The sequence below is a fragment of the Peromyscus maniculatus genome, chromosome 8 (assembly GCF_049852395.1).
Source record: "Peromyscus maniculatus bairdii isolate BWxNUB_F1_BW_parent chromosome 8, HU_Pman_BW_mat_3.1, whole genome shotgun sequence".
Taxonomy (NCBI): domain Eukaryota; kingdom Metazoa; phylum Chordata; class Mammalia; order Rodentia; family Cricetidae; genus Peromyscus; species Peromyscus maniculatus.
The window spans coordinates 37527501-37587500 of NC_134859.1; the positions used below are offsets into that span (position 1 = coordinate 37527501).

Sequence of the window (60000 nt, forward strand, 5' to 3'; positions counted from 1 at the left end):
CCTTTGGGTTTTGTGTTTATCAAGGGAAATCTTGTTTTCTTTTTTTTTTATAGCATGTGTTTATGAGTTTGAACCAGGAACTTGCCCTCCTGGTGCGCTCCTGGCCCCTGCTTCATCCTGTTTCCCGAGTTGCACGTTTTGAGGTTGTGCAAGAATTGTTAAAGGGTTTGCAGCCACATCAAAGGACGGGAAACCTACCTGAACCCCAGGACTGCTGGGGCAGATCCCTCCCCTTCGTGCGGCATCCCGCCCCCCCCCCCCAGGGAATTCATAACTTTGCACACCACAATCTGGCTCACGTCCCTCCTCCCAACACGGGCATCCCAGCATGAGAAGTTGTCTTAATTTCACACAAGAAACATCATAGTTAGAAGCATTGCAACCAGCTCTGCCGGCCTTATCCTCAGAAGAAACATGTTGCTCATATTCTGGTGGCTCACAGAACTGGCCAAAAGGCTAGAGAGCCAGGCCAAGAAAACAGCCAATGGCCAAGGACAGCTGTGCATCAACAGCTGGAGACCCACTCTGAGAGCATCTCACCTGTCCCTGTATCTCCAGGTCACCCGAGAGGCTTTCGTTCTGGCAGGAGCATCAGGTTGGCTAGACCTGGCTCTCAGAGTGGGAAGAGAGGCTCTGTCTCCCCGGTACTTTCATCATCTACAATCCCCCTAAAAATGAGGTGCTCAGCCCTGTTGGGGACCAGTGTAGGGACAAAGCTGGGCAGTACCCACAGAAGACCCTCTTGTGTAAACCAGCGCTTGAAACAGGACACTGCACTGGGACTGATGTCAGGCATGTAGGGAGTGCTCCACATTAACCGATGGCCTAGAGACCTGGGCTCACGTCCCAAGCCGGCTTTGCCTGGCAGGTATGTAGCAGGCTCCCTGTTTTACGAATGAGGAAGTAGAGGTCAGGAATGCTGGGATATCTCCAGGGTCAGACAGCTGCTAACATTCAAATTACGTGTGCTTTTCTGTGGCTCTGGCTTTCCCAGCCCTGGGACACTGAGCTGTAGACAGAACACTTGTTTGTCCCTGTTCTATCGTGAGGAATCAAGGTTGAGCCATGAACTTGTCCGGGGTTCCATCCCTGCCCAGTCTGCACAGCTGGGGTCGATTGCTCTTTGCACCAGAATTCCTTCAGTGTTTCCCGGTTCACAGATGCATTCCCCTTTTGTCTCGCCAGGTGATCTGCCAGGAGAGGCAACAGTGACTTGTGACCTTGTTTGGTGTTTTTTTTTTTTTTTTTTGCTTTTTTTCTGCACCGGGCAGGCGGGGGGGGGGGGGGGGGTGCTGGGGAGGGTGTCTTTGAGACAGAGTCTCTCTATATAGCCCTGGTTGTCCTGGAACTTACTATGTAGACCAGGCTGGCCTCAAACACATAGAGATCCGCCTGCCTGTCTCCCAGTCTCTGGGATTAAATGTGTGTGCCAATACACCTGGCTTGTTTTTTGCTCATCTTGAAGTCCAAAAAGGTACTGATTTGATGCTCTCTTTCTCTCTATGATGTGTGTGTGTGTGTGTGTGTGTGTGTGTGTGTGTGTGTGTGTGTGTTGTGTGTGTGTGTTCACAATCACCCCTGGGATAGCAGAATCTTAAAAATATTCCCTGGAATGGTAGGTATGTTGTAGAGTGCTTGCCTAGCATGCATGAAGTCTTGGATTTATTTCCAGCTTAATATAAACTGGGTGTGGTATCTCACACCTGTAGTCCCAGCATTTGGGAGGTGGAGGCAGAAGGGTCCGAAGTTCAAAGTCATCATCTCTGGCTACACAGAAAGTTCAAGGCCTGCCAGGTGGTGGTGGCACAGGCCTTAAATCCCAGCATTCAGGAGGCAGAGGCAGTCAGATCTTTGTGAGTTTGAGGCCAGCCTGGTCTACAGAGCAAGGCACAGGCAGAGCTTCATAGTGAAACACTGTCTCAAAAAACAAAAACAAAAATGAAACAAAACAAAAAAAGGAAGAAGAGAAAAGAAAAAGAAAACTCAAGGCCAGCCTGTGTTGGAGACCCTATCTAAAACAAACAAACAAAATCCATGTGGACCATGATGGAAGCCAACATATTCACACCTATGTTTCAGATCGAAGTCTGACTAACAGCAGACCCTCAGTTAAAAGCAAAAAGCTTTTCCCAGTGAACCCAGGAGTCTTCATTCTCTGTTTCCAGAGCCAACAATCAAAATTCACCCCACCACGTGCACATGGCATGCGGTCTCCAAGTTCTATGCCAAAGTCCAGCACACAGTTCTCATGCACAGCCTTGGGCCAGCGCTCCAGAACTGGATCATTGTTCCTGGTCAGCCGAGTCCACGGCAGGCAGAAGTCTGGGAGTTTTAGCTGGAAGAGAAGAATGCTTTTGGAAGAGAGGCTTTGAGGACACGGCCTCACCTCTTTGTAGAGTCTAAAAAGCCTGATGGTGCGATGTGCGAGACTCTCATCTCAGGATACAGATGCAACTCAGTTCAGACCTGACTTCGTTTCTTTTCTTTTTTGGGGAGAGGGTGGGTGACATTGAGACAAGGTCTTACCATGTAGTCTTGGATGGCCTGAAACTCACTCTGTAGACCAAACTGGCCTTGAACTCACAGAGATCCACTTGCCTCTGCCTCCTGAGTGTTGGGATTAGAGGCGTGCACCAGCCACCACATACTAGGCTTCTTTGTTTTCTTGTTTGGAAGCAGAGTCTCATGTATCCCACCCAGGCTAGCTTCAAAAGTTCTATAAGTGAGTGTGAACTTCTGGTCCTCCTGCCTGCTCCTCCAGAATGCTAGGGTTACAGGTCTGCGCCAGCATGCCCACCTTGATGTAACACTGAGAATGGAACCCAGGACCTCTCGCATGCTAGGCAAGCAAGCGCTCCACCAACTGAACTACATTGCCCAGCTCCTAAGTTAGTTTCTAATTTTCGAACCAAAGTGAACTGTAGGGGATATGAATTTCATCTTGGTGCCAAAAGACCAGAAAAAAGAAAAGTTGGATTCACTGGCTCCGGCAGAAGACAGAGGTCTATGTTCATTTTTGTATCTTCTTTTGTGCAGAAGCCTGTGGATAATGGACAAAGGAGGACAGAGCAGGAAGATCCCAGGCCTGGGCTGTGAGTCTGGCTGGAAGAGGAAAGTTGACTGTTATGAACCAATTGAATAGCATCTGCAGGGAAAAGGTGATGTGCGTGTGTTCAGGAGGAATGCCACAGCCCAGCATGCCTTCTTTGGAACAGTGGGTCTGAAAGGAAGAGCTGCTTACACTCCAGGACTGCCAGCCTTCACCAGCCCTCACTCAGGTCCTGGCTGCTGGAGACCCCATAGAGGATGGCAAGCTCCATTCTCCCTCTACTCCTTTCTTATGGCCAAAGCCCTGTCTTTGGATAACTTTAGTCAACTGAGTGTGTAATTCAAAAGCAAAGACACAGCTCAGTGGGTAAAATGCTCGCCATGCAAGCCTGGGGATCCAAGTTTGATCCCCAGCATCCACATATAAAACCTGATGTGGCGGTTCACACTGGTAATCCCAGCAGTGGAGGGCCAGGGGTCAGCAGATTCCTGGGGTTTGCTAGACAACCAGCCTGGCCTAATCATTGAGCCCCAGGACTCAGAGAGAGACCTTGTCTCAGAAAATAGGTAGATGACTCCTGAGGAACCACCTCCAAGATTGACCTCTGACCTCCACATGTACACACACACACCCAAATACAATTTAAAATGCATAATAATTTTATAAAGAGCAGAGCTGGGTGTGGTGGCATACACCTTTGATCCCAGCAGGAGAATGGCTCAACAATTAACAGCACCAGCTGCTTTTCTAGAGGATCTAGGTTCAGTTCCAATTCTAGCACCCACATGATGACTCATGACCATCTATAACTTCAGTTCCAGGGGATCTGATGCTTTTTTCTGGCCTCCGTGGGAACCATGGCATATATATGACATAGACATGTGTGCAGGCAAAACACCTATACACACAAAATAAAATTTAAAAAAATTTTAAATGTGGTCCCAGCCAGGTATACTGGCTCATACCTTTAATCCCAGTACATGGGAGGCAGAGGAGGCCAACCTGGTCTATGTAGTGAGTTCCAGGCCAGCCAGAGCTACACAAAGAAACCTCATCTTGGAAACACAAACAGCAAACGTGTGCGTGTGCGCGTGCGCGCGTGTGTGTGTGTGTGTGTGTGTGTGTGTGTGTGTGTGCGCGTGTGCGTGTGCGTGTGCGTGTGCGTGTGCGTGTGCGTGTGTGTGTGTGTGTGTGTGAGAGTGAGCAAACAGCCGGGTGGGGTGGCCCAGCACTTGGAAGCCCGTCTGGAGGTTCTGTAGTCTGGAGTGACTATAGCTGCTCGTATCCCTGATCAAAGGTTGGCCCCCACCTGTGTGAGGAAGGGACACACATACAGGATGGGACCACCTGCCTAGCCAGTGAGATCGGAGTCAACTCAGGTGATCAATGGGGGGACAGATGTCACAGCCAGTTGCCCTCACATCTGTGGCTTAGCTCTAGGGAAGCTGAGGCATGAAAATTGTGAAATCGAGGCCAACCAGGTCCGGAGACTTTCTCAAAGGAAACAAAAAGTGAAGGAGTATTGACAGTTTAAGTAGACATTTGGATGTAAATAACGATTCGTGTTTTTTTTTTTTTTTTTTTTTTTTTTTTTTTTTTTTTTTGGTTTTTTTTTTTTGAGACAGGGTTTCTCTGTGTAGCTTTGCGCCTTTCCTGGAGCTCACTTGGTAGCCCAGGCTGGCCTCGAACTCACAAAGATCCGCCTGCCTCTGCCTCCCGAGTGCTGGGATTAAAGGCGTGCGCCACCAACGCCCGGCACGATTCGTGTTTTGTTGGTATTTCAAAAATAGACATTTGGCTGGACAGATGGTTCAGAAGTCAGGATTGTGTACTGCTGTTCCAGAGGACCCAGGTTCCGTTCTCAGCACTCACATCAATCGTTTTACAGCTGATTGTCACTCCAGCTCCAGGGGATTTGATGCCGCCTTTTGGCTTCTGTGGGCATTTGAACTCAAGTGTATAAACTCATCCCCTTCACACGAATATTCACATAATAACAAAATAAAAAATACAGACACCATGATTGTGTTGAAGTACTTCTGGGTTGCTTATTTTGTTGTTTGTTTTTTGAGGTAGGTTTTCATGCAGCCCGGGTTGGCCTCAAATTCACTATGTAGCTGAGACTGGCCTGGAACTCCTCATCTACTGGCTCCACCTCCTGGGTGCTGGAATCAGGGATGTGCACCACCATACCTGTTGTAAAGGTCTTTCTTTTTCAGCTCAGATGACAAGTGTCCAGTCCACAGACTTGCTTTCTGTCTGTGTGGAGTATGTGTGCGCGCGCACACACACACACACACACACACACACACACACACACACACACACACGCACGAAAGCCAGAGATCAAATCTGAACATTTTCTTCTATCACTTCCCCACACCTTATTTTTTGAGACAAGGTCTCTCAGTGAATCTGGAGTTATCAGTTTGGCTAGACCAGCTACCAACTCCAGGAATCCATTTATACACACACAAACACACACACCACCACCACCACCACCACCACCACCACCACCACCATGTCCCTTGCACAGTGTAGCAAGTGTGAGCTGTGGCACCTGGCTTTTTACCTAGGTGCTGCAGATCCAAACTCAGCTACTCATGCTGAGTGGCCAGCACTTTACCTACTGAGCACTGCCCCATCCCCCACCCATCAGCTTCTTGGTCAGCCAGCGCTGTGATCTAATCCTAGCTAAGTCTGTCCATATAAGGCGCTCTGGAGAAGAACTCTCCCAAGCCTCAGAAAGCACTGAGCCACAGAAGGGTAGAGACAACTAGACTTTCATTTTTGAGACAGGGTCTCCTTACATAGCCCAGGCTGGCCTGGAACTAGAGTTACACATGGTAGTGAGCTGCCATGTGGAAGCTGGGGACCAGATCTAGGACCTCTGTTAGGGCATCAAGCGTTCCTAACATCAGCCATCTCTTCAGCCCACAATATACAAATGGGGGGGGGATTGGTTTTCAGGAGTTAGGCTCCTAGAAGACCCAGGAAACAGAAACTTCAGACTCTCTAGACCCAGGACTGGCAGCCTTGACTCCAGGAATAGAGGACAGACTTTGGAAAGTTGGGCAAGAGAGAGCACAGTGGCAGATGAAGACAGAACATTCTGTTTTGTTCTGTTTTTAATTTATGTTCATGGTGCATGAACGTTTTACCTGCATGTATGTGCACCATGTGCACGCCTAGTGCTCTCAGAGGTCAGGAGAGGGTGTTGGGTTCCCTAGAACTAGAGTTACAAATGATCATGATCGTGAGCCACTGCTTTGGTGCTGGGAGTCGAACTTAGGTCCTCAGCAAAAGCAACCAGTGATCCAAACCACTGGGCCATCTCTCAGGGCCCAGCAGAGCATTCTTTGGGGCTGAGATGGTCCCAGAAGGTGAAGGCGCATTCCCAGTCGCAGATGTGAGCCCATATGTCCAGGGCTCTGTCTGGTTTGGGTCTGGTGGGGGGAGAAATGGGAAGCAAGGAGACAAAGGAGAGCGCATGGAAAAGAGTCAGGTAGGCGACAGGGTTTGGGAAATGTCTGAGTAGAGAGTTGACCAAGTAGTCATTGTCATCTAAAGCACACTCAGAGGGAGAGCATGAGGCAGGAGCCCGGGGCACATCTCTTTCCTCTACAGAACTTAGGAGAACAGGCCAGGAGAGATGGTCCAGTGGATAAAGGTTTATGTCATCAAGCCAGATCATCACCTGTGTTGGATCCCAGGACTCCACAGGGTGGAAGGAAAGAACTGAAGTTGTACTCTGACCTCCATATGGGAGCCTGCACACACATACACAAAGACGCACGCACGCACGCACGCACACGCACTCACGCATACACACGCATACCTATAAGTAAATAAATAAGTGAATGTCATTTTTTAAAAGGAAAACAAAGAGTGAGGTTTTGGTGCTCCGGAGAGAGTTAGACCTCCGCACCTAGGAGACTGTGGTTGCTGAAGTCGTGTCTGCAGATCCAGCAGTGCTAAGAGCGAGTGTGATCGATCGCCCTCCCGCTCCTGCTCTCTGCCTTGGTAAGAGGTCCGGGGGCTGGGGACAGGGGCCACGCGCAGAATCACACCGGGAAGGGGCGCGGCTCCCGGAGCCCGGCCGCCACTCGAGGCTCCCGCCCCTCTTGGTAGGAGGTGGCGCCTCCCTTGTGGCGGCCGGAGCCTGGAGGTGGCGTCGGGAGCTGGAGCCTGGGGCTCGGATGTCACGGCGCAGCCGGACGCGGACGCCCTGGAGAGCGTCTCGGGCTGGAGCCACAGGTACGCTGCGGGGGCCGGGTGAGGGGACGCGCAGCCTGTGGTCCGCAGGAGGAGGACCAGGACGGGAGGGTCGGGGCGGCGACAGTGGTGGCCGCGAAGCAGCCAGACCGACCGGTCGTTCCTTCTGGACCTTCCGACCTGGAGTCCAGTCCGGATGCGTCAGCAGAGTAGAACCCTGCGCACCTTTACTCTTGCCCAGGCCTGGCAGGGGACAGAGCCGTCCAGCTGTCCTAGCTGTTTCAGGGACTCGGTACACAGTGGCAGCCGCCCGGCGACCCTCTGTCCTTAAGCTTCTGTTGCTGGAGAATCTCAGTCCCTCTCAGTCCCCGATCTTCTCGGACCATGAGCCCCACAGGAAAGGCCTAGAAATATGCTGGTCAGAGGCCACCGGCTCTCCTAGTGTCTCAAGCGCCCGCTCTCTCGCCTCTCCATGTGACTCTGCTGCCACAATGTGGGTCCCCAGAGCTTGGATCCAACCCCTCTTTTGGGCCCCTTTTTGCCTGGAATTTGAACCTGTGTACGTGCTCTGTCCATGGCAGTGACTGTCTGTACCTAGGTGTCACAGGCATCCTGTGTTTTTTGTACACCTCCTGGAAGTAGGGTCTCAGCAGGGGCCGCCCCAGGGCTCCAGGGACCAGCTGCTATGTCGCAGATCAGTTATTGCACAGGGGTCCAATGTCACCTATGGCCGTGGAGAATAGGAGGACAGAGAGAACCAAGGAGCTAGACAGAGAGAGAGCTCACCCATCAGACCTAGCCTGGGGTGCTAGGACTTAGGATCTAGTCCTGAACCCTGGGGGGGTCTGACTCCTCCCGGAGATCCAGCCCAGTGCAGTTACAGCTGTCCACAGTGCTACGGGAAGGCCAGAGGCAAGGAGTGGCCTGCATAGGTCCACACAGGAAGTCAGATGGGAGATGGCGCTGGAAGGACAGTTTCATTCCAGATGAGCTTTGAGGCTGTCTTTTCCCTGTACTTCGCCTGTTACCTGCCCTGGGCTCGCATGCATGGCCTTGACAGGGTTTTTGTCCACTAAAAACTGTCTTCATTGAACTTCCCCACAAGCCTTGACTGAAGTCCTGGGTCTGGTGCTTGCCTGGGTCCACCTTCACTCTCGAGTACCAGACCCATATCCCAACCACCCGAAATTTGCCGTGGCCACAGGAAAGCCCAGGTCCCCCAGAATGAATGAGTGCTCTATGGCTTATCTGCTCTCCAAGGCCAGTCTTGTCCAGTCTCTGGAGTTTCATCCTCCAGGACTGGTGTTTCCACCCTCAAGAGCCTGGCTCTGAACCCTGAGCACAACTCACTTATTCTTTGTTAGGTGAAAGTACCTTCCTCCATCCCCAAGACCCTAGTCTACTTTTCTAGCAGACTACGCTGCAGCCTCTGCTCTGGGGACAAGCATGAACATTCCTTGTTGTTTGTACAGAGACTCCAGGCCCTGGTGTACAGCAGGTTCTACAAAGAGTACGACATGGGAGTCCTGCGTGGACAGAAACCTGCTGGGGCCACCAATGCAATAGCATCCTTGAGACAAGTTAGGGGCAATAAGAAAACCTACATATGTACACATTTTTTTTTTTTTTTTTCGAGACAGGGTTTCTCTGTGTAGCTTTGCGCCTTTCCTGGAACTCACTTGGTAGTCCAGGCTGGCCTCGAACTCACAGAGATCCGCCTGGCTCTGCCTCCCAAGTGCTGGGATTAAAGGCGTGCGCCACCACCGCCCGGCAATATGTACACATTTAATGATTCATTATACATTGATGTTTTCATTAATTACATTAGTGTGCGTGTTAGTATGGGCATAAGTGTCGGAGTGTGGCTACAGAAATCAGAGGGGGACTTTCAAGAGTCCATTGTCACTTTCCACCTTGATGAGGCAAGGTCTCTCTTGTTTCTACTGCTATGTAGTGTATTTGAGGGTAGCTGGCCCGCAAGCTTCCAGCCGATTGTTTTGTTTCTACTTCCCATCTCACTGCTGGTATGCCGAAATTACTGACTGATATGCATTACGGCATCTGACTTTTCAAAAGCATTTTATGTGCCCAAGCACATGCAATAGCCTTTGGAGGGTGCTGGATCATCTGGAACTGGAGTTATAGTTCATTGTGAGCCACCATGTGGGTGCTGGGAACCAAACCTCAGGCCTTTGTAAGAGCAGTCAGTGCTCTTAACTGCAGAGCCACCGCTCCAGCCCCTGAATCCGACTTTTCCTATGGGCCTTGGAAATCAAACTCAGGTTGTCAGACCTGCACAGTGAACAGTTTTTCCCAGTGAGTCTCCTTTCTGTACCTTAAGCTGTTTTTGTTTGTTTTGTTTTTTAAATTTATTTTTGTTTTTATTTATAGGAGTGTTTTTCCTACATGTATGTATGTATGTGTACCACATGCATATCTGGTGCCCATGGAGGACAGAAGAGGGATCCCATCCAGGGCATGGGATCCCCTGGAACTCTAGTTACAGATGGTTGTGAGCTGCCATGTGGGTGCTGGGGAACCAAATCTGGGTCCTCTGCAAAAGCAGCAAGTTCTCTTTTTGTTTGTTTGCTTGTTTGTCTGACTTTTGAGGCAGGCCTTGGCTGGCCTGGAACTTGCTATATGGGCCAGGCTGGCCTCAGACTCATAGAGATCCACTTGCTTCTGCTTTACAAATGCAGGGATTAAAAGTGTGCCATGGCTGCCAGGTGGTGTTGGTGGTGGTGGTGGTGGTGGTGGTGGTGGTGGTGGTGGTGGCGGTGGCGGCGGCGGCGGCGGCGGCGGCGGCGGCGGCGGCGGCGGCGCACGCCTGTAATCCCAGCACTCGGAGGCAGAGGCAGGTGGATCTCTGTGAGTTCAAGGCCAGCCTGGGCTACAGAGTGAGTTCCAGGAAAGGCGCAAAGCTACACAGAGAAACCCTGTCTCGAAAAAACAGAACAAAACAAACAAACAAACAAAAAAGCATGCTACCACCGTGTCCAGTGTAGCCAGTGCTCTTAACACCTCTCCAGCTGTGTTAGCCATTTTTATCTGGTGATTAGAGAATCCTTCACTGTGTCAGACACTCACTAATATAAAGTTTCATGGTTTCTTCTTCTCCTCCTCCTCCTTCCCTTTTCCCTTCTCCTTCTTCTATTTGCGGTGTTTTGAGACAGGGTTTCTCTGTGGAGCCCTGGAATTCACTCTGTAAACCAGGCTGGCCTCGAACTCACAGAGATCTGCCTGCTTCTGCCTCCCAAGTGCTAGGGTCAAAGGTGTGCACCACTACCACCCTACTTAAATAGCTTCTTTAAAAAATTTTTTTAATTTATTTGTGTTTGTGTGTAGGCGAGAGAGGGAGAGGCAGAGCGAGGGAGGGAGTGGGGAGAGAGAGAGGAGAGAGAGAGAGAGAGAGAGAGAGAGAGAGAGAGAGAGAGAGAGAGAGAGAGATTATGCAGGCCACAATGACAATGAGCATGTGGATCCGTCCCAAGGATCAAACTCAAGTTGTCAGGCTCGGTGGCCACTCTGCCCCCGGAGGAGTCACCTCTCCAGCCTCAAGCCTCCTTTGAGGGAATATCTTAGTATTTCATCACTCTTTCTGTCGGCATGCCGACATGGATAGGCATGAGTTGGGTTTAGAAAGATGAGGAAGAGAGGAGTGGGGGGATGGCATGGTTAGTAAGTGCGTGCTGTACAAGCATGTGGACCTGAGTTTGAATCCCCAACACCTGAGTAAAGAGCAGGGCACTGCTGCTGGGTGTGGAGGGGGGAGAAGAGATGGGAGGATCCCGGGAACTCATTGGCCAGTCAGCCTAGCCACATGAGGTTCAGTAAAAGAGCCTGTCTCAAAAAGTGGGGTGCACCAGGCTTGGTGGCACACACCTTTAATCCTGACACTTGGAAGGCAGAGGCAGGCGGATCTCCATGAGTTCAAGGGCATCCTGGTTTACTTAGTGAGTTCTGGGACAGCCAGGGCTGTCTCAAAAAAAAAAAGGGGGGGGGGCGAAAAGAGATTGAGGAAGACATCAGACATCAACCTCTGGCTTCCACATGCATACACATGTGCATACACCACACCCATGTGCAGACACCACATACACACACAAACTTTTGTTTGTTGTTGTTTGTTTTTTTGAGACAAGGTTTCTTTGTGTAGCCTTGGCTGTCCTTGAACTAGCTCTGTAGACCAGGCTGGTCTCAAACGCAACTCGCAGACATCCTCCTGCCTCTGCCTCGCAAGTGCTGGGATTAAAGGAGTGCGCCACTACTGCCCAGCTCAAAAAAGAAAGTCTTTTTTAACTTTATTTTATGTGCATTGGTGTGAGGGTGTCAGAACCCCTGGAACTGGAGTTACAGACAGATGTGAGCTGCCATGTGGGCGCTGGGAATTGAACCCGGGTCCTCTGGAAGAGCAGCCAGTGAGTGCTCTTAACCACTGAACCATCTCTCCAGCCCCCCCCCCCCAAAAAAAAAACTTTTTAAAGAGAAGAAAACTTAGGAAGAGAGAGAGAGCTGGTATCTGAGCAGCCAGGGTAGACCTTTTAGAAGAGCTGGCTATCCTTTTAGGCCGTGGTTCTCAACCTGTGGGCTGGTCTTGCTGGGCATGAATAGGCCCAGCACAGCCACATCAAGATGTCTGGCCCTGGGCGGAGTGAAGGCTCGCTTGCCTCTCCATTATAGGAAGGTTTTATGCTCCTGGACTCACTCCCAGCAACGTATGGTATCCTGTACCTCAGAGAGGTGGGTGTAGGGTGACCCTGAATTCCAGTATCTGGGAAGCTCGAACGAGCCTGCTTTTGGCGCACATGCCAGGGGTGTGCCTCCCTAATCTATGCACCCCACCCCAAGTATGTCAAGGAAGACAAACTTCCCCATAGACCCCCCAAGCCTCAAAGCTGCTCTCAGCCAGACCCAGCACAACCGCCCAGGCCTTCCTTCCCCTGGATCTGCCTCCCGGCACTGGGGAGGGATCAGTTTCCAGGCCGTCCTGCTTGCCTGCAGGTTCTGTTTCTTCCTGATAATGCATGAGTGACCTGGTTATGTCCGTGGTGGCCAGGGCCTCCTCACACATTCTGTCGCGTACCCCAGAAAAGGCTAATGGGGGGGGGGGAGAGGCATAAAACATGGAGCCTCTTCCTTTCCTGCCAAGGCCACCCCTCCATCAACCCCCCACACCTCTGCCCCTCCCCTTGCCATTCAGCAACTATTTATTTACCATTGACTACATGCCAGGGCTGGTGCCAGGCACTGGGTGACAAATCAGGGCAGGACCTGTCCTCAGGAAGCTCAGGGGTGGGAACGAAAGGAGGAAAGAGCAAACAGTCACAGAGTAGGGGGTGAGTGATGCTGTGGAGGTCCCCAGGAACCCAGAGACCTCCAAACCGAGTCCTATGGGCAAGGCATAAAGGAGGTGGGTGTCTGCTCATGGTTCCTAGACAGAAGACAGAGTTGCAGACCCACCCAGCCATTATTCTGGAATTTATGGTACTTGGAGTTTGGGCTTTGTTGGGGGAAGGGGGCCATGACAAGGGCTGTGGGCAGGGTTTGCCTCTAGGAAATTGATTTTGGCTGCAGTGAGCTTGGAGGCATGCCTAGATTCCAGCCAGGGTTATGCCACTTAGGACCTGTGTGTGCCTCTGGGCCAATCGCTTCCTCCTCAGAACCTCAGGGTTCTCATTTGTTAAAAGCACATAGGGAGATGAGGATTAAGGTGGGTATTTCTATGACTCACCTGGACCATCAAGAACACAGAGTGGGGTGAACGGAGACGGTGAAGATATCTCTGCGCTTGCCTTGCCTCTTTGCCCCCCTTCTCTGGGCTTCTCTGTGATCTCAGAACATTCTTGATGGTTGTTTATCAGGGAAAGATCACACAGAGAAGCCAACAGAATGGCCAGGAAGCAGCCTGGGTGGGACTGAGGGTTGAGCATGCGCCTGTTCTCAACACGGGTAGAGGTGCCAGGGCAGAGGTGCAGCTCGGGAAGGCCCAATCCCCAAGGCAAGCGAATGGGCCATTTGCGTCAGAACTGAGGATCCCAACCCCCAGACCGGCGCTCTACAACAAGTCCAATTGCCCACGCCATCTCAACCTCCAGTTTCTCTACCACACTGAGGGGCAGGAGGAAGATGCGAGAGCTCGGGACCATCCAACCCGAGAGTGGATATAGACGCCCCGGGTTCTCTATGGTTTAGGAGCCAGCAGGCTGTCCTAACCCTTACCTGAACTATTCATCCAACAGCCCATCTATGTTTTGTTTGGTTTTAGCTTTCCACCACGCCTGCCGGCCCTAGTCTCCAACTGCACAGCCATGGAGGCCCTGGGTACTGGGAGCGACCGCACCTCCCCGGCCTCAGCCTCTGGAAATCTGGACTTGCGACGGCTGTCCACGCGCGCCGATTCAGCCTACAGCTCTTTGTCCGCGGCGTCTGGTGGTCCGGAGATGCGCACACCGTCCCCTAGCACCGAGCTCCTCCCTTACCTAGACTGGGACTACGTGCGCGTGGTTTGGGGCGGCCGATCCCCTACCCGGCAGGATGCTGTCCTTCCAACTACCCAGCGGCCCGAACCGGTAGTCGCTGGGCACAGTGGCCCGCGCCCCCCAGAGGTCCAAGGAAGCCAGGGGTCCCTGAGCAGACAGGACACCCCGCTGCTGTACGCGCTGGCCGCCGAGGCTGAGGCTGCGGCACGCCCCGCTGAGCCGCCCAGCCCCCCAGCCTCACGGGCCGCCTACCGTCAGCGGCTGCAGGGTGCGCAGCGTCGAGTGCTGCGGGAGACATCGTTCCAGAGAAAGGAGCTCCGCATGAGCCTGCCCGGCCGCCTGCGGCCCGCGGTACCTCCGCGGCCTCCCACGGTGCACGCGCGCTCCGCCTCCAGCTGCCACGAGGGAGGAGAAGCGGAGCCCGCACGCACCCCGGTCCGAGCGCTGGGTGCTGCCGACCGGGGGCGTCTGGCCAGCCAGCAGCGGATGTGCTGTTTCTCCGAGCCAGGCAAACTGCATCGCGTGGGTTGGAGCGGTGGACCCACGGGCGAGGGCTTGAGAGAGGCTTGCTCCACCCAGGAGTTGCCGCGTGGGGCGCCCGCTAAGTCCAGAGGGCTGCAGGAGACTCAGTCTCTAAGCTCAGTGGAGCTGGACTCCCCGTGCGTGAATCGTGGCCATGCCTGTAGGCCTGCGGGTCGGAGTATGAGCGTTTCAGGCGAGGTCATGAGTCTCCGCACGGGTTCAGAAAGGACTGTGGCCGCCCCTGGCCAGGTATGGAAGGGAAAGGCTGGTGGGCGAGGGAGGCATCTGGGAGAATGCTTTATTTCAGGCCACTGTTCCCCTTTCTAGGCTGTTCCTCAAAGGACAGAAACCCCGAGACCATTACTTCAGATCAAGCTTTCCAGGTGAGAGACATGGGACTCTCTGGGGACAGAGTTGTCTGGAGTCCACTTTCACAGACAGCTCTTACTTAAAAAGGAATCGCGGGTCCTGTATTCATTAATTTTCCTATTGTCCTGACCAAATTCCTAACAAAGGGGACTTAGAGAAGAAATACTTATTTTGGCTCAGGGTTGAAGAGAGTCGAGTCCATCATGGCAGGGAAGGCATGGATCCAGGGAGCGTGAGGCTTCTGGTCACTCTGCATCCGCAGTCAGGAAACAGATTCCTGCTAGTGCTCAGCTCTCTTTCTCCTTTTCCACTTTTTGTTCAGTCCAGAACCCGGGTCCACTGGATGGGACTTCCCTCTCCAGTGACACCTCTCTGGAAACTCCCTCACAGTTAGCCACAGATGTGTCTCCTAGGTGATTCCAAATCCAGTCACGCTGACAGCGGATTCATGGTTAGGAGACAGTCCACCTACCTCAGTTCGAGACTTCTGTCTTTTGCAAACTGCATGCTCTACTATTTCTATGGTGCAGTGGGAAAGTGACCTCTTTCCTGGTCACTGTAGGGTCCCTGCCTCTAGGTTCTTGACTCAGAAAGAGGCTGCAGTGGTGTGTCCTACAGAGGTCTTCCAGAGCAGCCCAGCTGGCTGTGGTCAGAGGGTCCCCGAGACCTTCATGGTGTCTACTCCGAACCCCTCTCTCCCCGATGATGATGTGTTCCTGGAAGAAGCCGAGACACCACCACCTCATGATTCCCATGCCCCCCAGGGGCTCCCAACCAGGTGAATCCCCACTGTGTCCAAGCACAGAGGGACACTTTCCTCACACACAAACATCTAGAAAATGCCAGAGGGCGGGGGACTCTCTCTTGTAGTGCCCAGGTGGTGGGGATGGGGGACAGGCAGCCCTTGAAAAGACAGCTGCTGTCTGCGCTGGAGCCTTTCCTGATTCAGCTCTTCCACCTCTAGGGATCTCCACACCTCTGACCAGCAGGATGAAAACAGCTTGAGCAAAACAGCTGTCCAGACCACAGCCTCAGCAGAGAGTCCCCTCCGCGAGGGCCCGGGGATCGCAAGAGCAGATGACGATTGGCAGGGGGTGAACGGTTCTGTGGGCTTCTCCAGACCCACAAACCGCAGCCCTCCTGGGACTAGAGATGATGACAACCCAACCTTTGACACTACCGGACCGCTGACCACTGGTTCCTCTACAGCTACAGAAAATAATCCCCTCAAGCCTCCTTCAGTTGATGTCCTGCGCCCTTCAGGCTCTGAGATTTCAGGAACCCCTCACCACACTTCTCTGACCTGGGGCCAGTCTGGACCTAAGCCAACCTGGCCTAGCCGGCATTTTGAGGCGCTGGTTCAGCAGCTGGCCAGACTGGATCCTTCTGTGAGTGACGCTTTTGCTGCCCAGCCCGGTCCAGAGCCACCTCTGGGTCTGCTGGATGGGCTCTTGCCTGCCACAGAGGTCTTGGCTGCCATGAGGCCAGCATTTGAGGAGGCTGGAGAAGAGGCTGCCAGAGCTTCGGAGGCAGGGTGAGCGCCAGCCAGGCACTAGGGACTCCTGATTCTCAGTCTGCAGTCTAGGGCAGGAAAAACTCAGAGACCTCTGCCTTTGTCCTCAGGTCCTGCAGAAGCCACTTCACCCAGGAACTGCTGACTACCCAGGAGGCATCAAGGTCGGAAAACTCTACCCTTCACCCTGTGCCTGACCAGTCAAGTGGCCAAGAACTCCCAAAATCAAACAGCATTCAGGCCGAGAAAGTGAGTCGGGGCGCGAGGGGGTGGGGGTGGGGCGGTGGGGGTTGAAAGCTGAGTGGGGCCGAGCTTAGTGTCTGGGAGAAGAACTCCCAGGCTTGGCCCAGTTCTTGAATAAACACCTAGTCCCTCTCTGCAGGTGGAGCTAGCCCGCCTCCTCCAAAAGATGCTCCAAGAGCTTCACGCGGAGCAGGAGCGCCTGCGGGGGAAGGCTGCAGACTGGACCCGATGTCATGGAGATCTGGAGGCTGCAGTGAGCCAAGCCTGTACACCCCGGGAGCTGGAACGGTTCCGTCGGTTCATGACTGATCTGGAGCGCGTGCTTGGTCTTCTGCTGCTGCTGGGCAGCCGCCTGGCCCGTGTGAACCTCGCCTTGGCCAGGGCGAGCTCAGACAGCGACTCTGATGAGAAGGTAAAAGAGGTTGAGGTTGGGGAAAGAGCTGGGCTTGGAGGGGCCTGCGGTCTACAGCCTAGGACCTTCCCCGGAGCAGCGGTGCTCACTGCGCCCTCTCCTGGTGGATCCAGGCTTCGCTGCTGCAGCGACTCCGGCTTCTGCTGCGGCAGCAGGAGGACGCTAAGGAGCTGAAGGAGCACGTGGCTCGGCGCGAGCAAGCCCTGCGGCAGGTCTTGGAGCGGGAGCTGCCCGAAGAGCATCTGCGCTCCTATTGTGTGCTGCTGGCCGCCAAAGCCAGGATCCTGTCCCAGCAGCGCAGCCTGGACGACCGAATCCGGTTCCTTAAGGAACAGCTGGACACCATCTGGAACGACCTCAGTCATCATCCCCTTTCTCCTGGACTGTCCTGGGCCCCAGGAATCCATCCTCTGGACACACCACTTTTTGCTACCCCTATCTAGTTACAGGTGGTGGAGGTGAGGAGTATTGTCCCAGCCTCACCCCCAACTGAGGTCATGCTATAAAGAGAGCTTTCCCTTGAGGGAATAGGGAGGTCTCAGAATAGGCATTCCCAGGACACATCTTCCCACGGTGTTCTCCTGTGGCCTCACTCAAGCTTGTAATTATTTGGGAATTAATTTATGGGTCTTAAAAACAGCAGTATTCAGCAGGGCAGTGATGGTGCACACCTTTGATCCCAGCACTCCAGAGGCAGGCAGATCTCTGTGAGTTCGAGGCCAGCTTGTTCTACTAAGTGAGTTCCAGGACAGCCTGGGCAGTTACACAAAGAAATCCTGTCTCAAAAAACCAAAACAACAACAAAAACCCACAACAAAATAAAAAAAACTGCAGTATTCAAACCTGGCCTGGTGATATAGCTGTAATCCCAGGTACATGAGAGGCTGAGGCACGAAGATTTCAAGTTCAAGGCCTACCTGGGCTTAGAAATGGAGCTAAAAGCCAGCCTGGGCAATTTAGACTGTGCCTCTTAATAAAATGTAAAAAGAGGGCTGTAGGGGGCTGGAGAGACGGCTCAGCAGTTAAGACCACTTGCTGTTCTTCCAGATGGGTTCGATTTCCAGCATCCATGTTATGTGGCTCACACCCACCTGTAACTCCAGTCCCAGGGGATCTGCACCCTCTGACCTGCACACAGGTGGTGCATAGACTACATGCAGGCAAAACACCCCCCAAATAAATAAAATTTTAAAATAATGTAAAGAGGAGGCTGCAGATACAGCTGAGTTGTAGAGTGCTTGCTTGACATGTGCGAGACCCTAGGTTCAATCCCTGGTACAGCATCAACAAAAATAAAGCAGGGTGAATGAACAAACCCTGCACACACCTCTTGTGGCGTCAAGTCCCTCTGTCAGAGTTGGTGGGAGGCAGAGCAGAGGGGTCGAGGTAGAACACTGCAGCTTGCGATGTAAAACAGTATTGTGTTTTATTTTCTAATACATTTTTGGAGAGAGGCATGTGTGGAATATTCCTTTACATGGTGTGAATATGTGTCACTATGTTGGGTTAATAAAGAAGCTGACTGGCCAATAGCTGGACAGGTAGAGAGGTTAGGCAGGACTTACAGAAAAAAAAAGAGCACAAAGAGGAGGAGTCTCTCAGAATCTGGAGGAGACACAGAGAGGAGGAGATAAACTTGTGCTGAGAAAACATGGCAGAGTGTAGATAAGAAATATGGGTTAATTTAAAATGTAAGAGTTAGTTGGGCAGTGGTGGTGCACACCTTTAATTCCAGCACTTGGGAGGCAGGGGCAGGTGGTTCTCAGTGAGTTCCAGGCCAGCCTGGTCTACAAAGAGTTCCAGGACAACCAGGATTGTTACACAGAGAAACCCTGTCTCGAAAAACCCAAGCTAAATCAAACCAAACAAACAAACAAAATAATAAAATAAAATGTGAGAGTTAGCTAGTAACAAGTCCGAGCTATTTGCCGTACATTTATAATTAATATTAAGTCTCTGTGTGTTTATTTTGGAGCCAGTGGTTCTAACAAAAACTCTGCCTACAGGCCTGTGTTGCCTGCATGGGTTGGGGAGGAATTGGGGGCGGGGGTTCATTGACAAACTACAGCAGTCCTGTCTGGCCAGAGTTGAACAAGGACTTGGCAGAATATCAGTCTGGCCCAGCAATGTCTGGGGAGAGGAAGAATCAGGTTAGAAAACAGGAGAGGTTGAGGGTCACTCCACTAACCACCAGCAATTGCTAACTGCCCTGGTAACTGGATCACCACCACAAAAGCTAGGGTCTTGGGCCAGTGAGACGACTCAGCTGATAAAAGGCCTTTCTGTGCAAGCCTGATAACCTGAGTTCAAACTCCAGATTCCACAGGAGAGAACCAGCTCCCAGAAGCTGCCATGGCATTCATATACTCATCCTCACACACATGGCTTTTTCCAACCATCACCAACCAACTACACCCCCCTCCAAAAACAATAAAACCCACTGGGTTTAGGGCCTCTCGTCACGGCACCTGCCAGGTCAAGTTGGAAGGTTTTTTTGAGAGCCATAAGTTACAGACCAGCCTAGCAACATATTGAGAGCCCTGAACACACCTCAAAACACAAACAAAACTGACCTGATCCAGCTGTTGGTCTGAAACAAGCTCTGGATCAGCCAGGCCAGAAGGGAGCAGAGGATGGGAGCGAAAGACAGACAATAGGGTAGCAGGAAATAGTGGGTGTGAAGCCTCGAGGCCCAGAAAGGCAGTGAGGGTTTATACTGTATTTGGGAAAGGCTGACCTTGGGGTGGTCTATGATAGTCCAAAAACACAGGACAAATCCCTCTCCTTTTGTGCAGGTGGAGCCCTGAGAGTACACAGAACCAGTTTTGCAGATTAACGTGAGACCAGCTTCAGTAACGAAGCTGCAAACACCAGGGATAAGAATATTTTCTCTCAAGGGCGCATGGTACTTTTGGAAGTTGAACACATCAAAAGGGGTGTGTGTGTGTGTGTGTGTGTGTGTGTGTGTGTTTAATACCACTGACCCCAAAGTGAGAACTCTCTGCTTCTGGGCTTGTTTTCTGATGTGTATTGTCACAAAATGCATCGGGTTGGGGATTTAAATGATCGTATTCATACTAAAAGCATTAGTTGCAACAGTCGGGCTATTGAGCACAGGACAAGTTCACATTGTGTCATTTTGTTAAAAAACATACGGGGATCCTGCTGAGGCCCTTGCGGGTTCTAACATTATGCTTTGCTTTTTGTTGCTTTGAACCCTGTGGGTGGGCCTGTACTCCAAGGCCATGACAGAGCCAGCTCACTTGGAGGAGTTTTCTGCATGGAAGATACTAATTTCTGCCTATTGCCCTACACAATGCCCTTTGCACGCTTCCATTATGATATTATTAGAAGCACATCTAGCAATGTCCACCAAGCCAGTGGAAAGTTGTGTATTTCAAAGCACTTCCAGCTTAGGGGTGGGAGTAGGGATGACTGCCATCTTCCAGCTTAATGAACCTTGCTTGGTTCTGTGCTGGATTTTTCGAAGGCAGAATAATGAAATTTCTGGGCTCAACCCTGCCAGTTACCAAGAGCCCCCCCCCCCCCTCCCAATAGGGCCACACTTCTAGCGCTTGTCTTTGTGTCTAGCCTGGTCTTGTCTCCTTCTTGCCTCAGTTTTTTTTTTTTCCTGTCCAATCGATGATTTCTTCTGAAGGCACTCAGGAGTTCACGACAGAGGTTCTGTATGGCATCCCATACTTCAGGATTTGGGGGTCGGGGGCCGGGTATATGAAACCCAATACATTGATTCTGCGGGGTGTACCGCCAGCAGAGGGCACTGTTCCCTTACCATGGAAGCTTCCACCCACACTGGCCACCCGCAGCCTGGCGATCTCGCACATGCTCCAGGCAGGCCTTGGGGATTTGGCCTGGCTCTGATGGGCAATGTCCCTATTGGGCTTGAAAACTGGAACTGAGCCTTTTGCTTCTGTCAGAAAAAAAAATCTGGCTAGCTAAGAAGGAAAAGGCTGGCTCGCTTTTCACGGCCACCAAGCCTACGTTGGAAAATTGTTGACTGAATGAGATAGGCCGCAGAGGGAAGGCGGAGATGTGGATCCAAAGCATCCATCCTGGAATCAATCTGTCCGCCGCCTCCGCAGCTTGAGTGGTGACTCGGTGTCATATACGCCTTCGGCTGCTGGAGGTGCGCTTTGCGGGATGTTTGGCTTGGGCTGTAGTTGCTGGGCAACAGGCATCCCCGCGGCCTCCCGCTCATCCCGCCCCCGCTGCTCCTCCTCCTCCTAAGAGTTTAATTGGTGTACTTTTTACTTTCATACAGTAAATTGGAAATGGAATGGGGAAGCTGTGTTCCTCGGCACCCCAAGCTGTCGAGAACATTCTGCTCGTTACAAAACGTACTTAAGCCAGCGACTAGCGGAAACTCTGGGGGTCCTCACTGAGACTGATGGAGGCGCTGGCCATTCAGATGGCAGAGGCTCAGGGGGAAGTTTAGGGCAAATGCACTGTGCCCAAGAGAGGTGAATGGTGGCGGTTGAGAAGGAGAGGACACTTACTGTGAAGAAATTACTGTCACCGACAGACTGTTATCTTTGGTATTTAAATCGCTCTGCGTTTCCCACCAAGAGAATTTTTTTCCTCCATGGGAGAGGGATGGATTAAGACATCTTTCCCCGCCCTCACCTCTCCTTCCCTCTTGTTCTGCTATGCCCTGCCCTTTTCTTTATTGGCTCCTTTTCCTCCCTCTTCCCTTTCCACATCCTCCCCTCCCTGGCTCCCTTTCGCTTTCCCTCAGAGGTTCAAGTCCAGAGGTGTGGCAGTTCCCCACGGTGAGGCCAGTTCCTGAAGACAAAAGGCCACCTGGAGAGGAATAAGTAATCTATTTATGAGACCATTTCAGAAGATCACACAATTTCTTCCAGAAAAAAAAAAAAGCCTTTTTTAAAATAAGATTTATTCATGTTTTATTTTGTGTGCCTTTTGCCTGCCTGTATGTCTATGCACTGCATGCATGCTTGGAGAAGAGAAGAAGAAATCGGATCCCCTGGATCTGAAGTTACAGATGGTTGTGAACCACTATGTGGATGCTGGAAACAGAACCCAGGTCCTCTGCCAGAGCAACCAGTGCTCGTAACCACTGAGCCACCTCTCTAGCCCGTGGGAGCATCTTTATAAAGACTGGCAGGTGCTTTCAGCTGACTTGGTGGGAGTTTAGGTGGGTAAGGCAAGAATAGTTGAGGAATGTAAGTTAAGAAAGACAGTGTTCTTGGGAGGCAGAAGCAGGCAGATGTTTGTGAGTTCGAGGCCAGCCTCGTCTACAAATCGAGTTCCAGGACAGCCAGGGCCACACAGAGAAACCCTGTCTCAAACCATCCCCCAAAAGGAGGAAAGACAGATGGGTAAGTAGATAAAGGCCCCAGATGCCAGGCCTAACAAGCTGGGTTTCCTCTCTGGAACCTGCACAGCAGAAGGAAAGACCCGATTCCTGAAAGTCATCCTCCAACTTCCACACGTGCGTCATGTCACGTGCATGCCCACACACATCCACACATAGACACAAAATAAATAAAAATGTAATAAAATACTGAAAGAATGATATTGTTGATTCTGAAGATGATAGTTATTATTTTGAGACAGGACCTCAAGTAGCCCAGGCTGGCCTTGACCTCCGTATGTAGCGACACTCAGGATGACATTGAATCCCGGCCCTTCTGCCTTCCCCTCATTCGGGCACAGGTATGTACCACCAGACTCACCTTCTCTTGAGTCTATTGTAATAAAATGTTTTGAGACAGAGTCTCACTGTGTAGTCCTGGCTGGCCTGGAACTTGCCATGTAGACCAGGCTGGCCTGGGACTCACAGAGATAGACACTCCCGATTCTGCCTTCTGAGCACTGGGATTGAAGGCAGACACACACATGTCTGGCTTAGATTAAAAATTACAATATTTTAGACGGGCGGTGGTGTCGCACACCTTTAATCCCAGCACTCGGGAGGCAGAGGCAGGCGGATCTCTGTGAGTTCGAGGCCAGCCTGGACTACAAAGTGAGTTCCAGGAAAAGGCACAAAGCTACACAGAGAAACCCTGTCTCAAAAAAAAAAAAAAAATTACAATATTTTTATGGCACACGGTGAGTGTATACACTGACTACATAAATTCCAAGATGGTTCCATGGAAAGTTTCTATTACAGATACAAGGGAAAGTACAACCAGGGACATCTGGAAGAGTCTAGAGCAGGGAGAGAAAGCAGTAGAGTGAACATGGCCAGCAGACTGGACCTGCCATGGGGGGGCGGGAGGTAAAGACAGTGTCAGCAAAGGAGACCAGGAGAGTATGCAGCTGAAGTGGTAGCCTTAGAAGAAGAATGAGAGGCTGGGCTGGGGAGCCCACGAGCTGGAGAGGTTTAGAGTAGGGGTGAGGTGAGAAGAGCCAGGATGCCAGCATGGACTCTGACACTGGTAACAGGTACTTGTGATACTCAGGGACCTGGAGGCCAGCATGTTGTCATGCTGTTAGGCACCACAGATAGCCATGTGCTCCTTTTGCCAGTGACAAGGGGACTGGCCCCTTCATAGTTCCTGAGGAGTGCTGCTTTTGTCCAGTCGCCAGAATCTGGGCCTGACAGCAAGACCCTGGCTCAAAAACAAAACAAAACAACCTATTTTATGTGTATGGGTGTTTTGCCTGCATGTATGTCTGTGCCTTATAACAATGCCAAGGGGTGGAGCAGAAGACCTCCCCCTTGCTAGTTACAGTCACCTGGTACCCAGGCCCCTGGTCCAGTCAACCTCTTACGCAGTCCTGCTGGGTACAGCCACTAGGAAACCTAGTGGACTCCAACAGCGGATCACACCGTGTCCACAATCAGGAGGCAGAGAGAGATGAATGCAAGCATGTTGCTGCTCAGCGCCCCTTTCCTATTCAGTCAATATAATCAAGGTCATCCCACACAGGCACGCCCAGAGGCCCATTTCTCCGTTGATTCTGGATTCTTTCAAGTTGCTAGCACTCACCACCACAATGGTTAGTGCTGGTGAGACCAAGATGCCACTCTGCCACTTACTGGAAGTGAGCCTGGACAAGTTTCTTCCAACTTTTGCAGCCTTTGTTTTCCTGACTTAAAATCTAGACACTGACAGGCAGGGGACATGGCTGGGGACATGGTTGGGGACGTGGCTGGGGACATGGCTGGGGACATGGCTCAGTACTTAAGCGCTTGCTGAGCAAGACAAATACCAGAGTTCAGAGCCCCAGAACCCATATTAATGCCAGGCGGGCATGGTGGTTCACGTGGAATCCTAGCCTCAGAAGGCAGAGACAGAGGATCCCTAGACCAAGCTGGCTATGGAGACTAGCCATATCCAGGAATTCTGGGTTGATTGAAAGGCCCTGTCTGACTCATTGTATAAAGTGAGAGAGCAATTGAAAATTATTTCAGCTCTCAACCACGGGCCTCCAAGTGCATATGTACCCGTATTCACCACCCACCAGTGTGCCTATACATATGCACACATGACAAGCACACACACACACACACACACACACACACACAAATGGGGTGAGTGAGGAAAACATCTATACCATACACATGGCCTAGTTAATAACTGTGACCTATGGGAACTGTGCCTGGAACGTACTTAACAGACACAGCTTTCAGACGCATTACCCATGCCCTGGGTCTTCATCAGGCAAGGGAGGCTCGTGCCAGAAGAAACCCCACCTCCATCAAAGGCCACGTTACACGTTAGCAAGCTCGCTGTGGCTGTGACTCACACACATCTACAACAACTAACTTGTCTTCCAGTGAAAGGACTCACTCTCCTCCTGTGACAACCTAAATTGCCTTGATGGTTCATTTTTCTATTACATTTATTTATTTATTTATTTACGTGTGTCTGGGTATATTCCATGGTGTGTTTGGGGGGTGGGGGTGGGGTTGGGGGGGTGGGTGGGGTTTATTTGTGTGTGGGTGCAAATGTGTGTGTGCACATGTATGCCTACATGTGGTTGCCAAAAGACAACCCCTGGTACTTTTCCTTAGATGTTGTCCACTTGGGTTTTTCATTTTGTTTTCTCTCCTGTGGATTTTTGTTTTTGTTTTGTTTGGAGATGGGGTCTCGCTCATTAGCCTGGAACTCACCAGAGGCTGGGCTGGCCGGCCAGTGAGTTCCAGGGGACCACCTGTCTGTTTCTACTCCCCCAGCACTGAGGTTACAAAGATGTGCCACCACACCTGGGCTTTTAAAGTTATTCAGATTTATTTATTTGTGTACATGAGTGTTTCACCTGTATGCCACTGGAGTGCCTGATGCCCGTGGAGGTCAGAAAAGATGTCTGATTTTCCGAACTGAAGTCCAGAGGTTGTGAACCACCGTGCAGGTTCTGGGAACCAAATCCCAGTCCTCTGGAAGAGCAGCCAGTGTGCTTATCCCCTGAGCTGCCTCTCCAGTCCCAACAGCAAGCTTTTGGTTTGTCTGTTTGTTTTGTTTGTTTTGCAACAGGGTCCCTCTGTATAGCCCTGACTGGCCTGGAACTCACTTTGTAGACCAGGCTGGCCTTGGATTCACAGAGATCCACCTGCCTCTGCCTCACAAGTGCTAGGATTAAAGGCAGGTCCCTCTACATCTGGCCACCTGAATTTATTTTTTTTAATATGTGTTATAAGTATCTAATTCAGGTTCATCTATTTGCAGAGCAAGCCCTTTACCAACTCCGGCCCCCAACTTATGATTTCTGTTAAAAATTAAAGCTGTGGTTCTTGCAAACTTCCCACATGCTGTGATTGTCACTGACTTTCCTCACAGTTCCAGAATAGTCTTGACCTGTAAGGAAACAGCAATGGTTCCTAAGACCGGAGCTGTGGGTTTATTAATTCTTAACTCTTAGCAAAGGCTTTCTTGCAGACTCTTCCAGGGGCTGAAGTAGCTCTCATGGGAGGTGAGTTCTTGGTACTCCTGCTTCCCTTTACAGCTCAGCTCACCAGGATCTTGTCTCTCAAGGCACATCCCACCTTTCCCGGGACCTTTGTCAACCCACTTCAGTCAGGCTTTTCCTTCACCACAGAAAATCTCGAATGTTTCATTCTGTCTCCTGGAGCTCCTCAGCTACGAAAATTGCTGTGATTACTGCCTCCCCGCAGTTTTCCTGCAGAGGTAGAAGATCTAATTTGCATTTTAGAATAGTTCATGCAGACTAGCGTTCCAGGCGAGGGAAGTAAGAAGGATGGCTCGGGCATGCACTTATCTGTGGGCCGTGGCTATAATGCCTGTGTGATGGGTTCCTTTCCTTTGCAGAGAAATCTGAACTCTTTGGATGAAGAATGCTTGGAAGAGGCAGGGGAAATATAAGGGAAGGGAAGACATTACATAGATAAAACAGAAACAGGATGAAGCTAGTGGGTAATGTTTGCCCAGTAAGAGAGACACCCTGAATTCAGTCTCTAGCCCTGGGTGGCAGGGTGGTTTGATGGTGGTGGTGGTGGTGGTGGTGGTGGTGGTGGTGGTGGTGGTGGTGGTGGTGGTGGTGGTGGTGGTGGTGGTGGTGGTGGTGGTGGTGGTGGTGGTGTGGTGGTGGTGTGGTGGTGGTGGTGGTGGTGGTGGTGGTGGTGTGGTGGTGATGGTGGTGGTGGTGGTGGTGGTAATGGTAATGGTGTTGGTGGTGGTGGTGGTGGTGGTGGTGGTGGTGGTGTGGTGGTGTGGTGGTGGTGATGGTGGTGGTGGTGGTGGTGGTGGTGGTGTGGTGGTGGTGGTAGTGGTGGTGATGGTGGTGGTGGTAGTGGTGGTGGTGGTGGTGATGGTGGTGGTGGTGTGGTGGTGGTGGTGGTGGTGGTAGTGTGGTGGTGGTGTGGTGGTGGTGGTGGTGATGGTGGTGGTGGTGGTGTGGTGGTGGTGGTGTGGTGGTGATGGTGGTGGTGGTGGTGGTGGTAATGGTAATGGTGTTGGTGGTGGTGGTGGTGGTGGTGGTGGTGTGGTGGTGTGGTGGTGGTGATGGTGGTGGTGGTGGTGGTGGTGGTGGTAGTGGTGGTGATGGTGGTGGTGGTAGTGGTGGTGGTGGTGGTGATGGTGGTGGTGGTGTGGTGGTGGTGGTGGTGGTGGTAGTGTGGTGGTGGTGTGGTGGTGGTGGTGGTGATGGTGGTGGTGGTGGTGTGGTGGTGGTGGTGTGGTGGTGTGGTGGTGTGGTGGTGTGGTGGTGGTGTGGTGGTGGTGGTGGTGGTGGTGGTGGTGGTGGTGGTGGTGGTGTGGTGGTGGTGGTGGTGGTGATGGTGGTGGTGGTGGTGGTGGTGAATGGTGGTGGTGATGGTGGTGATGGTGGTGGTGGTAGTGTGGTGGTGGTGTGGTGGTGGTGGTGGTGATGGTGGTGGTGGTGGTGGGGTGGTGGTGGTGGTGGTGGTGATGGTGGTGATGGTGGTGGTGGTGGTGTGGTGGTGGTGGTGGTGGTGGTGGTGGTAGTGTGGTGGTGGTGTGGTGGTGGTGGTGGTGGTGATGGTGGTGGTGGTGGTGTGGTGGTGGTGGTGGTGGTGGTGGTGGTGTGGTGGTGTGGTGGTGTGGTGGTGTGGTGGTGTGGTGGTGGTGGTGGTGGTGGTGGTGGTGGTGTGGTGGTGGTGGTGATGGTGGTGGTGGTGGTGGTAGTGTGGTGGTGGTGTGGTGGTGGTGGTGGTGGTGATGGTGGTGGTGGTGGTGGGGTGGTGGTGGTGGTGGTGGTGGTGATGGTGGTGGTGGTGATGGTGGTGATGGTGGTGGTGTGGTGGTAGTGTGGTGGTGGTGTGGTGGTGTGGTGGTGGTGTGGTGGTGGTGGTGGTGGTGGTGGTGGTGGTGGTGGTGGTGGTGGTGGTATGTGTGCCACATCATGGTCTAGCAGGAGAAAGTGCTTGCCCCGCAAGCCTGACAACCCACATTCAATCCTGGACCTCACAGTGGGAAAGCAAACTCACCCCTGAAAGTTGTCTTCTGACCTCAACACGTGCTCTGTAGCACATGAGGATCTACGTTCCCTCCTCACACACAGTGACACAATAATATTTTCAAGATCTCTTTTTATTTGTGTGTACGGGTGTGTGTCCATGTAGAGGTATGGGGTCCAGAGGTACAGGAGGTTGTGAGATGCCTGATGTGGGTGCTGGGGACCAAACCGGGGTCCATTGCAAGCGCATTTCATGCTGTTCATCGCTAAGCCATTCCTCCAGGCCCAGCAATAACATTTCTTTAGATAAGGGAAACCAATTATAGCTAAGAGAAGTGCACCTTACACAAGCAGAAATAAAAGCAGGAACTGTTTATTTCATTGCTTAAATCATTCCATGAATGACTGCTGGGTTGTCTTCAGTGATTCCAAAGGTCCCACTGACATGTAATGGGGCGGGAGCCACACTCCCCTGTGACACAAGAACCATTCAGTATAGCTGATAACATGCAAACATAATCTTCAGAAACAGAGCAACGTCATGACAGGATACAAGAAGCTGATTGATAAATAGATCTCACATCTTTTTTGTTTTTTAAGCGGGGGAAGGGTACTGTTATGATTCTACTGTGCCCAACCGGAAATCTCGACCATACCCACAGGCCTGCTCCATTCACAGGAAGGAGCAAAGGTCCAGAAGTTAAGCTACTCATTCTAGATCTGCGTTTGCTGGACTAAGGTTCTGCATTTGCTATTTCAAATGGTTTTTGAAAAATGGATATCATACACCTATTTGTTCACAACTTTCATATAAAAGAGTAATGATCATTTCAATTACTATTAGTTTTTTTTCTGGAGTAATAATTTTTTTCTTTGAATAGTCACCCATTGCACTGAAAACCACAGATTCAGAATTCACAATTAAATCACAATTTAAAAAAATTGAAATTTCATGCCAAATCAAAGTAGCCACGGGTTAGTGTGAAACACATTTACATTTCAGAGTAGTTTAAAATTATTTACCAAAATGTCTCTTTTCTCTGTTAAATCACGTTTACTCTCAAGATGCACTTCTTTTGGTTTGTTTGATTTTGCTTGTTTGGGGTTTTTTTTTGGGGGGGAGATTGTTTGTTTGTTTTGTTTTGAGAGAGTCTCTCTGTGTAGCCCTGGCTGTCCTGGAACTCACTTTGTAGACCAGGCTGGTCTAGAACTCACAGAGATCTGCTTGCCTTTACCTCCCAAGTGGTAGGATGAAAGGCGTGGGTGACCATGCCCAATCACACACTTGTTTCTCAGTATTTGATGTTCACAGTACAACTGGAATTGGTTACATTCATTAGGGTCACAACGGTGTTCCATGCTCAAGATTTCAGAATCTGTGCTGCCTATGATGAGGTAGATAAACTTTAGTGTTGTTGGCTAGGACCAATTTCCTTTAGACTCAACTTTTTAAAAGATAGATTTCCAAAATAGTCAGCAAAAGACTGAAAATGTCTTTGCACTTTGCCTAAAAGTGGAAAAAATAGAATTTCAAAAGGTATTATCAAAGTTTTCCGTACCTCATTTTAATTTAAAATCAGAATAAAAGCATCCAATTACAAAGCCACTACAGATCTTAAAGTCACCATCTTTGAACATCTAGAGAGCCTGGCTCGACTTCTGAATTGGGAGATCTGTCCACACGAAGGCCTCTGGTTAACACCTCCAGGGGCCAGACCAGCTGCTGCCCCTTAGCATGTGACCCCAAACGTCAAGTCTCCTCCAAGTTCAGGCCTAACTGCTTGGTTTCTTCATAGGAGCCTCTCCCAGGAGACAAGAATCCAATTCCTGTACACACATCAAAGTTCAGACAGAATGGGGAGGCCCATCTGGGTACGACAGGCTGCAATGGGTGAAGTTGGAAGTGAGACCCAGGCTGCAGGTGTCTGGCCTGCCTTGGACAGGCTTAGATGGTATGGCACAGGCCCTGGTTGGTCAACCAAGGCATTGGTAGCTTAAAGGCCATTCAGGTTGGAGGGGGCAGACTGGGCATTAATCCAGCTAAAGGCCCCGGGGTGGGTCGACGAGAGATTTCGTGGAAGGAGGGCAGGCCACCACGGATCTTGGTCTTCTTTCGGGGAGCCATGGGCGAGGCACCCAAGAATTTGCTGAAGGAGCTCGACTTCTTCAAGCCACGGGCCAGGTCCTGGAGCATCAGGTCGTCGGCCAGGACGCCCAGAAACGCGCTAGTGGTGGAGCTGAGGATGGTGGCGGCCACCTGCACGGGGTGCCTCGACACAAGGCTCCCACTGCCACCACTGGCCGCATCAGGCTCCGTCGTGGTTCGCAGGCCAGGGTCACCAAGTAAACGCCGCAGCGCGTAGGAGGAGCCAGGCTTCAGGTACTGGTAGGCACGACGGCCGCTGTAGTCGCGGACATGCACTTGGGCGCCCAGACGTACCACTAAAAGCACGGCTGCATCCTCGTGGCCGTGCAGGGCCGCCAAGTGCAGCGGCGTGTAGCCACCGTGTGAGCGCGCGTTCACGTCCACAGGAGCGCCTCCACGCCGGGCGACCTCCACCAGCTGCAGAGCCATCTCCCGGTCGCCGCTCTTGGCTGCCCAGTGTAGAGCGGTGAAACCCGACATGAAGTCACGCTTGGCAGCCAGGCCGCTGTCCCGCAAGAGCAGCCCGTGCAGCTGGTGGCTCCAATGGCCGCTGGCCGTGCGCACCAGCCACTCGTGCTCTGTGGGCTCCAGGGGCACCGCGGGCGGCGGCGGCGGCGCGGCAGGCACCTCCTCCATATCGGGGCTCAGCAGGCGCGGGCCGGCGCGCGACAGGCGCCTGAGATGAGGGGAGCGGCCGGGTCCCAGGTGCAGGCCCAGACCCGACTCCTCTACCGAGAGCCGCCGCAGGAGCATCGGAGAGGCCCGCGGACTCGGTTCCTCCGACCGCTGCCGGCGCAGGCCTTGCTCCTCCGCGCGGATCCGCAGCGCCGCGGGGCCGGGGACCACGCAGCGCACCGGCAGCATGCAGGGCTTCTGCGGTGGCACTTGCGCCCTGGGAGGTGCAGGCTCCGGGTCTGGCGACTCTGTGCTTGGCGAGGCTGCCCCCGACGGCACACTGGCCGGTGCGGCTACCTCGGAGGCTCCCTCCGAGGGCCAGGATAGCTCCTGATCCTCGGGTTCCCCGGGCTGTGGCGCTGAGTCTGATGGAGCCCCAAGCTGGGTGACCCCTGAGGGTGGGGACCTCGAGGCATGCTGTAGCTCCGATGATGAGGACAAGTCCTCCAGCGGTTCCTCGGACGGCTGTGGGGAAAGGGGAGCTCCGGGGACGCAGTTGTCCTCCGCTGGGACGGCAGTGCACTCGGCCTGTGTGGCTGGCACCCCAGGGCTGGAGGGGTGCGGGGGCTCTGGTCCCTCCCGCGGCCGCGGCTTCTTTCTCAGCACCACGAACTTGACCCCGTCCAGCTCCTTCACCACCGCCACGTTGTTGACGAACTTCTTAAAGCGGTCCCTGCGGGCTGCGCGGCAGCGCGGGTCCCCTGCGTCCAGCAGCGGCTTGAAGCGGCTCAGCAGTTCCGAGTTGCGCACCTGCCCGCCGTGCTCCAGCAGGAAACCCAGCACCGCCGCCTGGCTCACCCCTGCGGCTGCTGCGGCGGCAGCGGCTGCGGCTGCCAGCGCCATGCTCGATCCCTGCGCCTCCCGGATCGCCCCAGCCGCCTCGCCAGGCTCACCTGGGGCTCGGATCCCCGAAGCTGGACTGCAGTCACGCCCTCCCCGCCGCACTCCGGGCGAAGGGCGCTTGGGGCTCCTGCCCTCCTCCTGCGCCTGGCCGGGCCCCCAGCTTGGGGGGTAGGTTGCTGCCGAGAGGTCCTATCCAATGGGTGCTGGGCTCCATGCCCCTGAGCGGTGCTCGGCTTACAGGTGACAGCTGCCACTGGAGGTGCGGAGGGAATGGGGGAGCGGAACCTCTCTGAGCTGCCCCCACCCCAGCCGCGGAATTAAAGGCGCAGCGCTGCTCTTCAGCTCCACTCCTGGTTGCTAAGTGGGTGTGTTCCCTGGGGATGTTGCTGTACATGGGCGAGGCGTGGTTATTTATTCCTTTCAGCAGTATTTACCACAAAATAAAAGCAACGTTTTACATATGTATCTCCTTGCAATATATATATATAATGTTGCATCAATAATGCTTCAATTTCTGATGCGTTTCATACAGGAAAATGGAGTCATGAAATTCACAGAGAACAATTCGCTGTGTGTGACGTTGAATGCATGGTACTCGGGGATCACAAAAGGTTTAGAGCAGTTTTCTCATGATAAAATAATACTGTTTTAAAGGTGGAGCTTTGCAAGTTGCATTTTTTATTATTCTTTGAGTAGTGTGTGTGTCTGTGTGTGTGTGTGTGTGTGTGTGTGTGTGTGTGTGTGTGTGTGTGTCTTGTAGGTCAGAAGCCAATCAGTTCTGGCTTTCCATCATGGACTCTGGAGCTCGAATTCAGGTCATTGGGTGTGGCGGCAGGCACTTTTACTCACTGAACTATTTCAAACACACCCCTTTATTTTGTCTCTATGTGTACCCCAAGTTGGTATGGACCTTGCAAAGCCACTGCCTCAGTGTTCTGAGTGCTAGATTATAGGTGTGTACCAGCAGGGTTGCCAAAAATAGCCCATTTTAACGTAGGACTTCAGGGCTGGGGATTTAGCTCAGTGGTAGAGCGTAAGGCCCTGGGTTCGGTCTTCAGCTCAGGAAAAAACAAACAAACAAACAAAAAACATAGGACTAGGAATAAACCCCCAGGAAAACACAAAGAAGGAAAAAATACCACCAGAAATGGCCATTAACATTTTAAAGTATTTTCTTCCACTATGTATGCATATGTCTGTTATATTTTAAAGTAAAAAGGCAAAGTAGGAACTATACTGAAGCATTAAGTATGGAACCCAAGGCCTCCCAAATGCCTGACTACACCATCGCACCTCCAGCCCAAGCTGGTTTTTTTGTTTGTTTGTTTGTTTTTGTTTTTGTTTTTTTTTTTTTTTTTTTTTTGAGACAGGGTTTCTCTGTGTAGTTTTGCGCCTTTCCTGGGACTCACTTGGTAGCCCAGGCTGGCCTCGAACTCACAGAGATCCGCCTGGCTCTGCCTCCCGAGTGCTGGGATTAAGGGCTTGCGCCACCACCGCCCGGCCAGCCCAAGCTGTTTTTAAAACTTCAGTTATATCACAAATATTTATTGAGGACGTAACTTGTGCGGGACCTTTTCAGGCCTTGATATATGTTAGGAGAGATAAAAGCTTCGGCATAGCAGAGTTCGTTTATCAGGAGGAAACAGGAGTGAGAAAGCTGTGTAACATGCTGTGTGAGTTACAGCACACACTACACATACTATAGGAAACAGAGTGTGGGCAGACTCAACAGGGACAGGCTGGGAGTCTGAGCCAGGCAGTCAGGGCAGGATTCATGGAGAAGGTGAAACTGGGAGACAGCTTCAGGTTAGGGATTTATGCAGATGGGAAAGAGCTTTTACAGAGGAGGACGCCGGCAGGGTGGGGGCGGGGCTGCTTGTTTCCTGTTTGTTGTTTTCAACTTTAATTTATGTGTGCACACATGGCGGGCACAGGCATGCCACGGTGCAGAAATGGAGGTCAGAGACTTCATCCAGGACCTGTCTCCTTTCACCGTGTGGATTCTGAGAGGACACCTCCGCTCAGCCACCTTGGTGTTTTGTTTGTTTTCTGAGAAAGTCTCTCATATGACTCCTGCACAAGGTCTCAAACTCCTGCAGAGGCTGTCCTTAAACTCTGCCTTCACCTCCTAAACGCTGAGATTACAGGCTGTGACACCGTACCAGCCTCGTGTGTGTGTGTGTGTGTGTGTGTGTGTGTGTGTGTGTGTGTGTGTGTGTGTGTCCCAGATTATCCTGAAACTCACAGTCCTCCTGCATTATGCTTAGTGCTGGGATCACAGGTGTGTGCCATCAGGCTGAGGGTTTCTTGTTTTTTTTTTTTGTTTTTTTTTTTGTTTATTTTTTTTGTTCTTGTTTTTGAGACTAGGTCTCGATATGTAACCCTAACTGAAACTTACTATGTAGACCAGGCTAGCCCAAACTTATCCACCTGCATCTGCCAATACCTGAGTGCCGGGAATTAAAAAGTATGTGCCATTAGGCCTGGCCCACTATGCTGGGTGTTAGAGTAGTTTGAATAGTATTTTTTTTTTTTTTTTTTTTTTGAGACAGGCTTTCTCTGTGCCCTGGCAGTCCTGGAACTCAATTTGTAGTCCAGGATGGCCTTGAACAGAGATATCTGTCTGCTTCTGCTCCAGAGTGCTGGGATTAAAGGCATGTACCATCATCCCCGGCTAGTTTTGTTTTATTTATGTGCATTGGTGTTTGCCTGCACGTATGTCTGTGTGAAGGTGCCAGATCCCTGGAACTGGAGTTACAGACAGCTGTGAGCTGCCATGTGGATGCTGAGAATTGAACCCGGGTCCTCTGGAAGAGCAACCAGTGCTCTTAACTGCTGTTAAAGGGCCATCTCTCCAGCCCTTTGTTTTTGTTTGTTTGTTTGTGTTTTGTTTTTTAACTTGAAATTTTAATCTAATTTTATGTGTACGAGTGTTTTGCCTGCCTGTATCTGTGCACCACATGCATGCCTGCTGCTAACAGAGGCATCAGCTTCCCAGGAGCTCAAGTTATGGGAGGTTATGAGCTGTGTCATGTGCATGCTGGGAACTGAACTCAGAAGAGTAGCAAATGTTCCTAACCTCTGAGCTATCTCTCCAGCCCCATCATCTCCTTATGCTGTTATAAATATTTTCTCAGTTGTCATTTAATTTTATTTTCTGAAGACATTCATTTAGACAACTAGATTTCTTTGTAATTATTGCATCTTTTCCACTGAAAATGCAAAACAGGAAAGCATCTCTACCGTGTAAAAGAACTTTAAGAACCAATGTCTCCTGTATTGTCCAGCAGGAAGATTTTGTATACATTTGTTTTATTAGTTTTGTTTGTACACTTGTGTGAGCACAGGCACCTTCATGCCTCTGCACGTGTGTGGAGGTCAGAGGACAACTCTCAGAGCCAGTTTTCTCCTGCCCCCACGTGGGTCCCAGGGACTGAAGCTGGGTCTACAGCCTTGGTGGCAAAGCACTTTTATCCACTGGGCCATCTTGCTAGCTGGGCCTATGTGGTTTTTTTTTGTTGTTGTTTTGATTTTTTTAACCATGTAATGTTACTGGGGCAGGATAAAAAAGATGGGAAATTATGGGAACAAAGGAAGGGAAAGGACCCTGGAGTCTGGCTGAGGTCTCTCACCACTGAGAATCAATAATTTCAGCACAATTAATATCTGATATGAAGATTGTGGACAAGGAGCTAATATTGCTTTTATATAGAGATATTTTGCTTTACAATAATAATGAAAAACCAAGCATGGTGTCACACTCATGTTTAATCCCAGCCTTCGGGAAGCAGAGGCAGGCAGATCTCTGAGTTTGAGGTCAGCCTGCTCTACAGAGCAAGTTCTACAGCCAGGACTACACAGAGAAACCTGTCTCAAAAAAAAAAAAAAAAAGCCAAACAAAAACAAACAACTACAATAAATAATGAGCCAGGCTGCCTAAATGTATATGACTTAGCTAGGGCCTAGTTCTATAGTTGTTTTTTTTTTTTTTTCACTCTTTACTCTCTTGGAGGCCCACCATTCAGCTCCCAAATAATCACACAGAGACTTATTTTTTCTTATAAGTGCCCGGCCTTAGCTTGACTTATTTCTAGCCAGCTTTTCTTAATTTAAATTATCCCATCTGCCTTTGCCTCTGAGCCTTTTCTTTCTCTATTTCTGTATATCTTTTCTTTCCTTCTTATTCTGTGTCTGTCTGGGCACCTGAGTGGCTCCCCTCCCCCTCCCTCCCTCCTTTTCTGGCTCCTCCTTCTTCTTTCTTCCCCTCCAGTTTATTCTCTCTGCCTGGCAGCCCCAGGTGTTTCTCTCGCCTGCCTCTTTATTAGACCAATCAGGTGTTTCAGGCAGACAAAGTAACACAGATTCACAGAGTTAAACAAATACAACATAAAAGAATGTAACATGCCAGGCAGTGGTGTCACACGCCTTTAATCCCAGCACTCGGGAGGCAGAGCCAGGCAGATCTCTGTGAGTTCGAGGCCAGTCTGGTCTACAGAGTGAGATCCAGGACAGGCACCAAAACTCCACAGAGAAACCCTGTCTTGAAAAACAGAACAAAACAAAACAAAACAAAACAAAAAAAAACAAACAAAAAAAAAACAATGTAACACATCTTTAACTAATATCCTACAACATAGTTTCTCTCCAAGACATTTTCTGGGGCTCTCACCAGCCAGGTTTTGCTTACAGTGGAGACATCTGGTCTTGCTACATTCCCATGACCCTAAATTCTACTAGATGACCTGCAATCCTGTCGGGTACCCCTCAGGAACCACCTGCGACCTCATTTAGGTTTCTGACAAACTCTTTAAAGGCAATAACTTCAAAAGCCACTAGAATGGTTTATCTGACTGTTACAAAGACAATTAAATGCTATTTTTCTTTCTTTTTTTTTTTTTATTGATTCTTTGTGGATTTCACATCATGCATTCCAACCTCTCTGCCCTTGCAACCTCCCCCCGCCAAAAAAAAAAAAAAAAATTTAAAAGAAAAACCAAACAAAATGAGAGACGGGGGCGGGGGGAGAATCTTGTTGTGGAAACTGTAGTGTGGCCTGTTGACTCACACAGTTTACTCCTTAATCTGTTCATCTACTTGCAAGTGTTCATTGCCACGAGTCATTCATTGGTCTGTTCCTGGTCTGGTCCGAGGCCTCTGGCTTCTGCTACACCACCAATACACGGATAATGGGCTCTCACTGGGGCTCCTCTTGCCTATCCTGTTGTCCTGTGTCATGGAGATCCTGCTGTTTTGGATCTGTAGGTTCATCCCCTTCACCTGCTCCAACAGTTCACAGATGAGGTGGATGTTGGGGTGGGCCATCTCTTAGCTCTGGTTCTGGGCCTGGGTGGTAGCTGAGTTGGTCAGCCCGCCAGCTTTCCCTCATCCTCTCTACCCCGCTCTCCAGCACTGCCTCCTCCAGCTCACCCAGGGCAGCCTGCAGCAAGGAGCGGGGCCAGTTCTCCGGCCTGCTCTGCTTTTCTTCTGAGAGGCCCTGTCGCACTTAGTTTTTGTTCTGTTCTGTTTTTTGTTTTATCAACTTGACACAAACCAGGGGCATCCGGGAGGAGGGAACTTCAGTTGAGAGACCGCCTCTATCAGATTGACTGTAGGCAAGTCTGTGGGGCATTTCCTTGATTGATGGTTTTTGGGGGAGGGCTCAGCCGTGGTGGTGGTACTGCCCCTGGTCAGGTGGTCCTAGGGGAGCAAGCCATGGGGAGCAAGTTAGCAAGCAGCGCCCCCTGGCGTCTGCATCAGTTCCTGTCTCCAGGTTCCTATTTTGAGTTCCTGCCCTGACTTCCCTCAATGATGGAGTGTACCCTTAGATATGTAAGCCAAGTAAACCTTTCCTCCCCAAGTTCCTTCTGGTCATGATCTTTATCACAGCAATAGAAAGCAGGCTAAGGGACGGCCACACCCATCCTCGTGGCTGGGCCTTATTTGCTTTCTGAATATGACATTCTTCTAAACTCCCTGCTTAAAATCTATATGAAAACAACCTTAATAAGCTCCCGCTCTGCCTCATCCTCCTCTGCCTCATCCTCCTTCATCTTGAAATTCTGTTCTGTACTGAAGTCAAAGATCTGGTAACACTGAGCCGAGGTCCCTGAAAGATGAAGGGACTCTTCAGACGGCCTCGGGTGACAGTGAGGAGCTATGCTGCTGATAATAGTGTAACCAGCTGTCATTTCTATCTCAATATTATCATTTCTTATTTTATTCTATTTTATATGTCTGTGGGTGTGTTTCCTTCATATATGTGCATCACTTGTATGATCGGTGCCCACAAAAAAACAGAAGAGAACATTGGAGTCTCTGGAACTGGAGCTACAGATGGTTGTGAGTCATGATGTGGGTATTAGGAATCGAACCTGGGTCCTTTGCAAGACCAGTAACTCAGCCAGTAACTTCTGAGCCATCGCTCCTGCCCCACGTCACTTTTTCTTAAAATCTATCCCAGGTAACACCCTAAGAAAGCCTGCTGTACTTCTCTGAGCCTCTGACACTCGGCTTTTGTGTACAGTCAACTCCAGAAGCATCCGTTTATCTGTGTATGTGAGGCTGCGAGCCAGGACCTCTGTGAAGAGGCTGTAATCTGCCTTGAGGAGCTTACCACTCCGTGTATCAGAGAAAAGCTGCCAGGCCTTTCTGCTAGCTCAGAAGATGGACCCTCCAGGTGCCTGCTGGGAGGGTGACTCTAGGGCAGTAGATGGAGAATGTGGGAAGTCCTCCCGGGAAGATGAAGACTCCAAAGGAGGACTGAGGCCAAGTCAAGGCAAGGCTGTACCGAGCCTGTTTGCAGTTGAGGGTGTGTCCCACAGCTCCAGGAGAAGATAGAACTGGGTGAGAACACCAACTGTGGGTGAGAGGCCTGGGGTGCTAGTTTGGACTTTATCCTGTTTGTAGAGCGAGCTTTCTTTCTTTCTTTCTTTTAGTTTCCTGAGTTGGAGAGACGGCTCAGTGGTTAGGAGTGCATACTGCTCTTGCAGAGGACCTGAGTTTGGTTCCCAGCACTTATATAGGGCAGCTCACAACCACCTGTAACACCGGCTCCGGGGGATCTGACATCTCTGGCCTCCACAGACGCTCACACTCACTTGCATGCACCCACATACATATACACGTAATTAAAAACCGAGAAGGGCTAAAGGGTAGCTCAGTGGTTAAGAGCACTCGTTGCTGCTACAGAGGTTCCCAGCACTCACCTGGCTCATAACCATCTATGAGTCCAGCTTCAAGGGATCTGATGCCTTCTGCTGACCTCCATGGCCATCAGGCATGCATATGGCATATATATATATATATATATATATATATATATATATATATATATACATATACATATACATATATATACACTCATACCCAAATATAAAATAATTATTTTAAACAAAAATATTTTAAAAAGTAAAATATTCATATTTTATTGTTATTGTTTTGTTTTTTACTTGAATTTATTTACTCTGTGTGTGTGTGTGTGTGTGTGTGTGTGTGTGTGTGTGTAAAAGCTGTGGCATGTGAATAGAAGTTCGAAGGCAATCTGTAGTAGTCAGTTCTCTCCTTCCACCATGTGGGTTCCAGGAATGGAACTCAGGTTCTCAGGCTTGGCAGGAAGAGCCTTTACCCCCTCCCCATCTTACCAGGCCTGTTTGTTTGTTTGTTTTGAGTCAGGGTCTCACTCTAGCCCAGGCTGACCTAGAATTTACTCTGTAGCCCAGGCTGGCCTTGAACTCATGGTGACCCTCAGTTTCTGCTTCAGGTATGAGTCACCACACCCAGCTTGGCTAATTATTTTCTGATTGCAGAAATCAGTATTTATGTTTTCCCAATTTGCAAGAGTTTCCACAGTACAAAAAGAACAACTGGCCACGTGTTAGAGAGGCACTCAGTATTTTCCTGCTGTATTTCATGTGGGATTTATTTATTTATGGTTTGTGGACTGTGTCTCATATAGCCCAGCTTACTCTGGAAATTGATAACCAATGATGACAGCTAGGACTACGTGGAGAGACACTGTCACCCACCCCACACACAAATAGCCAATGATGACTTTGAACTCCCAGTGTCCTGATATCCCTGCCTTTATCTTCCAAGTGCTAGGATTACATTCACCACCGTGCTAGGCTTCTACTATGTATGTGTGTGTGTATGTATGTATGTATGTATTCATTCATTCATTCATTCATCCATTCATTTTTGGTGATGCTGGGGCTCAAACTCAAGGCCTTTCACACTCAAAGCAAGTGTTCCACTGCTGAGCTACACCCCAGCTAGAGACCCTGTGAAGATGGGATTAAGCCACACATTGTTTCTTTTTCTTTTCTTTTCTTTTGGGTTTTTGAGACAGGGTCTTTCTATACAGCCCTGGCTGTTCTGGAACTCACTACAGAGACAAGTTGGCCTTGAACTCACAGAAATCTGCCTGCCTCTGCCTCCCAATTTCTGGGACTAAAGGCATGTGCTACCACTCTTGGCCATTTTACTTTTAAAGAAATATTTATTTTTATTTTATGTGCATGAGTGTTTTGCCTGCATGTGTGTATGTGTACCACATGTGTGCAGTATCACTGGAGGCCAGAATGGGACATCAGGTCCTCTGGAACTGGAGTTACGAGTGGCTGTGAGCCACCTTGTGGGTGAATCAGGATCCTCTGGAAGAGCAGCCAGTGCTCTTAACCATGGAGCCATCGATCGCTCCAGCCCTGTTTCTTTTTTCTTTGTTTCTTAAAATATTTTTATTGTTAGGGCTGGAGAGATGGCTCATCACTTAAGAGCACTGACTGTTCTTCCAGAGGTCCTGAGTTCAATCCCAGCAACCACATGGTGGCTCACACCATCTGTAATGAGATCTGGCGCCCTCTTCTGGTCTGTAGGTATACATATAGACAGAATACTGTATACATAATAAATAAATAAATTTTTTTAAAAAAGAAAAATTTTATTGCATTTATTTATTTATGTGTGTGTGTATATAAGTGCCACAGTATATGTATGAGTGCTGAAGACAACTTGTAGGAGTTGGTCCTCTGCCTCTACCACGTGGGTCTGGAGATGGAAATCCGTCTTGGCTGCAAGCCTCTTTACCTGCTGAGCCATCTCACTGGCCCCACATATCGTTTCCTAACCCAGTCTTCTCCTAGACTGGTGTGATCAGTGCTGGGACATATGACAATAAGTTGGTATATGACAGCAGGTCCCCGTGAGGAACGAGGAGAGTGTTAGGGGAGCCAAAAGCAAAACTTGGATTATATTGCTTTGCTTTCATTTGTAAAGTCAGTCCTTTTTTTTTTTTTTTTCTTTAGATTTTTGTTTCAGAAGCTGCTCTGAAGAATTTTCTTGGTCCCCGGTAAATTGCTGAGGTCCTTGGAAAATCTTTCCCATGACCTCATATGTAGGGAAGCCTCAGTCCACTTGTGTGTTTGTTAGACACAGAACACCTGGTAGAAAGCCTGCCTGGCATGCATAGGCCCTGGCTTCCATCCCGGCATAGCGGTGCATGCCTGTAATCCTGGCATTCAGGAGGTGGGGCAGGAAAGGTCAGAAGTTCAAGGTCACTTTAGGCTATATGTGAAGAGACTCTAGCCAGCCCAAGCATGGCAAACACGGCTCTGGCAGGCCTTGCCCTTCTCCCCACTCCCTCTGCCTTGATAAACTGTTAGATGACATCCCTAAAGCTGGCCACCAAGGTCTGCTCCCTTATTTGGCCACTTCCTCCTCCTGAGGCTGACTACCAAGGTCCAGCCATCAAAGTATTGAAGTCCAGCAATAAAAAGCCCCCTTTTGGCTCACCAAATTAACATGCCCAATCAAAATTAAACACCTCACCTTAACATAGGGTTTCCCCTTTATCTTTATAAACCGCCATTTTCCTATGGGCCACATCTGTCTCCTCTCTTCCCAGAGGCAGAACTTTGCTCCCCTCTGGGACAAATATCCCTCCCCAGCTGGGTGTAATGGCTCACATCCTTAGTCCCAGCACTTGGGAGGCAGAATCAGACAGATCTCTGAGTTCGAGGCCAGCCTAGTCTACAGAGTGAGTTCTAGGACAGCCTAGGCTACACAAAGAAACCCCCCCCCTCTCTCTCTCTCTCTCTCTCTCTCTCTCTCTCTCTATATATATATATATATATATATATATATATATATATATATATATATATATATATATATCCCTCCCCACTCTCTTTTGTTCCAGTCCTCCTCTCTCTGGTCTTTGTACCCCTGGGGCAAATAAATCTTCACATGCTGAGAACTTGGTCTTGGGGGTCTGAGAAGATACCATTCCCTTTCAACATAGCTAGTTCAAAGCCAGCCTAGGCTGCTTGACATCCTGTTTAACAGAACAAAAACCCTGGATATTTGTTACAGCCCCCTGCCCTAAAGGCTGGAGGGGAGCAGAGAGGATCACTGCTAAAGCCCATCAGCATTGATGTGCTTTGAACTCATCTTGACAGTGTCCCCCGGGAAGAGACAGGGGATTAGATACTGATTGGACAGGAATTGCTGCTACGGGCAAAGTGAATTGACAGTGCTCAGCAGATGCCAGGCTTTGAGCTGCACAAAGAAGCTCACCCAAGGTCACAGATCATAACTGGCTGAGCTTGACTTGATCCACAGACCGTCTCTGCTGGTTTACCATGCAAAGTTAGATCTCCAAGTCTTTAAAATCATCCTTCGGAATGTCCAGTAAGTAAACTTAAGGAAAACTCCAAAGAATTACCTTCTGTCTTCTTGGGCATCTGAATATACTCAGCTTTGATATCTTCAATGATTTGTTTCTAATTTTAGTAAATATCAGGGTGAGGAGGCTCGTGGCATCATGTTCCCCAGGCTGCTTTTGAATTTTGGTGTCCCATTGCCAATGAGGCCACTGAATCAATTCATTGAGTGACTCAGCAGTTTGCCCACAGGCATTAGGAAAATCAGATACAAAAATGTGTATTTATGGCAAGAGTAAAATTCCACACTGTGCCTTGAACATGGTGGAGGCAATAAAGAAGGCATTGTCTTCAACTCCGTGGTTTAAGCTTGGCGGCCATCCAGCTGTAACTAGTGTCAGGAGAGGAGATACTCAACCTGTGGGTCGCCACCCCTTTGGGGGGGGGGTCAAACAACCCTTTCACAGGGGTCGCATATCAGATATCCTGCATATCAGATATTTACATTAGATTCATAGCAGTAGCAAAATTACAGTTAAGAAGTAGCAATGAAAATAATTTTCTGGTTGAGTGTCACCACAACCTGAGGAGCTGTATTAAAGGGCTGCAGCAGTGGGAACGTTGAGAACCACCGCTCTAAAGAGATATTCGTGCCCCTCCCTTTGGCTACCACACTAGTGTTAAAAATGGCTCCAAAGAATTAAAGTGTCCCCAGGAATCCCGTGCTGGGGGAAAGGGAAGGCTGAAGGCCTGATGCCATCCAGATGATGACCCTGTCTCCCTGGAGGAGTTTCTGATAACTTATCAAACCACCTTGGAGACACACTGGAGCCCAGACAATGATGGGTTGGTCGCTGGTGAGAGGGACCAGGCCCTGGTTAAGACTGTTTAGTTATGCATGCATCTACCTCTTGCCTTTAGTTTAACACTGTCAGTACCAGAAAGATGGGCTTGGGAGGGGGTGGGCACTGAACCTGTGTCTTTCTTCCCTTCCCAGTGTGGTCACGTGGAATAACCCTCTTTCCCTACACGTCACCGTTCCTTGTCTTTTTAATTGGTAAAGTGAGGATAGGTGGGCGACCTCTGTTTGGGGGTGGGGTCTGCCGGGGCCTAGGCTCATACCCTGGAAATTCCAGCAGCCAGGAGAGAAGGCTCTCTGTAGTTGTTAAGGCCACTTAGTTAAATAAAGGTAAAATTTAAAAGTTTGTGCTAAGCAGAGTGTGTGATGCCTGTCATTAATCCCAGCACTTAGGAGGCAGAGGCAGGTGGAGCTCTGTGAGTTCGAAGTCAGCCTGGTCTACAGAGTGAGTTCCAGGACAGCAAAGGCTATGCAGACAAACCCTGTCTCAAAAAAACAAGAAAACATCAAACAAACCGAAATCTAAATTTTTTTTATCCACAATGGATAAAGTTTCTTGCTACCAAACCTGATGACCTAAGTTCAAGCCCCAGTACCCACATGGTGGAAGGAGAAAACTGATCCCCATAGCTGTCCTCTGACCTCCACAATCGCACTGTTACACACACATACAAAATACAAATAAATCCAATTTGAAAATCCTTCTCAATTCAAATACATTATATAACATTAAACTCTGTTATGGCTTTCAACCCACGCCGGCCTCTGAATTTTCTCGCCTACGCCCCGTTGAGCAGTCGTGGGCGCTTTATGTTTTTGACCGTGCCGTCCCTTGTCTGGGGAGTGGGGAGCTCTCGGTTGGAGTGTGTGGTCTCTCACTGTGGGCCCCTTCTGCCCTCTGGTGTCTCGCCAATGCATCATCAGTGGGGGAGTCTCAAGCTAAAAGCAAGCGCTCCAGGGACTTGAGGGGGATGGGCGTCCAGCAGTGGCTGCAAAGGGACTTTGCCCAGAGAGCAAGCTGTTTTAGTCATGACTTCCTTCCGGAACAAATCATGTTTTGTTCTTGCTTACTAGCCCCGGGGAAGCGAGAGGGCCTCTCTCTCCTTTCTCCTGCCCGCAGCCTGTTGCCTGGTCTTCACTGAGGTCATAGTTCTCAATCCTAGCAACAAGCATCAAGTCACATGCCCGTGTTGAAAACTCAGTTAAAAAAAGAAAAGAAAAGAAAACTCAGTTTTTGCATCTTCTATTCATTTTTTCTTTTTTTCAGGCTGTTCCTCTGATTGGTCAGACTGGTTGCTTGGTTGCTAGGTAGGAAAGCAGGAAGCCTCGGAGCTGGGTACCCATCAGGTGACTCTTCAGATGCTGTCCTCTGCTACCTTTTCCCCCTCCTCAATCCTTTTCTGCCTGGTTAATTCTATTATATGAGGCATTTTGTCTTTGTTATTGTTTTAAAACAGGGTCTCATATGGCTTAGGCTAGCCTCAAACTTGTGATGTAGCTAAGGATGGCCTTGAATTTCTGATCTTCCTGCCTCCTCCTCTCCAGTGCTGGGGTATGCACCATTATGCCTGATTTATGGGGTGCTGGATATTGAACTTAGGGTTCTTTACATGCTAGGCAAGCACTCTATCAACTGAGCTACATCCCCAGCCTTAATGTATGTGCTTGACTTGTGTTATTTTTACTTATGTGTATGTGTGTACATCTTCATGTGTGTGTGTGTGTGTGTGTGTGTGTGTGTGTGTGTGTGTGTGTGAGCTTGAGTAGGTGGGTTGTGAGCAGTCCGATGTGGGTGCTAGGAACTGATCTCTGGTGTTCTACAAGAGTAGCACCTTAAAGCCTGAGCCGATTTCCCAGCCCCATGCACTGTATGAGCTTGAATGGAAATGACTCTTCTATCCAAGCCCCCACCCCTCTGAGGGAATCTGGAGGCTTAGTTTTTCTTTCTCACGAGGCTCTATCTGAATTAGGATGGGCCTAATTTGAGAGGCCTGCAGAGTGCTGTTTAACCATGGCCTTGGTTGTGAAGTGGTGCCCCTGCCCGGCCAGGCTGGATGATCCAGAGGCCAGACTGCATGCTGTGACAGAGAGGTACCAATTCAAATGGGCCCTGAGATGATAGCACCCGGTGTTTGGAGATGTGAGATCTACCAACAGCATTTGCCCTTGGGACAGAGTTGTCCTGCTTTTAAAGAAAGACTGGTAGACACAGTTCAATTTGTCTCCAACCTCTTTCATAGTCATAATTAACTTGCCTTCTACTTAGATGACAGACACCAGCTTGTCTTGATTCCTCTCTGTCATTCTAAGTGCTCATTAGCGAAGAGGCCCCCATCAATCATTTGAAGTAATGGTTCAAAAGCCTGTGTCAGGTGTTGGTGGAGGCTGTCTAGAAGCAGTGTGTGGAGAGAGCAATCAGGCTGAGGTCTGTGCAGTGGGTGGTGGGGTGGAGGTCAGGCTGGCAGCAGGAGTTTAGTCCCAGGTCCCGCCTCTTTCAGACTGTGAGCTAAGTAAACATCGGACAGATTTACTAAGAGCCTTCCGAGGAATATCTGTGACGTTGAACAATGAGCGAGGAACAGGAAGATGAACTCCACCCCTGAGGCTGTGCAGTCTACAGGTGAAGTCATTAATGATATTGCTTTCATTTACCTAATACACACCAAGGAAAGTCTATCAGTGCTAGATGGGTGCAATGTAGCTCAGTTAGTATAACTGGTATACTATGGAGTAGACTAACACAGTATACTGTATACTGTAGCTCAGTTAGTATAACTGGTATACTACGTAGTAGACTAATACAGTATACCTACAGTGTAGCTCAATTAGTATAACTTTTGCCCAGTGTGCCCAAAGCCCTGGGCTCCAGCCCCGAACTGCATGAACCAGGTGTGCTGTTGAATGCTTGCAACCTCAGCTTTCACGGTGGTGGCAGAGGCAGGAGGGAAACAGTTTAAGGCTAGCCTTGGCCACGGGAGACTCTGACTCGAAGAAAGAGGTGGTAGAACTTGGAGGGCAGCTGGTGTTCCAGATCATGGAGACACAACTTCTGGAGAGAACTGATACTCCTTCAAGGAAGTAAGTTAGATCTCTTGGGACTAGGTTAGTTACCCAAACCAGAGCGAGGTCTTCACAAGCGAGGTTATCCCTTCCATTTCTGTTTCGCTATGTGGTTACTGGTTAAGGGGGTCCTCACCAGGACTCTGGCATGCTGTTTGGACCCTCCAGCTACTAGAATAGTAAGCCAAATAAAGCTCTTTAGAAAATGCCTACCCGGTCTCAGGCACTTTGTGGTAACAACAGAAACCACCACAGTGTCCAACAACTCCCTCTAGTGATAAAATGGTAACAGTTTGGCATGTGGTAGTGAAGTTCATCATTTTGACTTTTCATTTCAAAATGAGGTCAGGGAACGCGTCTTTGGCCGAGTCCGTACTAGGTTATGTTACAATAGGTGAAAATCGTTCTGGTTTCATTACTTAGAAACCTAGGAGTGGGTTCTTAGAGAGGAATAGTTTTCTGAAACGTTTGCTTTGTTTTATTTTTATTTATTTATCTATATATTGGGTTATTCAAGACAGGGTTTCTCTGGGTAGCCTTGTCTGTCCTGGAAATCACTCTGTAGACTATGCTGGCCTCAAACACAGAGATCCGCCTGCCTCTGTGCTGGAATTAAAGGCCCGTGCCACTATGCCCGGCTTGCTTTATTTGTTTGTTTGTTTGTTAAGACTGGGTCTCATGTAGCCCAGCCCAGGCTGGTCTTGAAATCTCTATAGGCAAAAATGGCCTCCAGATCACAACCTTCCTACCTGAGCCTGAGTGCTGGGGTTACAAATCAGCTCTTCCATGCTTTGCTCTGAGGATAGCTTTGAACTCCTAATCCTCCTGCTTCAACTTCCCAATTTTTCCTGCAGGTAAATTTCAGATGTCAATTGAACATAGCCAAGTCAGCAACACAAAAACCCATTAGGCCAGATATGGTGCCTTACATCGGTATCTGCATTCCGGGAGCTGCGGCTGGAAGATCTCCACAGGTTGGAGGCCAACCTGGGCTACTGAATGAAACCTTATTCCAACATCTCTCCCTCTTCAAAAGAAAAAAAAAAAGAACCCAGCACCTTAGCCTTGCAGGGCCCCAATTCTAGACACAATGGCAGAAGCCAGAGCAAGAAAATAGTGCCGGGGGTGACTGGAAAGAGGAAAGCCTCTCCCGGTTCATCTCGGGAACATGCCCCTGAGAGAGGCCAGGGCCGCCTGGTTATTTGTGTGTGGCACTGTGTTTTCTTCTTCCTTGTCCAATCTTTCCCTTCATTAGCAGTGATCATAGAATTTCCCCGGCAAAAGAATCTTTTCTTTTTCTTTCTTTCTTTTTTTTTAGACTGGAAAAATTTGGCAAAATGTCACAATGTTCTCGTGTCCCAGGAACTCAACATCACTGGGTCTCAGAAGCTCTCCAGGGGACAGACAATAAGAGCACAGTCTGCACAGAGCCTTCTGTGTGGCTCCGACAGCTGGGGTAGAAACAATCGCATTAATGTTTGCTAAAACTGGCCTTTCTTCTCCTCTTTCTCTCTTTTAAACAGCTGCTTCTTGGTGATGATTTTCCCACTCCATCTAGTGTTCCATCTAAATTTTTTTAACCAATTATTGTTTATGTTTCCCGTTAACAGAATTGTTTATTGGGCGAGAGAGACAGTTCAGTGGACCCGGTAAAGGCTCACGGTTATGGACTGGGGTTCAATCTCCAGAACCACAATGGATGGAGAAAAGGCCTCCTAACAGTTGTCCTCTGACCCTACACACACACACACACACACACACACACACACACACACACACACACACGCATGCACGCGCACACACACACACACACACACACACACACACACGCATGCACGCACTGTGGCATTTGAATAATAATAATAATAATAATAATAACAAGTAAATAATAACACTAATAATAACAAGTAAACCTAAAATTTTAAAAGACAAATTGTTTCTATCTCCAATCCATCTTATGTCCACTCAGAAGTTATAGTAGGCCAACTGGCGACCTTCTAAAAGGTACATGTCACCAGATTCATGAAGGTGATGTCATTTGAAAACAAAAGCTTTGCAGGTAAAATTAAACAGAGGATTTTGGCACCAGACCGTCTTTTGTGTGGGGTTATTCTGGTTGATCCCGAATCCGGCGAGTGTCCCTGTGTGCCTGGAGGTGTGGACAGATACAAGGGACAGAAGAGGGACAGAGCAGAGAAAGGGTGGGAGCAGCTGACCCAGGAGTGATGCGGCCAATGGCTGCCTGGGCTTCCGAGGGGCAACGAAGGATTCTCTGTAGGAGCCGCCTCCTTTCTGGTCTTGGGAACAGTGGACCAGAAAGAATAATAAATACTAGTTGTTTTAAGATACACAGTGCTAGGTGTGGTGGTGCACACTTGTCACCCCAGCCCTCAGGAAGTAGAGATAGGCAGGTTATGAGTTCAAGGCCAGCTTCAGCTACATGTTGAGCGTGAGGTTAGTCTGCATTGCGTAAGACCCTAACTCAAAAATAAAATGAAATAAAATAAAATTTACCACAGTGTTAAGGTATCCAGATTGAAAAAAAAAAAGTTTCTCTCTCTAAGAGGGATCCTTGTGCTGAGCCTGTAGGTCGGAGTGGCTTAGGCAGTTGACTGAACTGGTCCCTATTATCTCCTCTGCTTGTGATGACCGCACAGTCCCAGTTCTAATCCCGGACCTTACATTGCCTGCATCCCTCGGGAATGGTCCACAAGATAGCATCCAAGAAGTGTGACTATCCAGAGTAAAATGTGGTACCCAGTCCTTCTCCTTTATAAGAAAGCATATAAAGGGTCATTCGTGACAGTTCTGCCTTCTGTATTTGCAGCAGTCATATAAGCAAATATATGGGAGGGCGTGTTCAGGATGGAGCAGCAGCCTGCAAGCCAGCTGGGCTCTGAAAGGAGGGAGAAGCCCCCTCAGAGCTGCTTGTGACCGGGACCTCAGAGTGTGTATTGTGGACAAAGTCCTGTGGGTCTCTGTGGCTTAAACAGCGGGAGGCTCAGATTGACAGCTCCGGGCCAAAGGGGTCGTTGAGCACAGAAATAGGTCGAAGAGAGTGCGTGGTGCTAGGCTGCTCAGGGCAGCACACATCCGCCATAACTCAAACCAGCTTGTCCAAACCACTGGCCCTCTTCTCTCTGCCCCTCCCCCAGGCTTCCCCAGTTCATGGAAGGCATTACTGGGACCTACCCAGTTCTTGCAGACCAGGCTGGAGGGCATGATTCTACCTTCTCCTAGCCACAGCTCCTGAAACCACCCAGCTCCCCTGTTCCCGGGCCAAGCAATCACCGTTTCCCCGCACCCTTTCCTTTCCTATGTCCCTTCCAACCTGCCCCCGGCCCTCAGTCTGGCTCCCCTCTGCCCTGGCCTGTACCTAATACCAGAGGGCTCCACTGGGAAAACCATCTAATCCAGATGTCCGGGCAACCACACCGTAGACTAGAGGGTCACAGGCCCCGAGTAACGCAGCTTTGGATGTTAATGCTGCGGGCAGCAGCCGGGAGCCCGTAGCAGAAGGTGGAATGTTCTGTGTGGCCTTCCCTGGGGATCAGCACACCGGTTCCCCCAAGCATCTCTACAGTCAGTTCTAAGCTATAGTGCGGCAGCAGCTGTCCTCTGTGGCTGTTTATCTTCATGTCCCCAGATCCCCAGAGGACATATTGGCTTTTTTTTTTTTTTTTTTTTGAGACAAGGTCTTGTGTCCTTAAATTCACTAATTCACTATGTAGGCATGCATGAGGGAGAGAGGGAGAAATGCTTAGGTGGTCTTTCCGTTAATTCCCTCTGGTCTCTCACTTCAACAATGAACACAGAAGACTTGGTAACTGCACATGGTGTGTGGATTTCTTCCCACCAACGAGCAAGCTGGGCTCGTTAGTCTTGTCAACTCGCTACAAGCCAGGCTCATCCGGGAAGAGAGATCCTCAATTGAGAAAGTGTTTCCATAAGGTTGGACTGTAGACCTGTCTGTGGAGCATTTTCTTCCTTTTCCTTTCCTTTCCTTTTCCCCCTCTGGAGACAGTTTCTCTGTGTAGCACTGGCTGTCCTGGAACTGGCAGTGCAGGCCAAGCTTACCTCAGAGATCCGCCTGCCTCTGACTCCCTAGTGCTGGGATTAAAGGTGTGCGTCACCACCAAGAAAATGCAGTGGAACATTTTCTTTCTTTTTGGCTTTTTGTTTGTTTGTTTTTGTTTTTGTTTTTCGAGACAGGGTTTCTCTGTGTAGTTTTGCGCCTGTCCTGGATCTCACTCTGTAGACCAGGCTGGCCTTGAACTCACAGAGATCCTCCTGCCTCTGCCTCCCGAGTGCTGGGATTAAAGGCATGTGCCACCACTGCCCGGCTCTTTTTGGCTTTTTGAGATAGGGTTTCTCTGTGTAGTTTTGGTGCCTGTTCTGGAACTTGCTCTGTAGATCAGGCTGGCCTCAAACTCACAGAGATCCGCCTGGCTCTGCTGGGATTAGAGGCATGCGCCACCACCGCCTGGCGGAACAGTTTCTTAATGATTGGTGTAGGAGGGCCCAGAGCACTGTGGGTAGTGCACACAGGTGATCCTGTGTGATATAAGAAAGCAAGCTGAGCAAACCACAAGGAGCAAGCCAGGAAGCAGTGTTTCTCATTCTTCATTGCCCTGGTCTCTACTTTAGTTCCTACCTCCAGGTTCATGCTTTGCTCCCCTCAGTGATGGACTGTGATCTGGAAGCCAAAGGCAAATTAACTTTCTTTCCGGGTTTCCTTTTGGTCCATGTTTTAACATGGCAACATAGAGGCAAATTACAAGAGAGCCATTCTGCAGTGGGCACTGGCCAAGAGTCCTTAGCACAGTTCAGTTTTGATACAACTGGTCTACCTGAGAGAGCACCATAGTCCAGAAGTCAAGGACTCGGTCCTGGGACAGTTCCTTATTTATTTATTTATTTATTTATTTATTTATTTATTTATTTATTTATTTGTTTGTTTGTTTGTTTGTTTGTTTGTTTGTTTTATGGTTTTTTGAGACAGGGTTTCTCTGTATAACAGTCCTGACTGTCATGGAACTCGCTTTATAGACCAGGCTGGCCTCAAACTCACTGAGATCCTCCTGCCTCTGCCTCCCAAGTGCTGGGATCAAAGGCATGTGCCACCACCACCTGGCCTTGCTATTTTTTTAAAAAAGAGATTTATTTATTTTGAATTTATGTGTGTGGGTGTTTTGCCTCCATAAATGTCTGTGCACTCATGCATGCCTGGTTCCCAAGCAGGCCAGAAAAGGGAGTTGGATCCCCCTGAAACTGGAATTAGAGATACTTACGAGCCATGCTGTGGGTGCTGGGAATCGAACCTCTGAAAGAGCAGCAAGTGCTCTTAACTATGGAGCCATCTCTCCAGTCCCCCTACCCTCCTTTTTAATCTTTGCTTCTGACCTACTGTCCAGCTGTAACAGAGTCCCAGGAAGCAGGCTTACCTGTTCATTGTGAAGGATATTACAAAGAACACAGGAAGAGATGAGTGCGCTAAGGTCCAGAAGACAGGGTCCAAAGCTTCCTCGTCCTCTCTGAGTGTTCTGTCCTGCAGGAATCTCCATCTGTCAGCTATTCAAAAGCTCTCCAAATCTGGCCCATTGGGTTTTTATGAAGAATGCATTCCACAGGCATGATGTGAGCATGGACAACTAAATACAAAGGTGATTGGGCAAAAAGGCTGTCATCTTATGCAAATCCACTGGGCGGGGACACCCAGCAAAGCCTGTCAGTTCAGATTCTTTAGTGTGTGGGGTTGAGGTGGCTGTCACTCAGTGGTGGAGTGTTTCCCTAATGTGAAGCCTGGATTCAAAACCCGGGTATGGCAAAAACAGTCATGTTTGTCCTCACAGGCAGTGGGCAGCACCTTCTGGGACATGGGAGTCTCACTATTATCACCCAGGAATGGGGTGTAGAATTTCTTTATGGCAGCTCCAAGCCAGGAGCAGCGGTGAAAGAGAGATGTCTAGGGACTGCAGTTTCTGTAGCCAGGTCCAGGAACCAAGGATGAGAATCACGAAAAGAAATTATAATACTTGAACCGGGCCAGTGATGGCACACGCTTTTAATCCCAGCACACAGGAGGCAGACGCAGATGGATCTCTGAGTTTGAGACCAGCCTGGTCTACAGAATGAGTTCCAGGAAAGCCAAGGCTATGCAGAAAAACCTGTCTTGAAAATTGAAGGGGGGGGGGCGTGGAGAGATGGCTCAGAGGTTAAAAGCACCGACTGCTCTTCCAGAGGTCCTGAGTTCAATTCCCAGCAACCACATGGTGGCTCACAACCATCTGTAATGAGATCTGGTGCCCTCTTCTGTATACATAATAAATAAATATCTTAAAAAAAAAAAAAAAAGAAAGAAAATTGAAGGGGAATATATATAATCACAAGGGGTGATGTTTTCATTTAAGAAATTATAAACAACTATTTATTGTAGATGTGGGTGTGCATATACACTCATGCCACAGTGTGTATGTGGCAGAGGATAACTTGTAGGATCTGGTTCTTTCCTCCACTATGTGAAAGGTGTGTGCCACCATGGCCGGCTTGTATGTGACAGGCCCTGGCTGTCCTGAAAATCATTCTGTAGACCTCAAACTCAGAGACCTGACTGTCTCTGCATACTGAATGCTGGGATTAAAGGTGTGAACCACTACTGTCCAGCTTTGGTGTATGTGTTTCTTTTTTTGTTTTGTTTTGCTTGGCTTTTTGGTTTTTTGAGACAGGGTTTCTCTGTGTAGTTTTGGTGCCTGCCTTGGATCTCGTTCTGTAGACCAGGCTGGCCTCGAACTCACAGAGATCCTCCTGGCTCTGCCTCCCGAGTGCTGGGATTAAAGGCGTGCGCCACTGCTGCCCGGCCGGTTTGTGTATTTTTCTTTTTTGTTTTTGTTTTTGTTTTTCGAGACAGGGTTTCTCTGTGTAGCTTTGCGCCTTTCCTGGAACTCACTTGGTAGCCCAGGCTGGCCTCGAACTCACAGAGATCCACCTGGCTCTGCCTCCCAAGTGCTGGGATTAAAGGCGTGCGCCACCACCGCCCGGCTGTGTTTCTTAAAAATGCAAAAAAGAAAGGAAAAGAAATAAATAAAAATTAATTAATTCAATTGAAAATGAAAGGTTTTGAACTAAATTTTTATTTAAGTTCTTAGATTTTATTTCTCCTTTTTTCCATACCCAATGTGAGACAAGCTTCATTTTTTCTATTTAAAATTTTTTAAATTGCATATATCATTCATTTATTTCATGTGCTTCCTATCTCTTTTTAAGAAACGATTTATTTATGTGTGTGTGTGCGTGCGTGCGTGCGTGCATGCGTGTGTGTGTGCGCGCGCGCGCTCGTACAGGCATGCTTGCCTATTTGTGGCACTACATCTGCGTAGCTACACTCGGAGACCAGAAGAGGGTGACAGATCCTCTGGAAATGGAGTTATTTCCAGAGCCACCTGATGCAGGGTGCTAGCAACAAATGCTCTTAACTGCTGAGCCATCTCTCCAGCTCCCACACCCTCTCTGGTGGTGAATTGGTGGTGTGGCTTATTATAGAACTCTGGGTTAAAAATACTTTTCCCTGAGAATTTTGACACATTTTCTTCTAAGCAATCAGTGTTCTTAAATGAGAAATTTAATGCCATTCTGGGTTTTGTTTTTCTTGTTATGTGGTCTACAGTCTACATTTTGGTGTGTGTGGGTGGCTGTGGGGGTGGTGGCTATGGGGAGGTTGACTGTGGGGGAGTGGCTGTGTGGTATTTACATGTGTGCTATGTGCCTGTCTGTTTGATGTCTGAATCATTTTTTTTTTTCAAAGACTTTTCTTTTTATGCATGTGTTTGTGTGGGCACTTTTGGAGGGCAGAAGAAGGCATATGGATCCCGGGGAGCTGGAGTTACAGATGGTTGTGAGCCACCCTACTTGGGCTCTAAGAATCAAACCCAGATAGCCTTCAGGAGCGGCAAGTGTTCTTAATTTCTGGCCGTCCACCTGACTTTTTGAGGTCTTGCTCAATCTGAAGGGTCAGCTCGCTGATTCATCTAACTGTGAGCCAGCATGGTCTGTAGGTCTCCAGCTCCAGCTCTGAAGTTGCAGTTTCTGCCACACCAGAGTGGTTGCCACACGGTTGCTGGGCATTTGACTCGGGCCTTTATGCTTACACGGCTAAACTTACCCACCGAGCCACCTCCGGACCCCTTTTTTCTTTAAAAATTTAAAAAAGTTTACTTCTCTTTTATAAGCCTTTATTTTTATTTTACGTGTATGAGTGTTTTGCCTGCGTGCATGTTTTTGCTCCGTATGTGTGTGGTACCTGTGGAGGCCAGGGTTCACTGAGTTCTGTGGTCCATGCACTGGTGTATATGAGCATGTGCCCACACACAATAAACAAACGTGTGGGGAAAAAGAAAAAAAAATGTGAAAAGAGAGTAAAGGTGACAGCGGTCTCCTTTCTTTCCTCCATAGCATTTCTGATATATCTGACTCTTTTTTCAATTAGCATATCAAATTACTGAGAAAGCGACAGGGGTGTCCTTCTGCAAGGTTGGAGTTGCATCAGACATGACAGGAAGCCATTGAACTTGGTTATTAAGGGGTCATTGATGGTGGCAACACAAAGAGCTTCCTTAAGGCTGTGGCTTAGGTCAGTGATAAAGGCCTTGCTTTATGTGCTCCAAGCTCTAAAAGGACACACACACACACACACACACACACACACACACACACACACACACACACACCAGCTTCCTTTAAGGTACGTGACAAAAGACCAAAGACCCAAGACTCAAGTGAGCTGAAGAGCAGAATACCCAGCAGTGGGGGCCCAGAGGCGGGCTGTCCTGAATTTGAGGCTAGCCGGGGATACACAGCAAGACCCTGGTGAATAGATCAATTTCTTCAGGAGCTTGGACAGCAGAAGGCAAGAGAATGATGAGAAGACCCCAAAGAAGTTGGGGTCAACCCAAGGCTTTTTAGCTGGTAGAGTCTTGCGGGGCATGAGTGTGGTAAGAGGGTAGATGAAGGAGGGAAGAGATCTCAGCTGTGGGGAAAAAGAAGTTAGCGCTGAGGCTACGGAAGGGGATAGAGAGCTGAGAAAGGCTAGGGAGATGGCTCAGGGTAAAAGAGCTTGCCGGAGTTTGGATCCCACAAACCCAAGAAAATTTATAAATATTGGCTGGGCATTTCAGCCTACCTGAAAGTCCAGCCTTAGAAGGTGGAGATGGGATTCCCCCTGAGCACACTGGCAAGCTCTGGGTTCGATTGATGGATTGTGTCTCTACAAATAAGGTAGAAGAGTGATTGGGGATGATTTCCACATCAACCTTGGGTCTCCATGTGCAGGTGCACACATGAGAAAACATTCGTGTAAACGCACGCACACCACTCACACACATGGAAATGGAAAAAGAAATAAGTAAATAAATACTCTGAGGAGGAATTGGGGCACAGCTTTCATGGAGCCCAGGCACTGTGGCACAGTCCTGGGATGGGGTGCTCAGTTCTAAAGGGGGGGGGGTCAGAGGCTAGCCTGGGACCTAGGACAGCAGCTTCTTACAGCACAGCTGGCCCCCCTGGGCTTACCGGGTTGAACTTTCCTGGCCCCCATCACCCTGTGAGGACAGGAACAAGGCCTGATTCCTCCCTGTCTCCAGTGCCAAGCAGAGCCCTCATTCACGATTGCTACTCGATTTTAAGGCCAAGGCCAAGGGTGAAGCGATGGAGCGGTGGTCAGCGAGGGTGGTGGGGGTGGCAATCCTTGGGGCAGCAGGGTTGGGGAGTGGTGCCGGGAGGTGCCTAGTGGGCAGGACTGCCGGGTGAACGGAGAGGCCTGCTGGGCATGGACCTGAGGCTGTAGCAGTCGGCACCAGGCTGTGGCCCTTTTTCTCTCCGTGCCATTCTGTTCCGAGCAGCTTGGAGCATGCAGAGAAAGCAGATGGGTTTTTCTGTACTGCGATTTGACCTGCTGTCACACTCTCAGTGGGGACCTGGAAGAGTTGTGTAGCTCCCCAAGGCCCTGGCTACGGTCCTGGAGACTCTTTTTTTTTTTTTTTTTTTTTTTGCCCTGGGTGGGCTCATATTTTCTACTGGAAGCTGGTGCTGACCGCAGCAAATTAGTGTTGAAGCCGCCGCTCAAATGTCATGGCCAAGGGAACCTTCAGCCTCCCTGTCCTTCCTTGTGTCGGCCTCTGGATGCTGGCAGGGGACACTGAGCCGGGGCACTTCCTGATTTGTGTGTGTCCCTGTCCCCCCGGGCCATCTGGGCAGGGCAGAGGGGAGCAGTCTTTGTAAGGTGGACTCCTCAGACGGCTGCCTGTGGGCTTCCTGTAACACAGTCCAGACAACAGGAAGTGGGGCGTGGGTGCGCACCGGGAACGGGGTTCTGGAAGTATCACCTGAGGCAGGGTAGGTGAGTGAGGTGAATAAAAAGACAAGTAAAGCTTGGTAATGAGAAATGTAAGCGGGCTGCTAGCACTAGGCAACTCCAGCTTCAAGCTTCATAATGCTGGTTAGTAGCGCCCAGTGATCTGAATCTGAACACAGGAAAAAAAAAAAAAAACTTTTTAAAATTAAAAATTTAATTAAAAAATGTTTAAAAATAAATGGATTTACTGAACACTTAGCATGTGCTGTGAGCAAAATGATCGCTAAGGCATGGATATTGGCTGCCAGAGTTCAGACTTCAACGTGAGGACAAAGCACAATTTAATCCCAACATTCAAAAGGCAGAAGCAGGCAGATCTCTGTGAGTTCCGGGCCAGCCTGGTCTACATACGGAATTCCAGGGTAGCAGGACTACAAAGAGAGATCCTGTCTCAAAACAACAATAAAATAAATATGTAAGAATGTACAGCCCAATTCCGTTAAGTCTTTTCTCATGGATTAGTAAGATGGCTCAGCAGGTAAAGGAGCTTGCAGCCAAGCCTGACAACCTGGGTTCAATCCCTGGGACCTGTGTGGTGGAAAAAGAGAACCAACTCCCACAAGCTGTCTTCTGTGGCACACACACTACATAAATATTTTGTTGTTGTTGTCTTTTCGAGACAGGGTTTCTCTGTGTAACAGTCCTGGCTGTCCTGGAACTCGCTCTGTAGACCAGGCTAGCCTTGAACTCACAGAGATCCGCCTGACTCTGCCTTCTGAGTGCTGGGATTCAAGGCGTGCGCCACCACCGCCCGGCTCATTGAGTCTCTTGAATGCTGGGACACAGTTGTGAGCCATCACTTCTGGTTTATAAGGAAGTTGTTGTATAATGACTAAGTGACCTCAGTGTTCAGGCTGCAGTTTGGAGCAGGACTGTCTGCTTTAGGCTATGTGTTCAAGGCTTGAGGCTAGCCTAGGGTACTTTTGAAAGATGATAGACCCTTTAGGAGATGGAGCCTGGTAGAAAGAAATCAGGTCATTGGGTACAAGCTCTTGAAGGGGTTATCAGGACCCCAGTCCCCATCCCACTCCATACCCCCCTACTCCCATGGTCACAGGGTGAGCAGGCCTCCTCTTGCACATGCTCCCTGACACCATGTACAGCACCATCACAGGTCCCAGACAACAAGACCAAGTGACTGCAGACTGCAATTGTGAACCAAATAAACCTTTCTTCCCTGTAAGCCAGTCAACTCAGGTGCGTTGTCATGGTTACAGAAAACTAACACAATTCAGAACCATCAATGGTCAGAAAGATCCGGAGAAGCCTGGCTGTCTCCTCCCCAACAGGAACTCCACTGATGAGAACAGATTCTGAAGGCCCTGCTCTGTCTTCTCAGAGAGAAGAGTTCTCCCCTTTATCTAAACTAAAGTCAGGGTGTCTGTCTCATAGCTCTGAAGCCTTCAGGCTTCTGCCCAACAGTCATTCTGCCTTTTGCCTGAGGAACAGGGCTCTGGTTTTGTTTAGATAACCGGGTTTCCAGCCTTAGGGGACAGTCATTATAGTTTGTCACCAGCGGAATTATCTTGGTGTATGTAGGACAGCCATTGAGTCCTTTCTCAGGCAAGCAGTCTAGAGGTCATGAAAGACTCACTGACCAATTTAAGATGCTTCAAAACATCTACTAGTTTCGCCGGGCAGCGGTGGCGCACGCCTTTAATCCCAGCACTCGGGAGGCAGAGCCAGGAGGATCTCCGTGAGTTCGAGGCCAGCCTGATCTATAGAGTGAGATCCAGGACAGGCACCAAAACTACACAGAGAAACCATTTCAAAAAACAAAAACACCAAAACAAAACAAAAAACCCTACTAATTTGTTGATTCCTCTTCAGACTTGCTGTGAGGGACATGGCTTAGGTGGTAGAGTTTTTTTTTTTTTTTTTTTTTTTTGCATACTTGAAGCCCTTCAATTCCCAGCACTGTGTGAAATCTTGTTGTGGTAGTGCATGCCTGTAATCCAGTACCTGGGAGGTAGAGGCCGGGAGATCAGAGGTTCAAGGTCGTCCTTGACTAAATGGTGCCTTCCAAGTCAGTCTTGGACAGGCAGTGTTGTAGAAAAAGGTACAAGCAAACCTAGCTATACATAGCTAAAGAGTACCAGAGACCCACCTAGGAGGAGATGCAGCTAGGGAGGAGCTGGTAGAGCCTACTGGGTCTCTATGGGGTCAGATGTGAGGATAACAACCGCCAGTCTGGAGTTGGTAGTTTTACCTCATCATTTGGAGTTTCAACTCCTTTTTTAAAAAATTTATTTAATGCATATTAAATATGCATTAATATGCGGTGTTTTGCCGCATGTATGTATGTACTACATATGTACTAAAAAAGGGCTGTCAGATCTCCTGGAATTGGAGTTACAGATGGTTGTGAGCTGCCATGTGGGTGCTGGGAATCAAACCTGGATCCTCTGGAAGATCTTAACCACTGAGCCATCTCTCCAGCCCCCCAATGCCTTTCCATCTACAAGTAACCCTCCTCTGTGTCTTGTTCTTCTTATCCATTAAAAACCTGGGTTTCATTTATTCGGCAGCTAGTGCTTCTCACAAGTTGCCAGCTTGCTGTCTATACCCAACACATCTTAGCAACTTTGCCTGCTCTTGTTCCTTTGTTTGTTAGTTTATTTTTCTTGTCTTCTCCCTCAGACTAAAATATGCTCATCAGCACAGCTGGCGAGTGTTGCATCAGCCTGGGCCCGCCTTTTGCAATCCTGGGACTTATTGTAGTCACATGACTCAATTCTGCTCTGGGAGGCCTCATGGGACCGTTGCTGTGACAAAATGCTTGGCATACACAATTATCCTGGTTTACTTTCTGTTTTTGTGATAAACACCAGGACCAAAAACAACTCGGAGAGGAAAGGGTTTATTTCCACTTACAACTCCTTGTCATCCCTGAGGAAAGTCAGGGCAGGAGCTGAAGCAGAGGCCGGTGGAGGAAGAAGACTTGCTGGCTTGCTCTCCATGACTTGTTCAGGCCGCTTTCTTATACAGCTCAGGATCCCCTGCCCAGGGATGGCACCACTTTCAGTGGCTTGGGCCCCCCCACCCCGCCACATCAATCGCTAATCAAGGTAATGCTCCACCGAGAGGCAGGCCTACAGGCCAGTCCTATGGAGACATTTTCTCAGCTGAGGTTCTCTCTTCCCAGGTGACTTCAGCATGGATTGGAACAACTCCAGGGAGTGAGTGGTTCACCATGGCTCCAGGTTTCAGAGAGCTCAGCCAGTTGAGGCTCGGAAGGCAATGGTGTGGGGGGAGGGGCCCCGGGGAAGTGGCAGCCTAGCTCCTGCTGTGGCCAGCTCAGCAAGCAGAACAAGCCGAACTGGGTGACTCCCAGTGACCCACCCCAGCCAGCTGGGCCACCGTCCTCCAGGCTCCACAACTCCCCAACACGGCACCCCCAGCTGGGGACCAAGCATTGAGACACACAGGAGGCTGTTGGACACATCTTACATTCAAAACCATACCAGGAGGCATCTGGAAAAGCTGTCTTTCTCCATCATAGGGAGAGCAGGGGGCTGGAGGGGCAGCTCACTTGTAATAAGCCTAGTATTCAAGCCTCAGAAACCATGTAAGAAATACCAGCCACGGTAGTCGATGCTTGTCATCCCAGTGCTGGGGAGGTAGAGGTGGTGAATCCTTGGACCTCCTGACCCGCCAACCTGACCTTTTGGGTGAGTTCCGGGCCAATG

The 60000-nt window shown here is 49.6% G+C and overlaps 2 protein-coding genes across 5 annotated transcripts; one reads left to right on the forward strand and one right to left on the reverse strand.

Annotated features, from left to right (window-relative positions):
- Nucleotides 1-6939: 6939 nt before the first annotated feature.
- On the forward strand, nt 6940-18259 carry Shroom1 (shroom family member 1). Of its 4 annotated transcripts, none has more exons than XM_042283988.2 (8): nt 6940-7072; nt 13530-14514; nt 14593-14648; nt 15197-15412; nt 15599-16168; nt 16258-16396; nt 16530-16802; nt 16916-18259. In XM_042283988.2, the coding sequence occupies exons 2-8, from the start codon at nt 13573-13575 to the stop codon at nt 17243-17245; spliced, it is 2526 nt and encodes an 841-aa protein (XP_042139922.1). In that variant the 5' UTR covers nt 6940-7072; nt 13530-13572; the 3' UTR covers nt 17246-18259. The 4 variants fall into 4 exon arrangements, with proteins under 4 accessions (XP_042139922.1, XP_042139921.1, XP_042139923.1 ...); XM_042283987.2 differs by lacking the exon at nt 6940-7072 and adding an exon at nt 7173-7306; XM_042283989.2 differs by lacking the exon at nt 6940-7072 and adding an exon at nt 7173-7306 and having other exon boundaries at nt 15212-15412.
- Nucleotides 18260-27792: 9533 nt separating this feature from the next.
- Nucleotides 27793-31876, reverse strand: Sowaha (sosondowah ankyrin repeat domain family member A). Its single transcript, XM_015989314.3, has one exon. It carries the CDS (start codon nt 31327-31329, stop codon nt 29671-29673), a length of 1659 nt encoding a protein of 552 aa, XP_015844800.1. The 5' UTR covers nt 31330-31876; the 3' UTR covers nt 27793-29670.
- Nucleotides 31877-60000: the final 28124 nt, after the last annotated feature.

What these genes read in the sequence shown, in the direction of transcription:
- Shroom1 (XM_042283988.2), top strand. Translation starts at nt 13,573, where the DNA reads ATGGAGGCCCTGGGTACTGGGAGCGACCGCACCTCCCCGGCCTCAGCC. An exon ending in CCCCAGGGGCTCCCAACCAG is followed by an intron (nt 15,413 to 15,598) that starts GTGAATCCCCAC and finishes TTCCACCTCTAG; the next exon opens with GGATCTCCACACCTCTGACC. An exon ending in GCCAGAGCTTCGGAGGCAGG is followed by an intron (nt 16,169 to 16,257) that starts GTGAGCGCCAGC and finishes CTTTGTCCTCAG; the next exon opens with GTCCTGCAGAAGCCACTTCA.
- Sowaha (XM_015989314.3), bottom strand. Translation starts at nt 31,329, where the DNA reads ATGGCGCTGGCAGCCGCAGCCGCTGCCGCCGCAGCAGCCGCAGGGGTG.